This window comes from Sesamum indicum, linkage group LG8, assembly GCF_026168435.1.
Source record: "Sesamum indicum cultivar Baizhima isolate 11 linkage group LG8, ASM2616843v1, whole genome shotgun sequence".
Classification (NCBI taxonomy): domain Eukaryota; kingdom Viridiplantae; phylum Streptophyta; class Magnoliopsida; order Lamiales; family Pedaliaceae; genus Sesamum; species Sesamum indicum.
Window position 1 is genome coordinate 5,033,521 of NC_142664.1, and position 72,089 is coordinate 5,105,609.

General features: G+C 31.7%; 2 protein-coding genes across 2 annotated transcripts; one reads left to right on the forward strand and one right to left on the reverse strand.

Moving 5' to 3' along the window:
- The first annotated feature begins 8,767 nt into the window (after positions 1-8,767).
- LOC105167793 (cysteine-rich receptor-like protein kinase 2) lies at positions 8,768-27,569 on the forward strand. The gene is made up of 8 exons (XM_011087607.3): positions 8,768-9,304; positions 14,777-15,180; positions 16,587-16,709; positions 16,990-17,117; positions 17,627-17,837; positions 18,353-18,584; positions 26,173-26,323; positions 27,107-27,569. Exons 1-8 carry the CDS (start codon positions 8,910-8,912, stop codon positions 27,422-27,424), a joined length of 1,962 nt encoding a protein of 653 aa, XP_011085909.2. The 5' UTR covers positions 8,768-8,909; the 3' UTR covers positions 27,425-27,569.
- A 24,261-nt stretch (positions 27,570-51,830) lies between these two features.
- Positions 51,831-53,712, reverse strand: LOC105167794 (uncharacterized). The gene is made up of 3 exons (XM_088883491.1): positions 53,428-53,712; positions 52,465-52,827; positions 51,831-52,304 (listed from the first exon to the last, which is right to left on the reverse strand). The coding sequence occupies exons 1-3, from the start codon at positions 53,710-53,712 to the stop codon at positions 51,831-51,833; spliced, it is 1,122 nt and encodes a 373-aa protein (XP_088739617.1).
- Between the last annotated feature and the right edge of the window lie 18,377 nt (positions 53,713-72,089).

The following is a 72,089-nucleotide window of genomic DNA, read 5'->3' on the forward strand; positions in this document are numbered from 1 at the left end:
TCCTGCACAACAGGGTTAACTATATGTGCCATACACCTCATGTACACATATCTCCCACCTAAGATGTTTTGCCCCCAATTTTCAAACTTCTTTTTCAAGTAAATGATAGCCCCATCATTGAAAGACACATTATCAATAATGATAGAGAAAACCCTGTCAACACCCAATCAAGCAAGCATTTTTCTACACCTTTACCTATTTCTTCACTTTTATGCTCGATAATTGGACAAAAGTTCAAAATTCCTTTGTGCAAGTTCTAATCATCATCAATAAAGTGAGCAGTGAGACACATATAATTGACTTTTTGAATAGATGTTCAAGTGTCTGTAGTGATGCAAACCCATTTAGCATGATTTTTAATAAACCACTTCAATCTTGGTCTTTCATGCACATATATAGAAAATATCTTTCATTATTGTTTTTTTTTGATGGAATAGCAAACATCGGGCATACAACAGACGAGAAATGCCTATATCCAGAATGTTCGACTAACTTAAATGAAAGTTCATCCACATCCAGCATGTGACACAAAGTTTCTCTAGTTTTGTCTTGCTCAAATCTCCAATAACAAGAGGGGTGTCTCTATCACCCATGCGAGTTGGTTAGAAAGACAATCTATTTTGATTTCTGGTGATTTTTTGGGGTTTTTTCTTGCAAGATTCATAATGATTCTTCAAAGGTCTAGTTCATGTATTTTTGGATCAGCTTTGATCCCTCTACTACAATATTTGCACCTAGTCTTTTGGACATTATCCTTTTCACAATGAAATTTAATGAAATAATCCCACCACGGTGATCTAGAAGTCACTACCCTCTTTTTTCCTTTTTTAGAATCACCTAAAAGATCTTCCTCTTCATCCTCTCTCTCCAACTCCTTATCAATATTATCATCAACATAATGCTCAATATTCTCAAGATGATCACCACTAACCTAATTTTTCAATCCATCCACATTTATTGTTTGGGCAGTCGGTGACGAGTTAGACTGAGACTGAGAGTGACTTCTAATTCCATCCATTGAGAAACCAATGTTTCCAATCTGCAAAGTATAAGAACAAAAAGAGTAAAGCTCCGTCCAATAAGAACAAATTCTATGGAGACAATTTTATTTGCTGTTACTATATGCTAAGTACAATAAGAACAAATTCTATGGAGACAATATTTTTATTCTGTGATCTATAGTCATATATATATATATGTCTATAACTTAGTTGGAGTTGTGGACTAAGTTTGCAGTGGGTAATCTAGATTTGGAAGGAATTTACTACTTATTAATGGAGTTGAAACTGTCTTAATCTTATACTGTCTTTTGATGGGAGTCAACATTTGGAAGGAATTTACTACTTATTAATGGAGTTGAAACTGTCTTAACCTTATACTGTCTTTTGATGGGAGTCAACACTATGTTATCCTATTAATTTGTCTCTAGTCCTTGGTTGACAGCTGCAGGGACTTTTGTTGCAATATAGTTGCTTAAATAGCATTTTACCTAAATCTCTCTCACTGTTCAGTGAAATCTTGGAGAGAGAGAGAGGCTTATACCTCGGATTGTTGTTAAGTGTAGTAATGTTATCTCATATCCACAATTCAACACATTCAACTTAGTTATCAAGAAGTTGCTTTCCTTATTCATACAAACAGTGCAACTATCCTTTAATTTTGAACATGACTAATGACTCTATGGAAATGTCAATCTAACTTAGTTTACTCTGTCCATGTATTGTTTGATAATGCTACAATTTAATTAAAGCTACTGACTTTATCTAGCTTATGTATGGAACATCATGCCTTGAAATAAAGAAAGGCATATACCTCTTATTGACAGAAAATTACTGTGAGAAACATTCGTCATGCTAGTGAGATGTGCTGTTAGGTGTAGCATATGCACAATTAGTCGCATTTCGACCTCTGTCATTGATTAATGAGCAATATGCATTTAGATGAGTGTCATCACATTAATATTTCAATTCAGATACTATTAAAAGTAGTGCTAAGAATTGATTCCCCAAGAACAAGTGAAAAACAGTGGTTAGGATTTCAAACATAGAGTCTCTTAAGATAGAAACTTCAAATTGGCATTTCAACAAACACTTAACATGCATAGAAAAATAGAAACTTACCTTCAAAATCAAAATGCAAAACAAACCCAACAACTAACCAAAAATCTAATTTCACAAAAAATGCATCACCATTACATGATTACAACTCTATTATTAAAAAGTTACCTGAGAAAATAAGGATCGACAGTGGCTTCTGGTCATCGACGGCAGCAGCAACAAAGAATAGGTCCTTGGCACCGGCGGCAATGGTTGGAGGAAGAAGATTTTTGGGGAAGAAGAGAAAGATGACTGGAAGAACTTGGTATTTTGGTGTAAAGTGTAAACCCATTTGAACCCTCCCCCTTTTTGCCTTTCTCCCGATCGGGTTCATCGGGTCGACTTGTCTAACCCGAACCCGAACCCGACTATTCTTAATCGGGTTATGGGTTAATTCGAACCCGTTCAAAAATCCAAAAAAACCAGTCCAAATCATTTGTATCGGGTCGGGTCGGGACCCGATTAACCCGACCTGTTCACCCACCTCTAACCCTGACGGAGCTCATTAAGCTTCATAGGCCTGGCTTGATTTTTCTCTCTAAAACTAAGTGCAAAGTTAGGAGATGTGACAGAGTGAAGAACCTAGTAAATTACAATGGAGTAGGGTGGATCCGGTAGAGATAAGGGGTGGTTTGTTGTTGTTATGTCGTAAAGACATTGATGTCTGGCTCCAATCCTTTTCAATGCACCACATCAATTTCACTATTAAATCGGAGGATTGTCTTGATCGTTGGTGTTTTACGGGATTTTACGGACACCTAGAGGTAGCTAGAAGGAAAGAGGGATGGAATCTTCTCAGGAGATTGTCGTAACAATCGATCAGGCCTTGGTTGTGCATGGGAGATTTTAATGAGGTATTGAAGCAGCATGAAAAAGAAGGGGACCTTCCTAGAGCTCATTGGCAAATTAGAGACTTCAGAGAGTGCCTTTGCGATTGTAATTTGTAGGACCTCGGTCCAAAAGGACCAAACTTCACTTGGTGCAATCAGAGGGAGGTTCCTTATACGGTCTGGGCTAGGTTGGACCGGGTGTGTAGCGACTCACTGGGTAGATTTGTCCCTGTCAGCCATGGTCAGGGCAGAAGATGTAACCTATTCAGACCATCCGATCATCTAGATAGCTTCAGATGGGGAAAGGATGCGATCCACAGCACGACGAAAGAGGCGTTTCCATTTCGAAGGCACGCGGACCTCTTCTCCGCAATGCGCTAGATGTGATCTAACATGCTTGGAGTTCGATTAAGGATAATAAGTCCCACCAGCCTCTTATTGATAAGATTTGAGCTAGTCGTATGCAATTAACTCTGTGGAATAAGGATGGTTGCGGCAATATCAGGAGGTGAGCTAAGGAGATTAATGAGAAAATATGTGGATTGCAAAATCAGACACTCACCTCAACTAGTAAAATGGAAATTGAGAGGCTAAAGGATTCTCTTGAACAGTTGGCTGAAAAAGAAGAAATGTTATGGAAACAAAGGGCTAAGGCCCTTTGGTTAGAGGCAGGTGATCAAAATGCTAGCTTCTTTGAGCAAAGGCTAACAATGTTAGTTTAAGAAGGAGATAACGTGTATTAAGAATGATAGAGGAGAGGAGGTGACTAGTAAGGAGGACGCTCAGAGGGTTATCTCAATTTTTTTCGGTTTCCATTTTTAGGTACACACAACCCACAGTAGAGGCGATGGAAGAGGCGCTCGAAAGCTCGGAGAGACAAGTCACTACTACTATAAATGATGATCTTCTGAAGCCATTTACGTCAGAGGAGATCACCACGCTTTGAAACAAATGTACCCTCTTAAAACTCTGGGCCCGGACGGTATCTAGCCCATCTTCTTTCAGAAGCATTGGACTATAGTTGGTTTTGATGTTTGTGGCTTTGTTCTTGATTTTCTTAATAATGGCTTGTTTTTCCTCTTGCTAATTTTACTCAAATAGTGTTTATTCCCAAGTGTCCGAATCCGATTGATATGTCTCAATTCTGCCCAATAAGTCTTTGCAACTTTATAAGCTTGCTTCTAAAGTTATTGCCAACCGTATTAAACTATTACTTGACTCGTTAGCCTCCCTGTCTCAATTGGCTTTAGTCCCTGAATGCTTAATTACTGATAATGCGCTTGTCGCTTATGAACTTAATCATTTTCTGAAGCATAAAACTTGGGGGAGGAAAGGTCATGTGTCTTTAAAGTTGGATGTCAGTAAGTCCTACAACCGAGTGGAATGGAGTTTTCTTGAGAGGGTTTTGATTAGGTTAGGTTTCCACTCAAAATTTGTATCCCTTATAATGAATTGCAATTGTTTCTTTTTCTTTTCTTTTAAATGGGAAACAATTTTGCTTCTTACGACTGGAACGAGGACTCCATCAAGGAGATCCTTTGTCTCCATATTATTTCTCCTTTGTGCAGAGGCTTTTAGTGGTATGATCCAAAGGGCGGAAAGCGAGAATTTGATCCAAGGTGTCGCGGTTTCTAGGATGGCTCGCTCAGTCTCTTATCTCCTCTTCGCCGATGATACTTTGATTTTTTGCCAAGTGGCATCAGAGCACTTCATAGTGGATTTTATCCCAACAGTGATGAGCCCATAAAATTACTATTACAGACCAATGATACTGAATATAAATTATGAGCCAACAATACAAAAACTACACACAGTAATTTAAAAAGTAAAACAGATATCAACAAGGCTTAGAGAGCAAATTCGTTGTTTTGAATTTACTCACGGTCACAAAGATCGGTGGCCTGAAAACACCCACGGTTGCTCAAGCTTGGCACTAAGCCCATTGCCACACGACACCCCTTTAGCCCACTTTGCCTATAGGACTCTTCATCTTCAAAGAGGCACGTGTTTGTGGGGAGGGGCCCAAAAAATCGCCTAGCAAACCCAATCCTTCATTCGACGGGGCCCAATGAGGTGGCGGCCCTTACTAGCCATGCTGTGACGCCTAAAAAATTATAATATATAATTGGGGGATTAATTGATAAATTTTTATAAAATTTAGTGATTAGTAAATAAATTATAAGTCATAATTGGAATATAATAAAACTTGAACGGATTAAATTGAAGTTCGTTATAATATTTAGGGACAACTTATATTAATTAAGGAAATTTAGGAGGGACTGATGGGTATTTTGAGAAAAGTGTAATTAAATAAATAAAATAATAATAATATTATATACATATATATGTAAATGATATATATATATTAGTAAATAATATATATATACATACATATATATAAAAGAAAGAGAAAAGAAAACCAAAAAAAAGAGAAGGAAAGAAATGAAATTGGGGGTGGGCCATCACCCACCGCCCCACTTAGTTTCTACTATATATATATATATACATACATTCTAAACTATTACACACACAATTATCAATTTATCACACACATTCACACCTTAAACACACACTACGAAAGTCCGTGCGTTCGCAAGCAGGTAATGTGTTAATTTAAAAAATAATTCATATTAATTTATATAATTATATTATATAATTAGTTCGTTTATTAAATATTATTTATATTGAGCAATATACTATTTAACCGGAATATTTTATGAGTTTGGCTATTTAAATTAGTGTTGGATAAATATCAAATCAGATATAAAAATAATATCGTCGGTTAATTAAACTATTAAATTTGTTAGATTTTAAATATTACTATATCTAATTTATACAATTCCATCGAAATTGTTAACCAAATACGCAATTATATTTATTATTGTTCAATTAAGGAGTATAATAGTGATAAATTAATAGAAAATTTATAGAAATATTCCAAAATTATATTTAATAAATGGTATGTTAATAAAGAGGAAAAACGAAAATTTGTATTTTGATAGAAATAAAATATTAAAGAATTATTAGAAATTGTATAAATGATATTCAATATTATATTTAAAAGAAATTACGATATTCTCGATATATTAATTGTGTGTGATATAACTCATTATAGGATACGGGGGTAAAGTGAAAAGACCGAACCACTATCTATTGAGTAGATAAAGGCGTTGTAAGGTCGAGGTAAGTAAATAATTAGTATTATCTATATATGTCTCCTTTATTTGTGGTTTACTGTTATATGAATTTGTGGTTCGTGCTGACATTGATTTATTTAAAGTATGTGAGTGATGAATGATTTGATTTGATTGACGGTATTGTGTATGTGGAATGAGAAAATGCGTTGAAATATTATGTTTGTTGTTTGATGTATTGTGGATGTCTGGAATGAGAATATGTTAATATATTGTTTTACGTTACTAGTTACTTGCAAGAACGGAGATATGTGGAAATGAGGAAGTGGTGGAAATTGAATATAATTGTGGTGTGAATACCCCTTGATGTGTTGAAAAACCTATAAGGCGAAATATGATATGAAAAGAGCTATGTGCGATATGAAAGAGCTATGCGCGAAATAAGATTGATGAGCCGGCTGTCAAGGGGATTCACTTGAATTTATATAACGGTGAGATTGAGTTGACGGGAAAAACACGATATCACCTTCTGGTAAGCAAACTAGGGAAAAATGAAGCAATGATTATCTTATTGTGAGATAGTTGTGTGGTGTACTACAGCTGATTATGTCGGAATTAAATTAATTGTATTTCATGCGTGTTGTCTGTCTATCTTGTTTGGACTGTGTTTGATATGTATATATAGATAGGGTTGGTTATTTACTTACTGAGTGGCGGACTCATACCTCTGCTGATGTTTTATTTCAGGAGTAGACTTTGATGTGTCTGACTGTTGAAGAATAGGTCTACGCGCTATACTCAGGCAGGTCGGGCCAGTATGCAGTTTTCTCCTCTTAGTCAGTTAGACTACAAATTACATTTTGTTTGTACAGAGAGAATATAAGCGTAAGGATTACTTGTGATGAATCACCTTGTGGTGTTTGATACGTATATGTATATATATAATGTTATGGGTTGATAATACCTGCTATGATATGTTGGGATTACGTATGCGAATTGATTAGATGATCATGTGCAAATTTATTTATATGAACACAGGGATTATTTTAAATCAGACGTTTAGAGAAGAAATAGCCCTAGTAGCGTTAGGGAGTGCTACACATGCAATGGTTATTTATCGTGATTTTTGCAAGGATAGTTCATACATTTGTAATGATAAAAAATTATGGCAAAAATATTTTTCATGGTTTATAGCCATAATAAAAATAGTTTTCATGATAAATAAATTAATTTTTTTTATTATTTTTTATTTAATTATAATCAATAATAATTATTTATCATAATTTCAATTTATAGCCGACAAAATCATAACCAATAATAACTTATTTTTAGTGCATCATGCGCTGCAATTCAAATGTACAATGGCACCTCCATTAATGTACTACAAAAAATAAAACCAGATTAGGCTCAAAATGTTCTCTAGTAATAAGTCAAAGTTTTAGATTAAGAAAGAAACAAATTACAATATAAAAAATAAGCAATAAATTCTCTGTAAAAACTAAAACAACAAATTATTCCTTATGTTTTGGAAAGCAAAGTAAATTACTCCCGATAATTTGCTTTAGTTTTTGAAACACAGAAGAGTAATTTGTTAATTTTTTTTCCACATAAAAGTATTTGTTCATATCACATATCACAAAGGATAAATTGTATTTAACCTCTATAAAATTTATCTATTTATATATGCGAATTGGTATGTCGGTAATTGGAAATAAAATCAATGATTTCAAAACCAAATCATTAAAATATCACAAGAATCAATTAGATACTATTGTAATTCTTATGATTCTATAATTATTTGATGAATCAAATTCTTAATCCTCTACCACTATTGATTTTAACTTTACTAATACAAAGACTCAAAAGTCAAACCCAATAAGGGAATCAATTATTGTCGGATTAAACTTTTCCAAAATTCAAAAAGCCATACTAAATAAATTCCACCTTAAACCAATCACAGTACAAAAAATATGGTTTTTTTAATTATAATTAATTATCATAAATAAAAATAAAAAATTTCTAATTAACCACTTATGTGCAACAAATATTAACCCCCGTTGTTTCTGTAAACAATTTCAAAATATTTGCTACAACAAAAAATTATGACGAATATTCTGACCATATGTAAAATCGTAGCGAATTTTGATTAACAATGGTTAAAATTTAATTTCTTTTGTCGATTTTGTTTTATCGTGGTAGATAATATTGATTTAATATGATTTTTAAGCCACAGTGATATAGTGTAGGAAATAATTAATTTTTTTTAGTGACTTAATTTTAACAAAATTAAGCAATTAATAATCTATAATATATAAAAAGAAAAGGCGTTGCATACTTATAAATGACAGTTAATAACACCATTACATCAATTTTTTGCCAACGAAAAATGCCCTTCTACCGATAAAATAACTAACTTATTTAACTTTCTAAACTTTAAATTAATTGATAAATTAATATTTTCTTTCTTTCTTCTTTTTTATTTTTAATGTAATGTATTGATCTATATATTTTATTTTATTTATAATATTAATTCTAACATATTTTAAAGTATATAAAAATTTTATCCATTATGTATATGTAGAAACAACGTGCCACATCATTTAATTATAAAAACTAAATGCTGTGTTGGGTACCGCCAAACACAAGTGACGAAAAGATGAAGACGCATTCTGGATGGATATTTCATCCCACGCGTACACCACAAATTTGCATTGCACAGTCAACACTCAGGTCAGCGGAAGGTTCCTCAAATCCGTCGCCAAAACTACCACCCATAAAACCCGAAAAAGAAACATGGAGCACTATAAATGAATTGCTAATTCGTTCATATTTCCAACTACTCATCAACTATGGAAACCAGGGGGTGGTGGCCCTGGTTGCTCCGCCTTTTATTCGTGGCGGCCGCCGTGTCGACGACGTGGTGGCCGCCGGCGAATTCGCAGCCGCAGACGAATCTTCTGAACAGGGGATGCAGCCAGTACAATGCTACCAACATAGCTGACTTTTTCAGGAACCTGAACGCCACCTTCTCCGACCTGAGATCTCAACTGTCGAACGGCGGGGGGAGGCGGTTCGCCACCGCGCAGCAGGAGAGGTCATCGGACCCGGTTTACGCCATGGTGCAGTGCAGAAATTACCTCTCGGAACCGGATTGTTTGGCCTGCTTCGACGCCGCCGTGTCTCAGATCAGAAACTGCTCCGCCGCGAACGGAGCTCGGGTCATCTACGACGGCTGTTTCCTCAGGTATTATCATTTTTATAAATATTTAATAATTGCTTCTTACTTTATGCATATGAATGTTGTGTTAAGAATCCAGAATTTAGGCGAAAAAAGATTAAAATTATTGTTTTTTTTCGCGTACCCCTCTAAATATATAAAATTATAATTTCTCCAAAAAAGTTTTTAAAATTACACTTATAAACCTTCTCTGAAAATTTATTGTATATATTTGACCATCTTTTATTAGGATTTGGATGAAAAATATTGATATTAATAAAAAAAAAAGAGCATAAATTTTTAGTTTTACTCATTATTTAATGTTTTCATGTAATAATTTTGTATTTATGAAGAAAAAAATATAAGAATGTCAAATTCATGTTATATATATATATATATTATATTTATCCCATTATGAGTACCAAAATATACATAAATGTGATAAATGAGGGATAAAATTAGAATTTTATATATTTTTCTCTGCTTTCGTCAGTATTTTTTGCCCAAACGCTAACGAAAGGGGGTCAACTGGTTGGTGCAAATTGAGAATTTTCAAGGGGGGGCGTAAGTATAAATTCAACTTTTTTGTAAAAAGTATAATTTAACATATTCAGATGTGTAAGTGTAATTAATCCTAAAAATTAAAATATATATTGAATTTGTTTTCAAGAGCAATATGAATTTGGGTTATTTAAAAATAATTTTGAAAATACTTGAGAATCTAAAAGAAAACGTAGTTGCCAAAATATTTTTAAAATATATATCTTTTTACTATTTAATGAAAGAAAATGTAATTAGTATTTTAAATTCTTATTAACTTAAATTTAAAACTTAATATATAGAGGAGGAAAAACTTAGAAATATGTAGAATTAATTGTAGAAAGTATTAAAAACTATGACTTATTGGTGTTAGTCATCATGATGCGTTGTACCCCGTGTATATAATGAATAATTTTTTAAATGTATATTATTAATAAAAATAAAATATATAAACCAACACATTAAAAAAAAAAAAAACAAAGGCAACTAAATGCTATTACCGAGATAATAAAAAAATTAATATTATAATATCATAAATCGTCGTTTATGAGTGATTTTTTTTCATATTAATATAGATAAAAATTTAATTTTTATTGCTTCATATATGTGTCAATGTTTTCTCATATTCCCCACATGTGATATGGGGTCTAATTGCAAATATCTAAGGTGTCTAAGAGAAAATTCTCATAACTAGGGGACTCATTTCTAAATTTCCCAAAACAGAGTAGGTCCGGTCTAAATTATTGCCGTGTCCAAAAAGGAAAACACTAGAGGACGCGTTCACGGGCAATACATAGGTCGGGAGCGGTCTTGTAGATGTCGTATTTGGTGGGCAATATATTGAGATATTTTTTTAGTAAGATTTGAGTCATGATTATATTATTTATTATATTTAAATTTAAATATTAATTTAATATATCGATAATTTTAAATTAATATTAATATTTAGAGTAAATACCCGTATTAGTGAGACTCAAATCTACAACTTTTTGATTGTGAGACCTCCACCTTACTACTCAATCAAGACTTTATTGGTTGGTGCATGCACAGTATACCAAATAGACGAATAACTTGTACATATTTATTGGGTGAATTATAACGTGTTTTATTAAAATTTGTCATAATTACAAAATACTCATTAGTATTTGAAAAAATATAAAAATGCTACGTTGAGATTAATGTGTGATCGTCTAATAAATACCCCATATAATAAGATATCATGAAAAAATATTTATTAGAAGAGTGTTAACTTTAAAAAATAATTTTAATTTTTTCAAAAATAAAAAAATAATAACAAAAAATTTGCTAAAAGTTGATTATGATTTATCCTATTTGATTTTTAAAATTAATAAATATATGTCATTCATATGTACATCTAATCCATTTAAGGTGAATAGTAATTTATCTCCCTATTATATTGAATATTGCCCTCCTATGAAAAAAAATATAGTAATTTATTCCTCTATGTTTTTTAAAATAAAGCAATTTTTACCTTATTGTACAGGGAGGTAATATGCTTCATTTTAAAAAAATATTGAAAGGTAAATCATTGTATTTTAGAAAATATAAGAAAATAAATCGCTATTTATTTTTTTATAAAATGATAATTTATTCATTTACGATATCACAAGGGAATACTTGCATTTTTCACTATTCATTTTGTTAAGCCATGTTATGGGACCCACATGGTCAATGTTCCTCCACAACATTTTGCAGCCGGCCCGCAGTATTAAAGTTGATGACAAAATATCTCACACTCATGGGGTCCACTCCACCCTATTAAAATTCCTTGGATTGAAAAACACATGCCATCAATTACTATTATATTTCCTCTCATCTTAATTTTATTATTTATGAGACATCAAAAATAAAATTTTATTTTTTCAAAAAAAAGATTCTTTTTAACACTGCGTTTGGAGTGCTGGATTTGAAATTACGAATTTCGAATTTTTTATAACAAATTCTCTAAATTTATAAGGATGATTCTAAAAAAAATCCCTACATTTCGTTTAATCTCGGTGAATTTAAAAATTTTCTAATATTGAATCATTTGAAATTTTTTTGTCTAAAGCATTCCCTCAAATTCAAAATCCATGAATCCAAATGCGGCCTAAGATTCTGTATGGATCGACGGATTTGGGAGATAGCATAATTTGAAAAAAAAATTTTAATTGTTCGATTCAAATCCAAATTCTATCATTTAAACGTACCATAATTTCATTTAGTATTTTTAAGGCAATAATTATAACTTTAAAAGGAATCCAAATATTTTAAATTTAAATCAATTAATTTTATTTTTTTTATATGAAATCATTAAAAAAAATTCTGAATTATTTTATCTTTTAATTTGTGCTGGATTGTTTATTATATAATATTTCTAGAACCAATGAACTAAGAAGTCAACTAGCGGCTTAGAGGTCAACTGTTTTGGTTAGTATCATGACCATCATCTCATATCATAAGGAAAGTTCTCCACTGCGGAAAATGTCAATTTCACTCTGATTATCTGGTGAAGGTTCAATCTACCATTTATCAGTTATATATTTAATATGAATTATATCTATTTTTATATTTTATTATTTAATTTTTTTTGTATTAATTTATCATATTAACTCTGTGAAATTTATAATTTATTATATATGACCACTTTTTGATAAATTTTTTTTATTGAAAGAAAATATCATATGCGTTGCACGTGATATTTTGTCCATACACTATTCTTAAATATTAGGGATAATTACACTCTATTCTCCTAAAGTTTGATGTAATTATACATAGACATCATGAAGTAGGAAAAATTATAGCATTCCTGATATTTGCTTTCGCTTAATAAATAAGTCTCTCTGTTAGTCTAATTTGCTGATATTACTAAAAATATTAAAAAAACTCTATATTTATTTTCGATTAATTTATAATTGATATATAGTAGGTTAATTTATTTTTTTATTAATCAAATTACTCCCATACGTCTTTACACATTAATGCATGTGACGAGGTGTATTTTCACCGTTATAAGGTAATTTAATTTGAAAAAAATTATTTGACCTGCAATAAATCAGATGTAAGTCAATCAAGAGTAAATATCATATTTTCATTCAGTTTTTTTGTTAATATCAGCAAATTCAGTGGATTTTGACTAATATGGGGATGTATTTGTTAGACGGAAGCAAATTTCAGGGGTGCTAGATGTAATCCCCAACCTACAATAGGTCTATGTGTAATTACACCAAATTTCAGAGGAGAAAAATGTAATTATTCCTAAATATTACATGTGCAGTACACGTGAAGATTTTCTGACAGAAAAATCGATTGAAAAACTATCACATATAACAACATACAAATTTTATAAAATTGATATAATAAATTGACATAAAAAAATATTAAACAAAAAATAAATATAATTTAAATAGAAAAATATAATTTACCCGGTATCTTTTCCACTTCAGCAGGCCAAAAATCCACCTTGAAGTCATGAACCAATAGAATACTTCAAATTTGAACACTAGTCTTTAGCAATCCATTGTATTTTACCTTTGTCGTGTACTATGTGGAGTTTTTAGGACATTTTCATTTTAGGACATTTTCTGCAACTTGGAAGGATAAGTTAAAATTTTCGGTACTTATATCTACCCACTCTAATCTATAATTCATTTATATAAATTCTTTTATTTCTATATAATTATAAAAATACCCCACACAGACTATCTTATCCTGTACCCCGAAAAGCTCTCCACATCCGTCTGCATGTGTTTCTTAAAAAAAAAAAAAAAAGACTATCCTATCCTGTGGAAAAAGATATAAAAATTGTTTTGCTTATTTTATTCTAATTAATATATGTAGACCGTGTACAAAGATTACGTCACTTATTTTACTTAAAAAAGTATTTTATGACAAAACTTAAAATAAAAAATCCAATTAGTTAAATAATAATTGTTCATATATGATTCTGATAACCACATAACGAAGCTCGTACGTTTGAAAATATATATAAATAAAAGACATAGAATATAAGATTTAGGAGGCATATATATATATATATGCAATTACTAAGTTCTTAAATACTAAAATGATTTTGCCAAAGTAATTTAGAATTAATAATACTTATACATATTATAGATATATTTTACAATTTTAATGCAAGTTAGAAATATTAAATTCGAAAGAAAATACTATGAATCAGATGCATTTTAAATGAGTTTGTGTAAGTATTATCAAACGTTTATAAATGTACGTACTTTCACAGATTTTGATGATAATTAATTAAAAAATTTTCGTTTTTACTAATATAAGAATTTAACTTAGTTTGGTATGTATCTTTTGGACTATATATATATACGTATATATATATATAGATATACATGTGCATTCACAAATTGGAATTCAATTTTTTATGTTAAATTTTATTTTATCTTGTATTTGATTACTATATACATATCACGTCTATAATTTTTTTCTGTAAATAAAAAGAATGAAAATTTTCAAAATTAGAGTATTTTTGTTCGTCGGAGTTCACCTCCAATGACGAGAAGGGTGAACTCCAGCGAAAAAGAACTGAAATTGTGTAAATTAAATAGATGCAAAACCAAATGCTATCCTAAAAAGTTAAAAAAACCAAAAGTGTTGGCAGAAAATGGGCTAATACGAACAAAAACTTCAATTTTTAAAATGTCATGTGAAAGGCGCATATATTTTTTCGACGAGAAGGATGAACTCCTACGAAAATAGAAAGACCCAAAATCACTGAAATTAAAAAAAATATACGACCAAAATGTTATTAAAAAAAGTTAAAGGGTGAAAACATTAAATAACTTAAATTACGAGTCTAAAAGATACATATAAACCTATATATATATATATATATTAAATGAAATAAAAAATACCATTGAATTTAGATCCAACCCCAAGTATTCGAATTTTCATCTATAGTCTCCTATCTACATGATAATTTTTCACTCAAAGGTATGAGAGCAACAACTTCTACGACGACACGACCCTCCCCGGAAACATTCAAATATGCGGCAACCGAACCGCACCTCAGCCGGCCGCGTTCGGCGCAGCGGGACAGACATTGCTAACGGATCTTGAAGTCGCAACTCCTAGGATTAACCGCTATTTTGCAGCAACTAGGAGGGAAGTCACTGTCGGCGGCAACTTAACAATCTACGGGGTGGCACAATGCGCTGAAACGGTAACCCCGAGCGGCTGCCTGGATTGCCTGACTGTGGCACATAAAAACATACAGGGCTGCTTACCGGATGCTGATGGAAGGGCTATCGATGCAGCATGCTTTCTTAGATATTCGGACACACCCTTCTTTGCTGATAATCAGACTGTGGACATCACACCTTTCCTACGAGGAGAAGGTAATAAATTGATGTGACACTGCTAATTAACTCTATTATTATGCTGTGGTGAATAGCAATTATCATCCCAAAAAGATATAGCAATTTACCTCTCTATACTTTTAAAAATAAAGCAATTTACCTTCTTGTTTAAGAAAGTAAATAGTTTCATTTAAAAAACAAAGGATGGTACATTGTTGTATTTTAAAAACATATATGGAGGTAAATTACTATATTACAGGAGGATTGCTTGCATTTTTCCCATTTATGCTGTGTTTGCTGATGAATGCTAATTACTGTCTTCTGCTGGCTTCTTTGAGTATATAATTTACAGAACGACAGACAGAATCAAAATGTGCTTCCTTTCTTTTCAATTTTTTTCCTCTAATTCTGAAGAATGCTAAAAGTGTCTAGAACGTTTATATATGTATTTACAATACACACCATTCAGTATAATTTGGCTTTAGGGTTAATTGCAAGTAGACTCTTTCTGGAAATGTAAAATTACATGTTCCCCTCAATTTTTTTTTGAAATTACACTTATAGCTTATATAAAAATTCACTATTTACACCTGATTCTCTTTTTGATTCGGAACAATGTTGACATTAATTAAAAAATTGCATAAATTTCTAGTTTTATTCGTCATTTAATGTTTTCGTGTAATAATTTTTGTACTCATGAAGAACAAATGTAATGATACTATCCTCACTCCATATATATATATATTACATTGATTTCTTTATAAGTATAAAAATATATATGACAATGTCAAATGAGGGGCAAAATTAAAAATTTCTGTAATACTTTTTTACTTACCAGCATTCTTTATCCAAACACTAATTATGAAAGAGGGTCAAGTGTAAATTGAGAATTTTCGAAAGAGGTGTAAGTATAAATTTAAAACTTTTTTTTTGTAGAAAAGTACAATTTTTAAATAAAGTTTAAGAGTTATCAATTAGTATAAATTTAAAACTTTTTTGTAGAAAAGTACAAATATTTTTAAATAAAGTTTAAGTGTAATTAATAACCCTTAATTTTATTTTATTTATCTTACACTAATACCAAAAATACAAAAATCAAAACATTTTAAGAACTCTGAAAAAGCACCCACACTTGTATCTATCTTTCAATCTTGAAGGGGGTGAAATTTAAATGCATGTAATTTTCTATAAAATTTGAGATTTCTGTCTGAAGGGGCTAAAAACCCTGTCCAGTCTTCTATTGGCTCCGTCAAAAGTTTTCTAATGTTCTTTTGTTTTTTCTATTACATGCGCTGTATTGGATAATCAATGGAAACTATGTATCGTCTAGCTTCTTAATTTGTCGGATGATCATTTCTTCTTCTCGATGGTGGCTAAGCTAAGAACAAAGTCTTATGCTTTACAAAAAGAAAGTGAGTTAGGGTTGATGATATTTGTATTTTCAGGGGATTCCAGCAAGAAAAAAGCAATTATTGGAGGAGTGGTAGGAGGTGGAGGTCTTGTCCTAATTTTGCTTGCTTTCTTCTTATGGTACAAGTTCTCAAGAAAGCCCAAGGCAACTCTAAGAGGTGATTTAGCTTCACTTGCATGCATTATTCGAAAAATTCTAACTCAAATCGAGTTTGGTCAGATTTGAACTAGTTATATGGCCAGTACGATACACTTGTAGTGTGATTGGTGTATGGTTTAGAAAAACTACCCAATTACACCACAAGTGGATCACTCTTGCTTTGTGATTAATTTTGTTCCGTCGAACCTAATTTGGGTAAGAATTTTTCAATTCATGCATGTATGATTTGTTAATTTCCTTTACTTGCTTAGCACAACGAATATTTCTGCCTTCTCCAGGTAATATTTTAGGAGCAACTGAACTCCAAGGCCCAAACATCTACAGCTACAAGGATTTGAAAGCTGCAACAAACAATTTTAGCGAGGAAAATAAACTCGGAGAAGGAGGTTTTGGAGATGTATATAAGGTAGATACATACTTGAAAACTCTAGCTTAGATTGAGTCTGATCAAATTTGAACAAATCATATTGCATATAAAATTATGCTTTTCCTCATTTTTAGTCGCCTTTATAGAATTTTAAAATAGTTCAAAAATTAAGAAAATCCGACACATTTAAACTTATGTAATAAAGAAATAGACGGCAAGGATATGTGTGATGCGTGTGTTCGTGTCCGTCATTAATTGTGTGAGCAATCAAGCTAATGAACATGTACATTGCACGTGTCTTTGTCGTCTATTTGTATGGACGTATGTCGAATTTTTTCATTTTGGGGTCATTTTAGAGATCCCAATTAAAAGCGTTGAACCCCCTATCCTATGCGACTAAAAATATAATTTCACTGTGTTGCAAATATGATAGACTTGGTCAGCAGTTGGTATACTGTTCATAAAGAGTGATTAATCACGTATCAACTAATTTCACACACAAAAATACATAAAACAGTTTTTTGAGTAAAGGTTGTTTCATTTGACAGGCGACCTTAAAGAATGGAAATATCATTGCAGTGAAGAAATTGGACATCAGTTCTGGCAGAGCAAAGGCAGATTTCGAGACTGAAGTTAGGCTTATAAGCAATGTTCATCATCGCAATCTTGTCCGTCTCTTAGGATACTGCAGCAAAGGATCGGAGCTGCTGCTTGTTTATGAGTACATGGCCAATGGCAGCCTGGACAGATTTTTATACGGTAAAATCAACAACTCATCAAAATGCGCTCGTAAATTCAATAGAAGGCTTAAATATATTTTTGGTCCTTTAATTTTGATAGTTTGATATTTTTATCCTTTATTTTTTTAGAATTACAAAAGAATCCTATAGCTTTTTTATAATTTATAATTTTGGTCCTTTCAGTGCTGGATTTTGCAAAAGTCGCCAAACTAAATCATGTGCACCTCAACGGCAATCTTTAAAAAGATAAAGAATAAAAATATTAAAATTGCGAGGGACACATGATTTATTCCGACAATTATTGTAAATTCCGATACCGTAGGATCAAATTTGCGAAATGTCACAAAGTTATAAGACTATTTTATAATTTTAAAAAGATATAGATTAAAAGTACCAAAATGTCATAATTATAAGACTAAAAATATTTGAAGGCCCCCAGTAGCATATATATATATAGTACTTTGAAGCATGACAAATTCCACAATTGAACGTTTTAAACTAATTATTTGTTTGTTCCGCGGGACTGATGTATAGGCGACAAGCGAGGAGCGCTCACCTGGAAACAACGATATAATATAATTTTTGGGACAGCGAGGGGTCTTGCGTATTTGCACGAACAGTACCATGAATGCATCATACATCGAGATATAAAGCCTAGCAACATTCTTCTGGACGATGATTTTCAGACCAAGATTGCTGATTTCGGGTTGGCGAGGCTTCTACCTGAGAATCAGAGTCATGTCAGCACTAAATTTGCAGGGACACTGTAAGATCATCAGCTTCAGCCACTTAATTACCTATCTGATCCCCTTTGTGATATTGTAAATGAGCAAATTACATCCCTAAGAAAAAAAAAATAGCAATTCATCTCTCTCTGTTTTTTAAACTACAAGAATTTATCTTCCTATGTTTTTCAAAATGAAGCAATTTACGTCACTGGACAATGAGGTAAAATGTTTCAATTTAAAAAGCAAGAGGGTAAATTGTTATTTTTTCATAAAGAGGTAATTTTCTCATTTTCAATATCACAAAAGGGTAAATTGCTATTCACCCTTTATTGTTAGTTCTTACCTACATTTCATCTAAGGGTCAGCAAATTGTTCCTAGAACCATGAAAAATTTACACTTTTAGTCTCATAGGACAGGTGTTCAATAGTTTTAGTCTTCAGTTTTATGAGATTTTCCGAAATAGCTTGGAAACTAGAAAAAGTAACTCGTTTGGTCCTCTGCTTCATAGAATTTTCGAAATGATCCAAAAATTGAGAAAAGTCGACGCATTTCGTCTTTTACTTTATGAAATTTTTAGAATAGTTATTACATTAAGAAAGCTAGACATATTTAGTCCTCTTTTTTACGTATATATGGAACTAAATGTGTTGAGTTTTTTCAATTTTAAAATCATTTTAAAAATTTTATAAAGCAGAAAACTACAAGTGTTGAACCCCTATATTCTATGTTAGTAGAAGTGTTTTTCTATCTAAAGTATTAGAAAGTGTTGGATATTGAGTCAGGTTAGTGGACTCGTAGCCTAATATGCATCCATATTTGAGATAGAGTTTGAGTCTCCCATATACATGTTAGGATAAGGAGTCCTCTGTGATAAACCCAATCTAGGATAGAGTAGTCTTCCAATTATGTATTGGCACATAGACTTGTCTTAGGGATACAGTTATGTACACCGATAAATAGGGTACATGATTGTGATAAAAAAAGAAACACAAACACAAACCTGATACAAAATAAGTTGATCACAATATTCTCTCCAATTATCTCTCTCTCTCTCTCTCTCTCTCTCTCTCTCTTTTTCTCTCTACATTCTTCCTTGGAGCATCACCATAAGCTCCTTGGATTTGAGGTGTGTAAATTAATGGATTACTCTAATAGTGATCCACCAAGGTGAGTAAGGTATATTTGTGATGTGCAAAAGATTTGGAGCAACATCCGACTTAGGGTAGATCTTGAAGATGTGGGGTGACCTCGAATCAACAAAAAAGACGATGTGCTCGTAATCCATAAAAAACATGAGCTTGTAGATGAGGTTGATCCGTATGTGTGGATCGACATGCTTCCGCTAGTTAAGGTTAATTTGATCCACAATTATGTGTCTATATGATTAACATTTGTGTGCACATAATCATTTAATTCTATGCGAGATTTATTTGTGAGATAATATATATATATATATATATATATATGAATTATAGATTATTATTATCCAATAGTGGTATCAGAGCCACTATGGCTTAGTCTCGGTAGAATTGCCTGATTGATCACGAAAATTTTTATGCTATTATTACGCAAAATTCGTTTTAAACATGAAAGCATGAAATTTTTCGTTGATTTTTTCACCATGTGTAGATCATGTGATTAAATTGGTGAAAGTCGAATAGTGGTTTTTGAGTAATATCAAACCCTAATTTTAATCTGCTTTCTTTGACCAAACAATCGAACCTGATTCTGTGGTTCTTATCAAATATTTTTTATGTTATGTTGTAAAGCATGAAAAGAGGTTCGAAATGGTGTATGAATCATTGAAAATGGGTTCAAAATGAATGAGATATGATTTTAAAGTTTTCGTCTAAAAACACACATTCGTCGAAATTTGACTGGTGAAGTCACAGGAGAAGGTCACCGGCACTGGTTGTTGAGTTAGCGCTTACCGAGTGCCAACATGCTGCTGACTGTGCGCTGACTGAATACACTTGTGCACAGTCAGCGCCTGTGTGGCGCTAAGTTGACGCCCATCCATGATCCAACTAAGGTTGTGTTAACCGAGCTTTGATTGAGCATTGATTGTGCGTTGATGGGGGGTTGGTTGCAAAAATATGTGTTTTTATTAATTGTTATATTAATTTATGCTATTTTGATTTTTATTGCAATATTGATGATTGCAATTTGTGCCTTTATTTTTTATTACGATATTTTGTAATCGTAATTTATATCAAATGTGATTATTTAATTACAGTTTATTTATGATATGCTAGCATAATTTTTTGTGACACAAATATGCTAATGAATGCTCTCATTACATTAAAGCATGTCCATTTGATTGCAAATTTTTTTGTTGCGAATAATGCTCTTATTACTTTTATGCATGCACTGATAATTGTATAACAATGTGTTTATTGCAATCTTTATTTAGAATATGTGCAATAAATTTTTTTTGTCATATTAATATATAGGCATTAATATTTGGTTGCTCATGTTTTATGTGAGTATTCGATATTGTGGAAATAATTTGTGATAATAATGGTAATTAAAGTGGTATCCCCATTTTTTTCTAGATTGATGTAGTGGGCCTTATATCAATATAATTTTACTTTTTTTTTTTAGAGAGAGAACGTATTTCTTAGACCAATTTTTTGGAGGCCATATATTATTTTTTATTGGGGATATGTTTCACTATTTATCACTATAGGGCCAAATTATCTCAACATGATGCACCAAATGTTAGTGTAGCCCACGCGGGGCTAATTTTATTTTTGCTTTATTCATATTGCACATTGCATGCATGTGACACTTTTTTATTGACATGGAGTTATTTTATTCATGATCAGTAAATAGTTTATTATAACTTTTACTTAGTGGAAGATGTTTACTAGTTGAGCACGAAATTTTCGATTTTGCTGGGGAAATAAAAAAAAAATTATTTACTTGGACCTAGAATAAAATATAAAGATCAGTGCTAATTTTTGTGAAAAATCTAGATATTTTAGATTTATTCATCATTTTATTTATGTCAATTAATGGTGAGGATGGAAAATTGCTTTACATTGTCGTGACTTGAACGCTGACAATTAATAATGGATCGAGTAAAATTTGCGCTTTTGTTAGTTAAGCTGCAAACTAGAAAAATGTGATTGGAGAGTCATCCTTAATTCGCTAATTGAGCTGACTTATGGATATCGATTTTTATCTTCAACTAATGACATCACCAAACTTAGGGTTGATTCTTTAGAGTTGAAATACAAAAATGATGCACTTGTTGCTTATGTTGAACCAACTAAGTGTTGTTGGATTAAACAGAGAGTAATATGAGAAGTGCAAAACTTGATCCTCGAAGCGATAATCGTATCACTTTTGTATAGGTAAGTGACACTAACAAATGTCATAGTGCTATGAGAAAAATTGATAACTTTGCTCGTAGTTGAACTGAGAAGATGTTTGACTAAATTAAAAGCTCTCTTATTTGTTTTGCTAGAGTCTCCAAATATCTTCTTAGATGGATGGTAGATATGATAAGACCAAGCACATATTTGGAGATTGATCAATGACTATTATTGGTGTTGTGTGCGAATAAAAAAAAAAAAATTGTGGCATAGCGCACAAGAGGAGGCATTAAGTGCCAACCCACGCTCATGAGCTCTACTCTTCAAGAGTCATGTAACAAGCAAGGGTGCTAGTATGAAGAGTTTCGCAAAAGGCACTAGTAACCTGATATAATCTAATTGAGTTAAAAGCACTTCTAAAATAATTGTTGTGTTTTTATGTATCTATCCTATATGCATTTTTTGGCTTACATGCATTTATATTTCTTTCTTTCATATTCGTATGTGATGGCATATGAGATTTTGAGAATGACCATATTGTTAGAACAAACCACCTGGTTAACTCGCTAAAATCAACGTCCATGAGGAAGATTATGTTAAGCTAGAGGAGACCACCTGATTTACTCGCTAAAGTCAACCACATTGAGCAGTCGTTAAAATGTTATTTTCATTTGATAATGACCATGTTAGCTAAAGGAGACCACTTATTCATTTGCTAAAATGTTATTGTCATTTGATAATGACCTTGAGATTGACCATGTTAGCTAGAGGTCACTTGGTTTTACTCATTAAAGGTCACTGTGGAATTCTTTCGAGCGAAAAGAGTTCGTTGGAAAATAAAAGGATTATTCAAAACCTTTAAGCTTGTCAACTAATGCATGCAGACTGATCAGTGTGAAGCATTGAATGATCCAATCATATTTCTCAAGCTGTTGGTCAGTACAATCTCATCTCACTAGTTAAAAAGCGCTAATATTAGCAATTTTTTTACAAGGCTAGAGAATTATAACTAGGATGTGAACATTATGGTTCTATATACTGAAAGGAAGCAAGAGTATTATGTTTGATTATATTAGACAAATACGAAGAAATATAGAATTGCAAACTAATCATGATTCTAGAGTTTTACTAGCTATATGAGCTTGCAAAAAGAGAAGATCGAACCATTTTTAGAACTGTCTAAAAATTATTTGGCGCAAAATAACTTTGCATTTTACTTGGGTAGATGCAATTTTTGAGTGCATCCTACAATATGAAGAAGTGCCTCTACAAAGTTCTCCAACTCTTAATAATATGGTAGCAAGCATATGACATGTACCTAATTGACAAGATATGAATTACAACTTATGGAGAAATTAATCGCGCAATATAAATTCTTTAAGAGGAACCTTTTTGATATGTGAGGTCAATGGGAATCTTAACTACGAGAGTAAAGATTTTTGAAGGAAGATGCTTATTTCCTGCAACGATGATATTTTATTCATCTCCAGTTGCAAGAGATCATCGAAGCGACTCAAAAGTCAGTGGGAGTGTCTGACTAGGATAATGATTTTCAAATTTCATAAATAAGGAGAGAACATTAAAAATGTTACCCATCATCTATGTAAGACTAAATGGGAATCCTCCATATTTATTATGTGGATGTTGATGAGTCAAGTTTTTTGCGAATTGACTTCACTTAATACTTCAAATGGATAATTGCTTAAGGAGAATTGATAACCCTAATGGCTAAGAACGAAGTTAAGACGATAGGTTGATCTTCTATCTATGTGCAAGATCATTGAAAACATGTGGTTTCTAAATGTTAAGTTCAAAGTAGATAGTTTATAAAGGTCAATTGACGATGAACTATTTATGCCCACTTGAAGGGGTATAATTTTGAGACATTTTTCATGAATGTTAGAAATTATTTGAATTCACCATAGCAACTATCGCCACTTTCATCTAGGCGATTCTAGATAATGATGGTTGACATAACCAAATGAGAAGTGGACATCAGGATCAATGTGGATCTTCTAGTAAATTCAATCAGTGGGGCAAGCGCAAGTTTCATGCTTGAAAGCTCCATTTATAATTTGAAATATTCGCCACGCAGTGATAAACATCGATCCCATCAAGCAATCATTTGATAGACTTAACGATAATCAAGATGATCACCGAATATGTCAAGATAGTGAGAGAATGTAGCTCTCACTGCTATGTGGGTAAAAAAGTTTGATAGCTAAAAGTGATATGGAGATATCGCCAAATAGAGCAGTTGTCTCTCACATGGACATAAGGAGAATGTATAGTACATACTTACTATTCAGATACTAAGGTTGTATACATGTTATACTATCCTTATTGATACTCCATAATCACATTGTTCTTAGTTATATCAGATGCCTTTAAATTGAAAGAAGAAAAGAAATGCTAATGAGTACTAATTGATTAAGCCCTGTAGAATTTTTTATGCACAATATGTGTGCTCAACTAGTTCAGTGCTCAACAATTAGAATGGTGAGTAGATATTAAGATGATCCTTCCTGCATATTAAGATGCAATTAAGTGATCAATAAGATATCTATGGATGTAATCTAGGACCAATTGAAGATTATCTAGTCATGATGCATGTTGTGATGCACATATGTGAGATGTTGTATGCTTTAGGCGCCAAATATTGTTCGAGGACCTAGTATACTATACTAGATATGTTTGATGAGACATGGACATAATTCAGCTGTTCTCCAACATGTTTTATAAGCAGTGTGATCATTTATTCCTTGCACTTAGCTTTGGTATGTGTGAAGGCATGTTAGTGAGAAAATATGTCCGCACTTCATAAAAAGCCTAATTTTCAGCTGAACATGCAAACTACTAGAAGGCATTAAGAGAGTGACTATATGGTAGTGCGCAAGTTAGGTGGTTGAATAGCGCTTGGATTTAAGTTCATATGATGTTAAGAGCGGTGACATGCCCAAATTGAGTGGGAGTTCCATCATAACATGAATTCATACTGCATGGGCTTCGAGACGACCTCTTATTGGAAGTGGCTAAATGGTCCCTGCTTCGTCACTGTGTGAGCCTATATTGTTTCTTGTATCCTTTAGGACTTTGGATCATGTCATGATGTGTAAGCTTGATGACGCTACTTTACCATTATATCCAATGGCCATGAGTGATTCGGTCTGTCGTAGCATATATAGGAAAGTTGTCAAGACCAAGTTGATTTGTATGAGAGGTTGAGGAAAAACGAAGTTGGTAATACATTTGTGTATTGTTCATAGCTCAGGCGATTATGTTGGAATATGTCTGACCAGTCATCAACATATATACATATTTGGTGAATTAAGTATGCTCTATTTATTGAGGGATCTAGAGATGCTTGATTTAGTGCGAGGACATAGTTTGGGGTACACAACGAGTTGTTGAGTTGTAGGGTTATGTTAGTTCGATAATGAGTTAATATAACTCTGCTCATTGTTCCTTATCGCTTGGTCGCACGCCTCATTTCTTGTATGAAGGGATGAATGCGAGATTGAGAAGTTGAGATGATGAGTATCATGGAGATAGAGTTAAATATGCATGAGTGGTACATGTTGGATATTGGGTCAGATTAGTGGACCCATGGCTCAATATGCATCAATATTTAAGATAGAGTTTGAGTCTTTGAAATACATGTTGGGATAAGAACTCCTTTAGGATAAACCATATCAAGGATATAGTTTGTAGTCTTCTAATTATGTATTGGGATATGGACTCCTCTTAGGGATAGGATTATGTACACCTATAAATAGGGTATATGGTTGTGTCAAAAAAGAAACACAAACGTTATACAAAATGAGTTTATCACAATACTCTCTCCAATTCTCTCTCTTTTTCTCTATACATTTTTCCTTGGAGTATCACCATAAGCTCATTGAATTTGAAGTGTGTAAATGAGTGGGTTATTCTAGTAGTGATCTACCAAGGCGAGTAAGGTATGTTCTTGGTGTGCACAAAATTTGGAACAAGAACCGACGTAGGGTAGATCTTGAAAATGTTCGTGGGATGATCTTGAATTAATGAGAAGACAACGTGTTTGTGATCCATAAAAAGCATGGGCTTGTAGACGAGGTTGATCCGTATGTTTGGATTAACATGCTTTCTCTAATTAAGATTAATTCGACCCACAACATGTATCTATATAATTAACATCTGTATACACATAATTATTTATGAAATTTTTTTTTGAGATAATATATGAATTATGGATTATTATTTTCCAACAAAAGCAAAGGAAAATAAATTGTAGTTGAATTTGAATTTGAAAGTTGTGTGGATTAGGGGCTATACAGCACCAGAATATGCAATCGCTGGACATTTGTCGGAGAAAGTTGACACCTACAGTTTTGGAGTTGTAATTCTTGAAATCATCAGCGGTCGAAGAAGCAACGATATGAACGCTGATTCTGACACTGGATTTCTACTTGAAGAGGTAATTACTGTACAATTATTCCTACGCTTATCAAACAAAAATTAATGAATGAATCCTCCCATATTTGGAAAATATTCCCAAAAAATTAAAATCCTAAAGTTATATATATTTCTCGAGCTCATTTTGCTTTATTCTTTTTAGTTTTTTATTACAATAAAAATAGTATTGAGGTGATTATTGGGTTTAATGCAATTTACCTTTATGTGCTATTGTAAATGAACAAATTATCTCCCTATAAAAAAATAATAACAATTCATCCCCTGTGTTTTTTAAAATCGCCTCATTTAAAAAAAAAAAACACAGAAAGCTAAATCGCTATTTTATTTTTATAGAGAAGTAATTTGCTCAGTTATAATATTTCAAGAGGGTTGCTTGCATTTTTACTGATTGTTGGATAATTTTCTGGAATATCATCTCTCTATAAAAAAATAATAACAATCTATCCCTGTGTTTTTTAAAATCGCCTCATTTTAAAAAAAAACAAAGAAAGCTAATTGCTATTTTATTTTTATAGAAAACTAATTTGCTCCATTATGATATTTCAAGAGGATTGCTTGCATTTTTACTGATTGTTGGATAATTTTCTGGAACAAAATGCTGGTCCATAGTTTGAGAGATGTAAATATATAGTTTTACTTATTTAATCTATATTTTACTTATAATTTTGACAGATAATAAAATGCAAACTATTTTACAAAACTCTAATAAAATATATTAAAATTATTCTATTAATTTACTCTATATTTATATTTGCATTTTTTCTACCGTATTTCCACCATACAGGCTTGGAAATTGTATGAGACTGGGATGCACTTGAAACTAGTTGACGAGACGCTGGATTCAAGCGACTACACGGCCGAAGAATTGAAGAAACTACTAGAAATCGCTTTGACTTGCACGCAATCTCCAGCTTCATCAAGGCCAACCATGTCTGAAGTTCTGGTGATGCTCTTAGGCGACCGATCAGCAGAGCAGAAGGGCCCAAGCAAGCCTTCTTTTAGTTACGGAAATAGGGGTTTTGCCGACACTACTACTTCAAATTCTACGGGATCGTCTACCTCCAACGCCACTGCCTCCATCACCCAGTTCACAGGCCGCTAGCTAGCACTTGTTTATACACAATCGTCATAAACATTGTTCATGTTTCAGTAGTTGAAACCAATAAGAATGCTTCTGTGTTGCTGTAACTTAATACCTGGATGATATATATATATGTTGAAGCATCAGGTTTGAGTATTGAAAGCAATGTGAGACTTTATGCTACATGGAAATAATGAGTTTTGTAGGGTTTATAAGTACTTTGATGTTTGTAAATTGTTTTCACATAAGAAATGTAGGAAAACCCGTTTGGTTTGTATAATTGGACAACATAAGATTATTTATTATGTAGGGTAAATTACAAGGACCTCTCATGATATTTGCATAATTATGAATACCTTCTCGTTATTTGAAAAATCACAAGTACCTCTTGATTTTAATGGTTGTCTAACAATTAGCCCAATCCGTTAGGTTTTCATCAATTATTTATGGTGAAATGACCAAAATGCCTTGTAGATTCAAAATTTTAATTTTATTTATTTTTTAATTTTTTATAGACTAAGTGATTTTTTTTTATAATTTAAAAAAAATCCCTCCATCCCTTCGATCTTTTATAAGTTTTTAATTTTTTTTAAAAAATATAAAAATACATTCAGGGCAAAGTTGACTATTTTATACGTCTATCCAAGGGTTATATAATTTTATCAGATATCAGGAGAATATTTGTAACTTTTCAAATAACAAAGGGGTATTCGTAATAATGACAAATCTCAAGGGATATCGTTGTAATTTACCCTATTATGTATAATCACACGGTTTGGCTCATAATATTAGAGCCCGATATTAATACAGGCCCTATTCTTAACAATTCTAGTTTATGAAAAAGTATATTCCGTCTAAAATTTGGGACACACTATTCCATGAATTAGTCTAAGATAAGATTAAAAAATTTCTCCTTATATGCCTTCCACTCTCTCTCTCTCCCGTTTTCTCTCCCTCTCCCCTGAGTTCTGCCTCACTCTCACTTTTCTCTCCTTTTCTCCCTCCCTTTCTCCTGAATTTTTCCAATTTTCATATGAAACAAAAATTTCTAAATTTCCCACAAAAATCGGCGATTAAAAGCATAATTTATTTATCCCGCGAGATTATATTCAGGAGTAAATATCTACTTATAGAACCCTCACTACTTAATTACATTTCTCTTTTTTTTTTAATTTAATTACTGATTTGGCGTTAATATGTGGAGTGTTTTTTTTGCTAGAGGCCCTTTATCGAGGTACTTTTATATATTTTATAAATAATTTTCAATTAAAGAGATTTCTTCCTATAATATTACAAATGAGCAAATTATTCTTTCTATGATAAAAAATAAAAATTACCTCATATTTTTTAAAATATTAATTTTAAAAAACATCACGGGTGAACTCCTTCATTTTAAAAAATATAGGGAGATAAATAACTTATTTTTTTTTAGAGTGATAATTTACTCATTCATAATATCACATAGAATTGTTTGCGTTTTTCTCCAACCCCTTTTGAAGAGAAAGCACACAGTTCGTACTAAAAAGTGGGAAAGGAAAATTCAAACTATTGGGGAACCAACCGAGGCTTGGATGGATAATTCCATTCTTCTATCTTTTGATTCTTATACCTAAGCAAATCTGTTGCTTACCATGTTGAAGCATGATGTTTATTTGTTACTATTGGTTATCATGTTGAGAAAGATAAATGCAACACCTTGATCAAAGATTGCCATTGAAAAATCTGTGAAAAATTCCATTTTTGCCGTGAAGGTTCTCAAGTTGGTAATTCAAGAAAATGTACAGTACTCTCCTTTAAAATACTGAGGACGACGATGAACAGAAAAATAGCCATATTCTAACTAATTTACTATCTAATACACGTCAGCAACAAATGGCGCGAAAGTCACGCCAAGTCAACAAACTTATACAAGTGTGTTTTACAAAATAAAGAAACCGTAGTTCTTTAAACGTGCGTCTTCCTCCTTGAGAGCCAATTAGTTTTGTTATGCTACCTGGCGAGGTTTGTTGCTGTACTTCAACCTGGATCCCGCTCATGTGCTTTATTCTCAATACTCCCACAAGTTGGACTTGGGGAATCTAGAAACAAACCCAACTTGCACACTAAAACTGAAAAAAACGGTATTAAAGAGAGATTTGAGGAATTTGATCCTTATTGCGAACAAAAATGGGATTCAGGAAGCCATCCTTATAGCAATTATGCACAATATGACAATCGATATCTAAATGCTTAGTGCACTCATGAAAAACATGATTCGCCATGATGTGTAAGACAGCCTGATTATCACATTGGAAAGGGATAGGGCCAACAACAGCAACACCAAATTCATGAAGGAGATAAGAAATCCACTTCAATTCACAAACAGTAGCTGCCATACTCCAGTATTCAGCTCTGGCAGAAGAGCGAGACATTGTACATTGCTTCTTAGTTTTCCAAAAAATAAGAGCAAGGCCAAGCAAAACACAAAAACTAGTAAGAGAGCACCTAGTATCAAGGCAGGCATCCCAATCGCCATCACAAAAGGCCTGGACCTGCCTTTTAGCATTTTTTTATGCCTGTGATCATTCCTCATCTTATCTGGCATCGGTTGTTGCCCACCGTTGATTTAATAGTGGCAGCATAGTCATCAATTACATGAAAGGAGCCCCTTTTTAAGGAGTGGATGGATCGGGCAGCCGTGCTGATGAAGGAAAGAAGAGACCTTTTGCAAAATACCTTTCAGATAGCGAACTAGATAGAGTGCAGCATGCCAATGGAAATAACATGGATGTTGTAGAAATTGGCTCAACTGTTGCACACTATGAGAGATGTTAGGACGAGTGAAGCTAAGATATAACAAACAACCCACCAAAAAATGATAAGGCTCAGGATCATCAAGCTTAGCATCATTACTAAAGTGCAATTTAAGGCCTGGAGGTAAAGGAGTAGCAGCAGACTTACCTTGAAGCAGACCATAGTTAGTAACAATATCTAGAATGTATTTAGTTTGAGTGACAAAAGTCCTATCATTTGATCGCACAATCCGTAAACCAGGAAAATAGCGAGCACAGCATAAATGGGCAAAATCCAAAGACCCCCCCCCCCCCCGTGATAATACGACTGATCAAAAAAATTTATAAAAATTAAAGTATCAATTGCCCTCCATGTGATATAAAATAAAGTTCAAAAAATCTCCCTCGGTGCAGAATTTGCGCCACACGCGAGTTGACTGCGAACTTGGGTAGGAAAAGTACATTTTTTGGATGTTTTTGCCCTCTCTCCCCTAATTTAAAGGCTGTTTCATTCCCTTATTTCTATCACATTTTTTCACCCTTTCTTGCATGCTTCTTTCTCATTTTATTTTTCTTTTTGGCAGATTTGAAGCCATGTCCACACAATCAAGTTGACTGAAAAAAAAAATCGAGGATGCAAGGAAGTGCTCAATTTGAGGTTTTCAGCTTCACCATTTTGTGGATGCAATTCAAAGGCAAAAATTAGAGTAGTGGAATCTTTAAGAAAATCTTCTAGAGGTAAGTTGTATTATTGTTGTAGATTTCAAGTTCTTAATTTTTTTCGTTGGGTACAACCCAAAAGAGCTACATGGGCACCAAGCGGGTTTCCGATAAACTTTGATTGTGGAGTATATAACGGATTGGGGACAGTGCATTTGCAACAGATGAAGATGAACCAGATGGTTGTGATATAGATGATGTGGTATCGAAAGCGTCAAAATTCCAAAAAATCAAACGTAACTGTCGAACATAATGAAAAAGTAGTTCGCAATGTTAATTTTTGGATTGGAGTTAGTGCAGTTTTATGTTAGGTGGTCCAAAAAATACTGAATAATTTAAATAAGTAGCTCCATTTAAAGTAGCCAAAAAACACATCCAACCCCATTAAAATGGTTAAGACAAAATTACAACTCTATTATTGATGGCCTCCATGGCCTTTTCTTGGACCTCTCCTTGATTCTTTCCAAAACTTCGAAAGTTGATGACTTTTTGTTTCTGTTTATATTTATAGGTCCTCTTGAGCTTGTTCCAATAGTTTCTCCCATCAAAACAACATTTCTATGTCCTTGATAACCAATTTGTTGTTGATAATATAAGAAGTGTTTAAAAACAATTGCAATAAAATATAAAAATCAGGAAATCTATAAGAACATAACTTACAGTAGATGGATGAGTGCTTGTGGGGTTGTTGTTGCAGATGACCCAACAGTTGTTTGTTAATTTTACATTTCAAAAGGATTATATTTTAATTGCTCACTTACTACACAGTCACAAGCATTGATAGCCAATTTCTTGTTGTTATTAAAACAAAAAAAAAAAAACTTACAGTGCTTACAGTAGATGGAGGAGTGTTTGTCGGGTGTGTGGCTGCAGATGATCCATCAGTTGTTTGTTCAGTCTGCATTTGAAAAAAGAACATGTAATATATCAAGAATACTACAGTAAATAATTGCAGCAAAAAGAACTATATTTTAATTGCTATCAAAACTTACAGTGCTAATAGTACATGGAGGAATGCTTGTTTGTAGCGGTTTTTCACTTGTTCTTGTTTTTTGCTTCTGAAATTCAAAATAATTTGTTGATATTTGAGTAGTAACTAATATTTACATTGAAAAAAATATATTAAGTAACTTACTGGCAAGTTTCCTTGTGCTCTCTCTCCAAGCAGTTGTTGCAAGTATGTGTTAGACCTTTTCTTGTAGAAGTGAATTGCACTTCATCCGAACCCCTCCTCACAAGTCTATTTGGTCTACCCCTTTTCATTTTAACTTTTCGTGCTTTTAGGAGTTCATAAGTAGTTTGAATGTTGTCTTTTGCCCCAGGAACAACATGTATCATCTCTCCATAAACCTTTAAGTATGTTGATTTTTTGTAACAAACATCAACATACTCATAATTGGAACCCGTTTGGTAGATATTGTTGCACATGCATGGCAGCAGGAGTAGGCATTCAACTAAAACATGCCACAAGTACATGTTCTTTTTGCAAGATCCACCACATATCTAGGAAATGATCTACTTCATACTCATCCATCCCACACCATAATGTAAAACAATTTCTAGCCATTAATTGTTGCTTCTTGATTTTTTTAGAATATTTGGGCAAATGTCTCCCTCAAACTTATCCATCCCTTCTCTTTTTTGCTCCAATTTTGACATCAATTTACATCTAATCCATTCAAACATTGTGATTCTTGGCTTATCTCTGGCATCAAGTATGTAATTATTAAAACTTTCACAAAGATTGTTCACCAATAATCACATTTACTATGCAAAGGGAAAAAATACCATACTCCAATGTTCTGGATTGATTTTTTTTCAGCCATTTATAGGTTGTATCAACTTTAGGTTTCTTTTTGGGATCAATTTCTTTAATTTTTTTCGTGAACCTTTCAAAATCCCTTTTGTTCATTGTTGATGTAGCTTTCCAAAAGAATTGTTTCAGTTCTTGGGATATAAATTTCATTTTGAAGTTTTCATACATGTGCCTAATGCAAAATCTATATTCAAAATTGGGCACAAGATCTTTTAAGGCCTCAATAAGTCTTTTTTGCCTATCAGTAATGAAAGACCACATCGAAGTCCCCAACCCACCTATGTCATCTAGCAATTCCCCCAAAAACCAAGTCCAATTTTTCCTGTTTTCTATTTGAACTACAACCATGGCAATAGGAAACATGTTATCATTCTCATCCCTCCCTACAGCAACAAGCAACTGTCCACCATAACAAGTTTTCAAAAAACAACCATCTAGACTAATGATCGGTCTGCAACCATTTAAAAAACCATTTTTAAGTTCTAAAAAGCTGACATACATTTTATTAAAGATTGGTGGATCTGAAACCTCAACTTTTTTAATAATCATCTTGCTGCGAGGGTTAAAATGCCTCACTCTCTCACAATTATCCCTCAGTTTTTCATATTGAATAGAATCTTTCCCTCTAATTTTTTCAAGTGCCTCCCTTCTTGCCCTTTGAACTTTTTGTTGACTCACTTGAACCATGCATTTTCTCAAAATTGATCTATTCAGCTGTTTAGTTGGAATATTCGGATGGTCTCTAATTGCAGATTCCATCCTTTTGGCAAGATATGAAGCTTTTGCATTCCTGTTATCATATGTTCTGGCACATGTGTGAGCCCCTTGTATGCTTTTGATTTGAAATTCATCTTTCATTACTGGGAGACATGAATTCTCCAATTACAACCCTCAAATTTGCATTTTGCAATAACCTTTGATTTATCATTTTTATGTATTCAACATCAAAGCCTTTTCTGACTCACCGGTCTCTCAAAACCTCCCTAAAACATTTTGTATTATGAAATTTCATCCCAACAACCAATTCACATGTCTTTATATTTTTGGTTCTTTAAAAAAATCATGTTTTGGTTGTGAATCTTCATTATCAGAATTAGGCAAGCTTTCAAGTTCATCACTTTCAACATCATCACTAAACCAATGTTCATTTTCTCCAGTTTTCAATCTTTTTTAGTTGGATTCTTATTCACGAATATGTTATCATCACTTGAGACTTCAAGGTCTTCTAAAACAAGACTTGGGGTTTTAGTATCACTTGAGGATTGATCAAGATGATGATAGTCCTCATCAGTAAAATCATCAAATTCTGGTGAGGACTGATTTTCAGCATGTTTTATTATTCTTCACCACCCTTACCATTACTACCATGCCCTTGTTCCCCTTGCCCCTCACTATTCAACTTTTCCTCAACACCCTCACACACAGATCCTATCTCATCCCTACCATGTCCCTGCCCCTCACAATTCAGCCTTTCCCCAACACAGAACTCAGCCCTTAATCATCCCCCGCAGAAACACTAACATCTAAATCATCTTCAAAATTAACCCCATCTAGCAAGTATCTAATTTCTTCCTCATGTTCACTAGAAACAACATATCATCTTTTTCTAGTGCCTGAATAGGCTTACAATTACTTTCTTCTACATATATTTCTATAGGCAAATATATCCCTCTATATTGATTCTCCAAATTACATATACAAATATCAAGGAATTCATTGTTAATACGTATTAGACCATGTTCTAATGGTGAACCTAGAAATTTATAGTAAAAGGTCATTGTGCCTTTCTTCCCACGACATTTGTCATAACTCCTAATTCGTACATTCCTAGAAAATCAATATCTATCCCTTCAAAGACCTTTTCTATACCCCCTATATATTTAGATTTGTTACCATCCACAAATCTACCACCATACCAGAAGTAAATATCATGCAAATCATTACTCTGCACATGGAGGAAAAAAATAAATACAACTTTTAAAAGGAGGAAATTCTCAAACAAAGAGAACATTATAAAAGTAGATACACACATTTATCACATGGAGTTTTGGAAACATTTATATCATCACTAGGGAGCAATTAATAACTGTCAATTTTCAAACAGGCCCACATTTCTTAAATATAACAAAATATAATAACACAATATAATAATTCTCAAATAGGGACCACATACTATCATAAAAAGTCTAAACATAATTATTAAATTTTACAAACTATCACAAAAGGTATAAGCAATATTATGCAAGTCACTACCAAAAGTGAATATCAGACAAATCTCAAATAGGGACCACATATACATAATAATTCACATAAAACTAACATACCCTCATTGTCTTGCACAGTTCACTAAGTCCTAATCTTTCCTTTTTCTTTTGTCTTTATATAAAATCTAAAATAAAATAACATAACTAATAATCAGTTCTTTAATCAAGATATTAAAAAAAATACAAAATACATTAAAGTAATCTGAAAAACTGACCTCATATATTGGTTGAGCCTCTTTTATTTCTCTCCACTAGAAACCACAAAAGAAAAAGGCCTACATAGCGAAAAGTCCTAAATTAGTTCTTCTAGCGAGAATTTATTTTTAAAAATCATCAAAAATACCTTAAAGTAATTTGGAATCATGTATTGTTGAAATCTCGTTGATTTCTCTTCAGCCGAAACCAAAATAAAGATCACCTACATAGTAAAAGTCAAACTTTTATATTTAAAAATTTAGTAAAAAATTATAAAAATCCTAAATCATAACATGACTACAAATATCGTAAACTTTAAAATCCTAATGCAACATAAACACGACAAAAATTAAAAACAAAAAAAAATACCGAAAAGTAGAGAACCCACAATTAACCTCTTTTTCTTGATTATACAGAGAATTTTCTTCGTGATTTAATGGTCAGATTTAGAGATTTTTGCAAAGAAATTGAAAGAATGGAAGGATTAGGGTTTTATCTCAATCAGTCGACGAAGTAGGGATGTCTGGTCTAAACTGGTCAACAACCCCTTCATATATATGAAGGGGTATTTTAGTCTTTACCCTAGAAAATTAGACTATCATTGACCGAGGACAGTATGATTTTCTTTTTATAACAAAGGGGGTGAAATTGGCATAACACAGAGGGGCAAAATAAATCTAACCCCAACCTAGATCCTTTATGGTGAAAAGGCCATCAAGGTAAGCTTTCACCTACGAGATTAGCCTTCAGTAGGTGCCATGATAAGAACGTCATCAACATAAACCAAAAGGCCAATAAAACCATAATCCTCCCTTTTGAAGAACAAACAATAATCATGCTCAGACTTCTGGAAACCATAGATACCCAAACTCCATGTAAACTCCTGATTCCATTTACGTGAGGCTTGTTTCAAGCCATACAATAAGCATTTGAGAAGGCAGACATGTCCAAGCGCAACATAATATCCTTTAGGAGCATCCATATAGATTTCTTTGTCAAGATGTCCATGGAGAAAGGCGTATGGGCTATTGAAATGCAGTGGCAATAGCCAAGAACAAGCAGACGGTCACAACTTTTACAACAGGAGAGAAATGCTTAGTGTAGTCCACCCCTTCTACTTGCATGTATCCTTTGGCTACTAACCTAGACTTGTAGGGTTCCACAGAACCATCGTCATTCCATACTATATCACTAGTATGATTGGTGTAAGTTGGAATCCCAATTTTTCTTAATTTCCATATCCATTGAAACTTGAATTGTTGGTTTTAACTCATACTCCATTTTTTTATTTTAGTGAATAGAAAATAAACTTGAGTAAAAGTTACTTGTATGGAGGAGATCAATATTAAGCACTTAATATCATATAAATTTGATGTAAAGCTTGGGGTTAAAAATCGACTATGATTAATATTTTTCAACTAATGCGTATTGGACTAGTCCAATAGTTCCACAATAATCAAAGGATCTTCACAAAAATCCTAAAATTACCTGATGGCTAACTTTTAAAATAGATGTTAACACTCTAATGCTTAATTTAATAACTGATTACTGAAAAATAAATGAAAATTTCTTGAGATAACGTAAGATAATGGTGAAATAATTTAAATATGTGAATATAAAAATGGAAGCTAAAGTAAACTTGTGAAGTGCAAAAAAAACAAAATGAGCAAAAAATGAATATCCTTGTTGTTTGCCGAGAATGAAAGGATAATGAGTTTGAATAACTTGAGTTGCCCTTTGCAATTACAACATGACATATATTTATAAAGGAATTCAGAGTGGAATGTGTTAATTAGTCATACCAAGCTATACATCATTAGAAAACAACGGATATTAGTTCACTAACAAAAGTATCTAAACCTAATTAGTACTTATCTTGACAAAATTATGAATGCTTGAATAGTCATTGGCAACAACCTGAAAATTTGGGAAATGGTTAAAAATAGCCTGCAACGTGGAGAATCTATGTGACATGTCATCCCCTTGTGCCTTGAGTAATGTTATTGAGTTATACCTATTTTAAGGCCTTTCCACAACAGTTTAAATTTAGAAGACGTGGGTTTGATATCTTTGGTTTGGGCTAGTGGGTTGGTCTACTGGGTTGATTGTTGGGGAACCACTCTTTTATTTTGGGTATTTTGAGAAATGATTAAGGAAGGCATCATCAGTAATACGGACATCGTAAATAATATGCACTACAATATTGTAATTATTATGAATTACAGAGCATCATAGTCATAACCTCCAATAATAAAAACGATGGCCTACCTTCTTTTCGTATTTTTCTGAAAAGAAATTGGAAAGAAAGGGAAAGAAACTAGTGCTTAACCACCATCATCTCATTCGTCTAATGATATCTCACACCTTTGAATGGGGTTCAAAAGCCTCCCGCATTTAGCTCCATTATTACAAAGGTAATAATTACATGCAAAGTATAAAAGAGGCAAAAAATTGTTTAGTCATAAGTTTAATCTATGTTAGGACAAGTGTAATAGATGACAACGGAATCAGGAAGAAAATAACCTTAGATACTTTTAATTGGTTTCTAGTGACAATATCTAGGGGTTGCAAAAGATTCCTACAATTTTTTGGCATTTCGCAGTTTTGGTCTAGAATTTGCAAAGAAAATGCCAAAATAAATCATGTGCAATGTCTTTTTTTTTCCTTTCCATGTTGGCAAAGGTGAACCAATTAAAACAAAAGCCCCAATTTAAAAATAAACTATGTGAGGCATACATGATTTGTACCGGCTACTTTTTTTAAAATTCAATCAGAAGGACTAAAATTGCGATGTGCCAAAAAGTTACGCGATGCGCCAAAAAGTTATAGAACTCTTTCTATTCTGAAAAGATAAAAGATAAAAATATCAAAATGTCAAAATTATAGAACTAAAAATATATTTAAGCCTTTATGAAAATATGATTTTATGTAGTAAGACCAGAGAATAAAGGTTGCTTTTCATGTGTGATTATTGATGAGAAAACGCGGTAAGGATGGAAATAAATTAATTATTGTTTATTCAGCGACTAGTGAAAGATGTTAGGTTGTATTTGAATTGATGGATTTGGATTAGAATGAAGAATTTGGAAAAATGCTTTCAAATAACTCCATTGTAAAAGAATTTGAAATTCATCCATATTTATCAATACTTAGTTCAAAATTAGAATATAAGGATTTGATATCCTTTAAATTTAAAATTATCCAAACAAATTCAAAGAACTTTCTATCAAGATTTTAAAATTCATAATTTCAAATCACTTGGAAAAAAATGACTACTGACTACTATTTTAATAGCTATGAACTAAATACTATGGTAAATAAGTTTTATTGACCACGGTTAAATAAAATTGTTGCAAAAATATAGATTTTCCATTAAGAAAATTTTGTTTGCCATGGCTTTTGGCCACCCTCGCAGATAACACGGCCAACAACCATTTTATAGTCGTAGTCAATCACTATTTGCTACGATTTTTTTAGTTTTAACCATGACAATTAGCCATAATGAAATATTGTCTTTTTGTAGTGAATCTTTCAATGCATTATTCATATCAAGTTGCAAACTATCCTTAAAGTTCCTTCACACACAATCTAATTATCAATCGAGTTACTACCTGTAAGTTCATTTCATGTATTTATTATTTTTACTAAGCTCTAAAAAAATATTAAATATATAAAGATATAGGCACCATTCATAAACAAAGAATCCTCAATTAATCAAAGGGATCATAAAAATAATAAATACAATGAATGTTTGTGAAGACAGACGTGTCCAAGCATAACATTATATCCTTCAGGAGCATCCATATAGACTTCTTCGTCAAGATGCCCATGGAGAAAGGCATTATTGATATCAATTTGGTGTATGGGCCATTGAAATGCAATGGCAATGGCCAAGAACGAGCGAATGGTCACAACTTTTGCAACAGGGGAGAAGCGCTCAGTGTAGTTCACCACTTCTACTTGTGGGTACCCTTTGGCCACTAACCTGGTCTTGTAGCGTTCACATAATCATCGTCCTTTAGCTTTGTTTTTTAGACCTATTTACAGCCAATAAGATGCTTCAAGATGGTAACGGAATAATCTCCTAGATTTGATTATGCTCAAGAGCCTGCAACTCTTGGTCCATAGCATTCACCCACTGAGGAATAGAGGAATCCTACTTGTAATTTCGTGGTTCTCTGCAAGAAAGATAGTGAAGCCGCAAATCCCAAATATACAGGACTAAAGGTTGTGATACTAGGGGTAGAAGTATGATCTATTAGGTGACAGACAAAGTCAGTGAGCCAAGAAGGTTTGCTATGAGTTCTTTGGGAATTGCGGATAGGAGGAACAGGGTCAAGGATGACATCAGTGTGTCATGGAGGAGAATTAGATGCATCAGTTGACAAGTCAGAGGATAGAGGAGAAGAAGTAATTTCATCTATATCAGCAATTAAAGGGATGTTAGGTAAGGGTGAAGGATCGCGTGGTACAGCCCGAGAACACGCAAGCGGAAGCAGTAAACTAAAATGCAGAATAATTAAAATTAAAGCGTAAAATAACGAATCCAAGGGGTGTATCCTTGGAGTTCCCGGACGTTCGATGTATAGAGAAATAAAATAAACATATACGGGGCTAAGGCAAATATTCATAGACCGAAAATAATAAAGAAAGTATAAATGTTATACCTTCATTTTTTTATTGTTTAGTTGAAACGTTGTTCACTTGGGGTTCCAACGCAGGAACCCTCTAATTTGTCCACACCACACCAGAATCGGAAATCTCAATATTCTCTTTGCTGGAAGAGAACAAGAGAAAAAATCGTTCCAAGAACAAGAGAAAAAATCGCTCCAAGAACAAGAGAGAGAGGGAGCGGCTGAGAGGTGCGAGAGAGGAGGAGGAAATTTTTGTTTTATTGTATATTGTGTAATAATAATCTTTCTTTTATAAAATTATACATAATATAAGATATTTACCTTGTATAGATGTATATGAATGTGTCTAGGTAAATTCATTTATCTATATAGTATGTCTTCTTAATTCCAAATCAAGAAAATGGCTAAAATTATACTTTTCAAAATTGCAATTTGCTCACCATTTATTTCCTTCCATAGAATTTTTCATTGCGCTCAAGGGTGGGGGGGGGGGGGTTGACCGATTTTTGTGCTTAAAAATACAACCCAATGAATTTTTATTTAGATTCAATTTTAATAAAAATCCATCCAATGGAGCCCAATATGTATTTAATCCAATCAAATACATAAGCTCTCATTGTCTTTATTAATTAATAAGGTCCAACTTATTAAATAATTGACAAGCCCACTGTAAGTTAATTTCATTAATTTATCCTTGGGCCTTCTAGCTAATGGAACTTTCATTTGCAAGTAATCTAATTACTTGTGGAATTAATTTCAAACTAATTTCTTGTTCCTTTTCGATGATTTGTGTGACTCTTTAGGTTCATCTTTCAGCTAAACTTGGACCAGAGTTTAACATTATTATTAATTAAATAAAATTTAATTAATAATTCTTGATTAACCCTTAATCAAGAAAGGCCATCACCATGGGTGGCCATCTAACAACGCTCCACGGCTCTAGAGACTAGATGAATGTCCGTGTGAACATTTAGGCTCTTTAGTTCATACAGGTACGATCCTTCCGTCTACCGTCTCGCGACCTTAGTCTAGGGTATAAAATTAGGTGTCGGTTCTCATCCTGGACTAGGTGTCTATGCTTGATACTTGAGATCGCATTATGCCAAATTTATCGAAATAGGAACCTCCTTAATTGTAAGCCAAAACTAATGTTTTGGCCTCGCTTACAGAAACAACGGTTAATGACAATTACAAATCCGTGATTAATTTATATTCGCCAAAGATCTTTTTTTTGTTTACAATAGTAATTAATTATAGAAAAAAAATTATATTTCTGCTAGTGAAATGACTAATAATTTAAAATAAATATAACATTATATAGCAATAGTCATCTTAAATTGCTATCTATCTATACATGTACCAAATTAGGCCCATGTTGGCCCAGACTAGACTTTAGAGCCTTGTAACTAATTGGGCCTATTGGGCTTGACTGGAAGGACAGTTTGGAAGTTCAAATTGTCTGCCCCTAATAAATTATTTCAACACAAGTAATATATAATACAAATTCCAGAGTAGTAATGTCCAAATATCTGCCCACAACTCAAGTACCAAAGAATTCCAGAAGGCAGCCAGTTATAGTGATCAGTGATGAGCAGATTATGACCATCAAATTTCAACAGCTTCTTGAATTCCCTTTTTTGGACTTTTCTGATTTTGCCAAACAACCTCCAAGCTACAATTGTGTGGCATAAATGAGAGGTGACAGAGACCACATTTTTCAATGCCATAAATCTAATCCAATTTGAATTTCGGGTCCACTTACAAACTGTGAGAGAATAAGAATAAACTTTGGCACTTTCATCACCACCTACAATTAAATTCTTTTTTTTTAATTCAAGCACGGGAAGCAACTACATTAATAATAATAATACCAACAACAATAACTCGTATTTATTTCAAATTTATCGCTCGTTAAATTATTCGAATCGAGTCGAATACATCATTTTTTTTAAACTTATTTTAGTTAGTATCGAATTTTAAAATCTATCTTTGAACTTGATTTAATTATAGATTTATCCGAACTTTAATTAGATCAAACATATAAGTCCGGCTCAAGAAATTTAATTTTTTTAAGTATATTTTATTATTTTTCCACTAATTGAATTAAGCTCAAACCGACTCAAAAATTTTTGTCCAAATTTAATTTGTTAAGTTCAAACGAATTTTTTACTAATCGATCTCAATCGAGTATCGAATAATTTAGTTTTATTTTCAACCCAAATCACTTATATTGCTCTTTACAAATGTCCCTTGATAACATTTTATTTTCTTAGAAAAAAAAATTACCATGACGACGTCTTGCTTAAGTAATGACATCATAATACTAATTTTATATCATTACTATTAATTTTTCAATTTTCATAAAGGAGTAGTTTCTTTCCTCAATAAATATATAGAAGCATTTAATTTGTGTTGAATTTAGTTACCAATTTTGATTTTTGTATTATATAAATTGATGTTGCAGCCTAAATTGCCCTTCACATATATAAATGTGATCATGTATATAAAAACAAATAAATTATTTGAAATATGCACACAAATTAAATGAATTTACAAGACACATGACTTTTATGGGTGAATAGCAATTTACGCCCCTGTCATATTAAAAATTAGTATATTATTCCCTATAAAAAAAATATAGCAATTACCCTCCGATACTTTTTAAAATGAAGCAACTTCATTTTAAAAATCATAAAGGGGTAAATTGTTGTATTTTAAAAAATACAGTGAGGTAAATTGCTATTTATTTTTTCATAAAAGGGTAATTTGCTCATTTGCGATATCACAAGGGGGTTGCTTGCATTTTTTCCTGACTTTTATAGATGAAATGTAACAAGAAGTAAAGTATTAATTTATAATAAAAGAGTAATTAATTTAATACCTAATTTCTAACTATATATACATTGTCTAAAATGCATTTTTATGTATTAGAATAATTAAAAATCAATAATATGATAATATGTGAAAATTTACAAGTAGCTAAGCTAGATTTTTCTATTGAAAAATATTACCTAATTTCACTGTCTTTGTCCTGCATTTATTGCTTACACCTTTGCATGTACGTTTGAATATAATTATCTACTGACCGAATTCTTTTACATTTATTTTAAGTAATAATGCAAAACTACTAACTATCAGTCATTAATTACTTTCAAGAACAATATTATTAGAATACCTAACATTTTCTACTCTCATCTAATATTATGGAGAATCGAAAATAGGGAAAAATAAAGGGTAAATTACAGTAAGCTCCCACGAGGTTTGACATATTTACAAATATCTTCTCATTATTTAAAAAATTACGAATAGTCTTGATAATTTATGAAATTATGTAATTTTTGGATGGAGGTGTGAAATTGTCAAATTTTTTCTTGATATATATTTTTTTAAAAAAGTTAGTTAAAAAATCAAACATTGTGATGAGAAAATTTTAAAATTCAAAATAACATCCACTTAGCCCGTAAAAAATTTATAAGATTTTGAAAAATAAGTAAATCATAATTCACAGTTCACAAGGTCATTTTAATCGATTCATTACAAAAATTAAATAAAAATATAACGAATTACGATAATTATTAGATGATTATTAAAATCATAAGGGTATTGATAATTTTTTAAATAATAAAATAGTATTATAACTCGATTAAAATTTTAGTGGTTTTAATTTATCAAAAAAAATTATTTATTTTGAATTGAGGAATTACATGTTAAGTAGACAATGCACAACAATGACACTGGTGCAGCACAATAGCGCGCTTTAAATGCGGAGTAGACAATACGGTCAGCGACTTTCGTGAAGGACAATGTCAGTCTCTACGCCAGGCCCCTTACCATGCAAAGATGTGAAAGCTCTTTCCCACACACACACACACACACACATGTATGTGTGTGTTATATATACATACATTACATACACATCCATATATATATATATACATGGAGCAGTCCCCATCTTCACCTAGGGCAGTGGGATTGCCAATAAATACAACTGCAAAGAAACCACAATTCTATTCTCTCATAATCATAGTGCCATCATGGCCTTCTGATACCCCCACCACCCCCACCCCCCACCACCCACCCCCACCCCACCAGGGGTCTTAACTTTTGTCCTTAGAAAAAGTAATAAAGAAAGAAAGGGCTTTAGTAGAAAAGCCCTTTATCTCTCTCTCTCTCTTTCTCTCTCTTCATCACTTTATGATTTTCTCTCTCCTCACTACTCTCTCTCTCTCTCTCCTCAAACACTTCAATCATAAAGCAATCGATTACAAAATGATTTACCATCTCCCTCTCACATCCATCTTTTCTGCTCTGCCAAAAAAGTCCTGTACCCTTCTGTCCCTTTAGCATTTATTACTCACCTCTCGAGGAATGGGCCATCTGGGGAGACACCCCTAACCCTACTTACCCCACCCCCCCCCTCTCTCTCATGTCAACTTCTAATGGGTACAACTTTGTTCCAAGTGTCGATGATTTTATCACCCCCACCAAATCCTAATTCACTTTTTCCCTTTTTCACCAATTGTGTTAAGTCTTTTTTTACTGTTTTACTGTTCATCTACATAGACTTCTTGCACCATCGTTGTTGGTGGGAAATTCTTGCAACCCACCCCACGTGAAATGGTTGTCGAGTGATGAGTACTTGCGTTAATTGTTGCTGCCTATATATCAATTATTTCATGAATTCATTTACGTATATATATAACATCTATTCGCATCACAAAATTGTGTACATTGATTACTCTCACATGTCGTTCGGTACATATTATTGTATGAAAAAGATTAAATTACATTATCATCACCACATACATTTTCATGACAAGCTTTGTGGATTATATATATATATATATGTATGTATATATGTATATATGAAAACAACAAAGATTTTCTAAACCATTCCCGCTATGAGTTTTAAATACTATGTGCTCTCATTATCCATAGATTTTGAGTTTAATTTTTTTAAATATTACTAACGTCAGCCCCGGCTACGGGAAAAAAAAAATACGAGTCATGGTCATAATATGAAAATTATCAAGAATTGTATGTATTAAGTGACAATAAACTTTATTTTATGATGAAAATAATTATTGTACTTTTATTAGTGACAATAATTATGTAAAAATTGTCTTTGTTGATAGTTAGTGGCGTACAATTTTCGCATAATGTTGTCACTATAAATTAATAATTAGTAATACATGTACAGTGATGATCTCAATAATAATAAAAATATTGTCATTATATATAATTGAGTTATTACTATAATATGTGCTATTAATTATCAAAAGTAATAAACAAAATGTATTTTTTGATTTTTTACAAAATCATATATATTGTAGCATAAAAGAAATTATTTTAGTCTTGAAATTACTAGGTTGATTAAATTAAGATTAGACTTGTCTAATTCAAGTCTTGAAAAGCTGTAAAAAAAAATATAGTTTATTTAGATTCTTTGCACACTATCACATAATAATTGAAGGTTCAAAGAAATTGATCGATCGATGTCTCTAGCTTAACATATATAATCAATCGATATTTGGTCCAAAATTTTGATTTGATTTGAAAGATCCATCAATAAATGTAGCTATCATGAAGTTGGATTTATTGGACTCCAATATTACATGTGTAAAAAAAACTTTATGATAAACGTATTAATTGATAAAAATAAATTATATTCTCTTAAAAAATTATGCATTCAATCTCCCGAATTATAAAAGTAAATTATGTGCTAATGTGTAATCTTTAAGTATTCCTATAAGTGGCTTAGGGTCCTTCAAGTGTACTCAAATTTATTGTGGTGATGAGAGTCGAAACTATATATCATAATCTTTTATAATTAAATTAAATTTATAAAAAATGGTTGATAGTTTTTTACTTATGGTCATTTTCAGGTATCACAAATATAAAAATAGTAAATACATACATCTATTAAGGATAATTTGGCATCTACAATAACCTTTGTTTCATCTAGAAATATATCGGAACGTATCATAATCACTTTTAATTAGTACTTTTCAACTATATATATCTCCAATATAATACTAACCATTCATATGCAAAAAAGTAATTTAGATTATATATATCTTTAGAAATAATAAAAAATATATATATATGAAAAAAGACCAACTCGCGTATAAAAATTAAATTGTAAAAAACGAGCACACGTTATTTAAAAAAATTAATTATAATATTCTTAATTTCTTTGACTAAAACATATATATATATATATAAGAGGGATAGAGTGACCAGTGAGGCCTAAATTAATTGGCGAAGTTGAGACCCCATATCCAAAGAAATAATGGGTTCTCGGGTCTCACTATTGTATGGGTGTTGGTTTACTTTAATAGTAGTTATTGATTAGTATACATATTTGATATTGGTAATTAGTATATATTGATTGTCGATCATTGAAATTCATGTAGTTATTGGTTAATTATAATTTGTACGTATTTGATACTCCTTAAGGTTAGATTTAATTACCCAAACACCCCATACTCTTTAAAATATTGCAACTACATACCTTAATATCGTAGTTGTGATTACAAGTACACTCCGACAAAACTTTGCACAACCACCCCCAGGTACCTTGCACTAACACCCCCTTAATGGGTGTACCTATAATATAATAAAGTGCAGAGGGAGTTTGTATAATCATACCAGATTTAAAGGGTATCGATGTAATTCACCCTATTTGATATTGACAATTGACGTATATTGATTATTGATATGACAAAATTCATGATATAATCATAATCAATTAACTAAAAAAAATAAATTACAACACACTCTCCTGAAGTTTATAATAATTATAAATACTCTTTTATTATTTAAAAAAATTACAAATATCCTCTAAAATTAACGGTCGACTAACAAACACCTCTCTATAATGGTCTATTATAAGGGGTACTTTTCAGACGATCATTAATTCAAGAAGAGTATTTATAATTTTTTAAATAATTAAAAAATATTTATAATTATGATAAATATCGTAAAAATTTATCGTAATTTACAAAAGAGAAGGGAGGCGGGGGGGGGGGGGGGGGGGATGGGAGCGTGGTGGATAGAATTAATGAGGGGGGGGCGTGGTAGTTGTTGGATGAAGGGTTGAGAGTACGTATTTGTTTTATGATGTGGTGTGGGCAAATGTACAAATATCACATTCTATTTGGGTGGGGAAGTGTGAATATATAAGAGAGTCTTTTCGTGCTCAATATATTCGCTCGTCAAAAGGGATGATTCAATTTACACAGCCTTTGTTCCTTTCTTTTAATTCCTTTCATTAGGCCCTACACTGTCACTCTGTTTACTCTCTGTTACTACCCCCCCACCCCCACCCCACCCCACCCCACCCCTCTGCTGTCTCCATCTGTCAACACATATATACAGACATTCACTATTTATCTTCTTTCATTCTGTGTCTTTTTTACCTCTTTCTCTTTCCTTTTCCTTTTGCTTGTTGATTAATTTATCGTTGTTTTTGAATCAATGGATTTAAAAATTAGTTTTTTTTTAATTCTTTATAATAATTTTCTTGGATTTTATTGAATAGTTTTATATCGTAGAGATTTCAAAGTTTTCGACTCTCAGTTTGAATTATGATTGGTGAAATATTGATTAAATTTTAAATATTTTTTAATTATAATAGTCATTTAATATAATATATATTAGCATAAAATTCTAGTTAATTTATTTTGCAATTATTTGAAGAATGTATTCAACAGAAATTAATTAGACAATATTTTCTGAATTAGGGTTTAACAAACTATAAACCGAACATCACTATAAAAAAAAAATAAACAATAATACTAGTGATAAAATGTTAAGCGACAACTTCAGAGTTGTCATTAACGATACGTATCCCTTTAAAAAAAAAAAGATTCATGACAAAAGAAATAGTAATAATTTTAATATTGTTATTGATTATTTACATTTATACTAGAGAAATGTAACGTTTAATCATGGTTAATTGTCATTGTTAAAAAGAAATAGTCATTGATCACAACCACGAATGTTTATTAGTTGTGATTTTTGCAAGTGTGACTAAGATTAAATATTTGTCATGTCTAAAAGCCACAGCAGATACTTTTCCAATGCGAATAATTAAAATTTTGCATCGATTTTAATTATTTAACCGTACTTAATTAATAATAATAATTACCATAATTTTTAATTAATAGCAAATAAAAATATAGGCGATAGTAAATTTTCATCTCGTATTAGTGACAAGAATTTTTATTTTATCATTTAATTTAGTAGTAATAATTATTTTATAAAAAAAGGTTATTTGTAATAATTATTGGCAAAAGGTTGGGCATAAAGTCATTACTGAAAACAATTAGTGAGATTAAGGTGTTACGTGCAAAATACATCTACTTTTTCGTTGATAACTATTGTTTTGTCATTACGTGCGAATAGTATATATCTACTTGTACATAAATTTGTCACCAACAATAACTATTTAATTGAAAAATAAAAAAAAAATTATCACTTAATATATATAATTAATAGCAATTTCCTATTTAAAAATTTTATATGATTTTGGAGAAAATGAAATTTTAGTGCTGAAATTTAGATGCTGGAATTTTTTGTCATGTATTAATTGATTTTTGTAATTTAGAATTTTAAAATTTTTGCAATTTTAGTCCCTTTCCAAGAAAATTTGATTGAAAAATTGGATGTGACTCGCACATTTATCAATTAAATTATAATTTTAGTAATGTAAATCAGTTCGACAAAAAATGCCACCCCGTAAATTACAGATTTGTGGGACTAAAATTATATTTTTTTTATTATTATTTTTGGTAGCATGCATATAAATGTGAACCGAGGATATTAATTTAGCATCAGCGACTTATGACCTGTATGTCAAAAATAATAATCAAGGTGGATGCTTTTGAAAATCAAGAATCACGATTTTGATCAAATTAATAAAAAAATTATGGAATTGTAAAAATGAAAAGTTTGCAAATAAATCGTTTGGAATACAAATACGAAACATAGTTAGATGTGTTGTTGACATAATTGAAAATACAAAACTTATATGATAAAAAAGTGTACCTAACTACTCTTGTTTGACTGAATCACAGAATATAATTTGTTTGCTTTGAATAAATTAGACGTCCTGTTTCAAGTGCACCAAATACAGCGTCACTTCTTTTAAGATAAGACGTTACATAATTCTGACGTTGCACTGTGTCAGACTTTTCCTCAAACAATATTCAGTCACCGAACAAAAAGTTTGAGCGGAAATCGTGAGGGATAGGAGTGAGAAATTGTGGAAAAATAAGAAGCTCAATTGATCGAGAGAAAAATAGAAGACTGCCATACTTTCTTTCATTTCGTCAGAAATCTGTAACAGAGTGTTTGAGGAAGAAGACATCTGTTTGTTTAAATAAAAAATCCGCCAAGCCTCTAACCAATAGACAACAGCCATCTCATATGACGTGGACTAATGAGGAACCAAATAAATGACTGGACAAAACTAACTAACTAATCTGAAAAACGTAAAAGATGAAAACACGTTTTCTCCTTGGCAAAAGACGTTCATCCTTGATCCAGCAAGTCTGAGGTAACTCCAACTCCAGTTTCTGCAGAAGAAGCTTGTGAACCATCATCATCCACCATTGAAGCAGCAACAATTGAAGATATCCAACATCCCCCCCCCCCCCCCCCATGTGGATTGGGGGCAAGGCACACAAGACCGAACTTGGACAGAAACGTACTGAAGAGCTTCAAGGGCAGAGCTTTAGTGAAAAGATCCGCAAGTTAAACAAAACTGCGAATAAGCACAGGGGCAATAAAACCATCCTTGTATGCATCTCGAACGTTGCAGTCAATTTCGATGTGCTTAATACGTTCATGAAAAACAGGATTCGCAAGTATGTGAAGTGCGGCCTTGTTATCACAGAAGAGTGAAATAGGCAGAGGTAAAGAAACATCAAAGTCTGCCAATAGAAACGATAACTAGCGTAACTCACAAACCGTGGCTGCTAAACTGCGATATTCAACCTCCGTAGAAGATCGCGAAACCGTTGATTGCTTCTTCATTTTCCATGAGAAGAGGGCCTTCCCAAGGAAGATGCAAAAACCGGTCAAAGAACGCCTAGTATCAAAGCACGATGCGCAGTCGGCATCACAATAATCATGAAGATCCAAGGTGTTTGCAGCAGGAAAAAATAACCCAAGCGTAGGACAACCTTTAAGGTATCTCACCACGTGAAGAGCAGCATTCCAGTGAGTGTCACAAGGGTGATTGAGATACTGACTCAACTGTTGTACGGAGTAAGAGATGTCGGGTTGTTTGAAGCATAAATAGAGCAGTCTCCCTATTAGGCGTCTGTATGAATCAGGTGCTTGAAGCAGATCACCCGTGTTTGAATTCAATTTGAGTCCTGCAGGAAATGGCGTGGCAATAGATTTTGCTTCCTTCATACCTGTATCTGCAATAATGTCAAGTATGTACTTGGTTTGAGCTAAATATATGCCGTCAGGTTTACGTGCGATCTCCAAGCCTAAGAAGTAATGAGCATCCCCCATGTCTCTAATGGTAAATAAGTGATGGAGATAAGCTTTTACTTTCTGCAATGGTTCAACACAGGCTCCAGCAAGGAGAATATCATCGACATACACTAAAAGCGACACCAAACCATGGTCAGTCCAGAGGAAAAACAAATAATGATCATGAGCACACTGATTGAACCCAAATTGCTGCATTTTCATTATCAATTCAAAGTTCCATTGGCGTGAGGCGTGCTTCAAACCGTACAAGGACTTCTGTAATTTGCACACAAGGCCTGAATTCACATGATAACCGGCCGGGGAATCATATAGATGTCCTCATCTATGTACCCGTGAAGAAACGCATTATTAACATCTAATTGCTGAAGCAACCATCCTTTTGCTGCAGCAAAAGCAAGAAAAAGACGTACCGTTACAGCTTTCGCCACTGGGAAAAAACTCTCAATGAAGTCGACACCTTCTACTTGGTTATAACCTTTGGTGACAAGACGAGCTTTATGACGCTCTATGCTACCATCTGTCCATAATTTGGTCTTGAACACCCACTTATTACCAATAGCTCGTTTCCCAGGTGGAAGTGGTGTCAATGTCCAAGTATGATTCTCTTCCAGAGCCTGAATCTCTGCATCCATGGCCTCCCTCCATTCCGAAAATTGAGCTGTTTCTGCAAAAGAGTGAGGCTCCTGCACAATTGACAAAGAAGCTACAAAAGCAATGTATGCAGGAGACTTAGAATGCAGCATGGAAGAATTGTCTCGACACACAAAATCATTGAGCCATTGTGGTTTCTGAGTTATTCTAGTGGACCTACGTATAGGTGTGATTGTATGAGGAGTATTTGCAGAAGTCAAATGATCATGAGATGTTTTAGGTTGTACAATTTGTGATGATACAGTAGGCGGGGGAATAGATGACAAAAGAGGAGCAATGCCAGTACCAGCAGTTACAGTAGGAAGAGGGCAATCAAAAGTTTCTGTAGAATCATTTTGAGCATATGGAAACACTTCCACATGAAAGATCACATCTCTTGAAATAAAAACAGTGTGATCTTCTAAGTCATACATTCTATATTCCTTTTGTGTCATGGAATATCCCAAAAAAACACATTTATGAGCTCTCTTATGGAACTTGATTTTGCTAGGATTTAAATTCGTAGCAAAGCAAAGGCAACCGAAAGTTTTGAGATGTGAGTAAGTAGGAGGACGTCCAAATAACATCTGAAAAGGAGTTAACTAACCCAAAGTTTCAGTAGGTGTTCGATTTATAAGGTATATGGCAGCAAGAATACAAGCTCCCTAAAATTTAAGTGGAATGAAAGCTTGAAAAAGAACAGCTCGTGCAACATTTAGTAAATGCCTATGTTTCCTTTCTACCCTCCCATTTTGTTGAGGCGTATAAGGACACGAGGTCTGATGGATGATACCATACTTTTGACAAAAAGTTTGACAATTCAAGTTGATAAATTCGGAGCCATTATCAGAATGTAACATTTTTATTTTAGTTTCAAATTGCCTTTCAATCATGGCTGAGAAAGCAGTGTGTGGCAGGAACTTGGTCCTTATGTTTAATGAGGAATTCCCACAAGGACTTGCTAAAATCATCCAAGATAGTAAGAACGTAGCTGTAGCCAGATATACTGGGTGTTCTATACGGCCCCCAAAGGTCTAATTGAACCAATTCGAAGGGAACAAGAGACTGGGAAAGACTTGGTTTAAAACTAATTCTGGACTGCTTAGCTTTAGGACATATATCACATTGCATATCCACAAAATCATTCGAGATTTTACATTCAGGAATGTGTTTGATAGCGGACATAAAAGTATGTCCCATTCTTTTATGCCACACAAATTCATTACAGTCAATCATAGCACCACAAGAATGAGGTGTAGATACAGCAGCACTAAGCAGAGAAATGGAAGCAGTAGATTTCAGAATGTAAAGTTTATTCATCAAGACCCCTCTTGCCACCACTTCTCCAGTCTCTTGGTCCTGCAAGATGCAGCTGGACTGATTGAATACACATGAATGAATATTGTCACGGCACAATTGACTCACTGAAAGAATATTTACATTGAAATCAGGAATGAAAAAAAACAGAGGAAAGGCAAAGCTAATCAGAGATCTTTACGACTCTAATATAGGATATTACCTTTTTGGTTCCATCAGGTAAATGAACAAAATGTGCGCAAGATGGAGTGGAATATGACTCAAAACATGACAGAGATGCACACACATGATTTATAGCTCCTGACTGAATTATCCAGTTACCAAAATTTAAAGCAGAAGGCTTAAGAGTGTTACCTACGAACTGATCTTCAAAGTGTACAAAGTTCACGAAATGAGATATTGGATCAAAAATGTTCTTCTTCTGTTTGACCATTTTCAATAACCCAGTCACTAAATCCGCCATATCTGTTTTTGATTCACTGTTGGAAGCTGTATTCTCCACTTTGTTCACTGCTTTGGCTTCCAGATTACCAGAAAAATTATATTGTCCTCCATGCTGCCTTTTCTTATCATTCAACAACTTAAACCATTCTCAAGTTCCATGAATTTGAAAACATGTGTCGCGTAGATGACCTGTTTTGTGGTAGTGTGTACACACCAAGGATCGTTTATCAACATATGGTTTTCTTTTCTGCATTTGTTTTTGCATACCTTCCTTGCTATTATCTCTCATTCTAACCAGGTAGGCTCAATTGTTAGCATTATCTGCAAATTGATCTTGCACATTCCGTTTTTGTTCAACCGCAAAAATCATTGAAAATGCCTTTTCCAAATCTGGCAGCGGATCCATCATCAATAATTGACTCTTTTCTTTGTTAAAACTCTCATGGAGTCCCATGAGAAATTGCATCAATTGCATTGATGAATACATCTCTCCAATTGCTTTGTTAATGCCACAAACACAACCTCCACACGTGCACTTAGGGGAAGGGGCTAAACAAAACAATTCATTCCACAACTTTTTTATTTTAGTCAAGTAGGAGGTTAATGTCATATCACCTTGTGAAATATATGAAATCTCACGTTGTATTTGGTAAATCATTGGACCACTACTTCGTCCATATCCCATTTCAATTTCTAGCCACAACTCTCTCGAAGAACTTACATACATGAAGGCCTCCACGATTTCTTTCGAGATTGAGTTCCAGAGCCAAGATGTCACCATGAGATCTGCTCTTCTCCATTGTTCAAACAAAGCAGATCCAACTGGTGGTCGAGGAAACGATCCGTCAATGAAGGCAAGCTTCATTTTGCATCCTAGAGCAACGTACACTGCTCTACTCCATGTCAGGTAATTTGATCCAATCAAAGTTGTAGAAGTCGGTATAAAACTGGAATTGTTTGAAGGATGAATGTAAAGTACATCCTTCTGATACTGATCCTCCGCCATTTGTGGCGTATCTGTCATCCTAAAATACGGCTATGATTCAACTGTTTTGTGTGTCAATATACACGTTCCAGTATCTAGAGACCTTCAAGGTGAAGGCCCTGATACCATGTGGAAAAATAAGAAGCTCAATTGATCGAGAGAAAAATAGAAGACTGCCATACTTCCTTTCATTTCATCAGAAATCTGTTACAGAGTGTTTGAGGAAGAAGACATCTGTTTGTTTAAATAACAAATCCGCCAAGCCTCTAACCAATATACAACAGCCATCTCATATGACGTGGACCAATGAGGAACCAAATAAATGACTGGACAAAACTAACTAACTAATCTGAAAAACGTAAAAGATGAAAACACGTTTTCTCCTTGGCAAAAGACGTTCATCCTTGATCCAGCAAGTCTGAGGTAACTCCAGCTCCAATTTCTGCAGAAGAAGCTTGTGAACCATCATCATCCACCATTGAAGCAGCAACAATTGAAGATAATCCAACAGAAATGTGTACATTTCAAAAGTGTGTTTGTTGTGTTATCTACCTCTTTACAACAGGCAACTCTATTTATAGAGATGCCAGGACTGACGAATTAATCCAGCATTGATCTAGAGTTAAACATTTCAAACAAGTCTGAAGAAAATGTTTTGTGTTATCTACCTCTTTGCAGCAAATAGCTTTATTTATAGAGATGCCAAGACTGGCCAATTTATCCAACAATAAACATTTCAAACAAAATAGAAGAAAATGTTTGAAATGTTTTATCAGTTTTAAAAACGTTAAGCTAAACTTAAAATACGTTTAAACTGTTGCTTTATTGCTAGATTGATCCAAATGTTCTACATTCAATTCAAATATTCTGCTGCAAAAAGATAGGTCGGAGCAACACACATGTATGATTTCCACAAGTTCCCTCCAGTCTCCAGTAATACTTAAAGTATCAATTGAGATTTGGACTTAATATAAGTAGTCTCTTTTTGAAAATCCGATGTGGGACAAGTTGGAATTTTTGAACTGTTACAACCCCAATCTCAATATATATTTCCCAAAGCTCACATCAATCCCTCATTTTTTTTCAATGTGGGATATACACTATTCATCATTTTCAATCTAATCTATAAATTAATTAATGTGATTGACATTCAAATTATTAGATTAAAATGTTATTTCAATTAATATAATGTCAATTACAATAGTTTATCGAGTACTAGCTAGTGCATTAAATTAACTTTGGTACAAATAATATGAGAGACCAGAAAGAAAAAGAAAATGTCTCACATTCTCATTTAATTAGTATAGGCCTCCCAATATTAAATAAACTTTCTTTTTTGATGAAATATTGTTAGGAAACTTTACTTCTCATTCGGTGTTATGCCATATACATATATAGTTGTATTAAATTGACTAAGTATTATGGTCTTAATTAATCTTTTTTATTACATTATTAATTTAAAAGCTGTGGTACTTTTGAACAAGCTAACAACAACCATTTTGTTCTTTGGTTGTAAATTATATTGGCTTTCATTTTTCCATAGTTAAAAATGCAATCCCTTGTTATGATTTCTCCTCAAAGTTAAACACCTACTACCACTACAAAAATAAAAATATTAGCAATAAGAATGTTCAATGATAATTTTATATTGTTATTAAATATATGTAATAAGTGACAGTAATTTTTATTTTTGTCACAATAATGAGTTTTTTTTTTATAGTGATAATTATTTTGGAAAAGTTGTAATAGCAAAATAATTGTGCATAATTATGTTGTGATTGGAAATAAATATTGATATTTAGGCCCCCTGATCTATAATTTGTTTACATGTACAAATCAACCCATATTTTACGAAATTACAAAAAACGATCCTGGCAGTAAAAAAAAAAAAGTAGGGGTAGTTTGTGTAAATTATTGACATTTCTGAGAGGTGTATGTGTAATTTTTTGAAAAATAATTGTGGTTTGCATAATTAATGTTCAAGGCTTTAATGAGTGCATACGTAATTTTTCAAAAAGTAGGATGGTTTGTATACATAAACGATAGATTAAGGGTGTAGGTTTAATTATCCCTTATATTATATTATCGCCGAATTATATCACTGAATATATATAGTAGTGATAATTTTATTCATAATTTTTTATCACCGATGATTATATTAATATAAATCAAAATTATTATCATTTAATGCATATCTTTAATGATAATTTGAAAATTGTGACTTGATACCTTATTATCCTAACTAGGGGTACTTTTAATTGATTAAAACAAGACGATAAATGAAGCCAAACCAACCCTTTTATCCTTGTTATAGTGAATGAGATCATACATAACTCGAACAATCATTTGACATAGAGAGAAAATTGACCATTTCTTATGATTTATGTAACTAGAGATATATAGTGTATCATTTTCCAAAAGTAAATTACCCATCTCTCCATGTATTCTTTCCCCTCAATTTATTCTTAATCACTTATTGTTGTAGCTTTTGATCAAATTGGTGTTCCGTCCAGCGATGTATTATCTTCTTTTGGTATTATATATACGAGTCTCGGGGGTTTATTGCAAAAAAGTAGCTCTAGGGTGAAGAAGTATTGGAGTTTATAAGTCACTCAAATTTTTCATCTGCAAACAATATGAGATGTTGGCTACATTATCAGCCCCACAAACGAAGAGTGTGGAAAAGACACATGGGCTCGTCTCATAGACAGCACCAAATGATGTAGCTTACAACTTGACCCCTGTTTCCAGCAAGGTATTGTCTAATTTGACTTTGTATAAGCATCATGGTATTGTCTTGAAAAGACGTCTTGTTAGGAAGAGGAAGTCTCGAAACCTATAAACTATTAAAAATCCTCATTTGCAATCAGCATGTGACGTTTATTTACATCACTTATATATATATATATATATACTTCACACGTGGGAGGATGTTAACCCGTACCCACCATCCATTCTTGTGTAAACATATATATGAATACATTTATAATGATTTCTATGCCACATATATCCAGCACATATCTTACCTAAATGTTAGCTTATTAATTGATATGAACAATTTAACTAATTTCTATCAAAAGCTTCTATGTTTGAATTTGCTATCGATTCAAGGAATGTATTAATCGGTACATAACTTGTAAGTATCTTTGTAAATTATTCATCAGTAAAAAAAACAGAATGTTGAAAGATAGAAAATTAAGTGACAATACTATAGTTTTCATTAATATTATATGTACTAAATGACAATAAATTTTATTCTGTCACTATAATCATTGTTATTATTTCAATAACCCTACAAAAATAATATCATTACTAATAATACAAACTCCTGGAAAAATAGTGGAATCAATTCGTTGTTAATTTACCTTATCAACAGAATTGAACAAGAAAAATATTTACCTAATAATTAGCTCATGATTAATAATTTTAGGATCGAAATTTTTTGCGGATAATTTTGCTAGAAATTATACTAACGAAAAATCTGTTGGTAAAATTTAGGAGGCAACTTTGCTATTTTTTTTTTTGCGAAGCCAGCTACAAAGTTTTGCAATATTAAAATTCCTTTCTAATTATTGGAAGAAAATATTTTATTTCTAATGTTAATTTTAAAATCACGAGAACGTAAATCCTTATACCTTACTATAGTTGTTGCTAATTACCAATAAAGTTACTATCTTTTTTAATTTTTCTAGCTATTGGTATAATTTATTGTAGTGTATAATGACAATATTTAAGTAGATCGATATTGTCAGTATAAATAATTGATGACAAAAAATACTATATTTAATATTTATTACTAAGTTGTCACTATAAATATATTACTAATTATTTAAATCATAATTTAATGCACAATTCTCGTCACTATAATTATAGTGACATGATTAAAATATTTTTAATTACAATTTTAAAACTACCAATTAATATTTTATCATTAATTTTATTTCAATAATTTATGAATCTACCTCGACTTATAATGATTATCGAAGTTGAAATCTCCTAAATTCTTTATACCAAAAAAGGAAAAAAAATCATACGCCACATATATAAAATATAAAAAATAATAAAAAGGCAATGTAGTTTTGTAGATGTGTTGTTTAGTGTATCCAAAATGTGTGGGGATGGGGTGAAGAGCTACAAGAGAAAAGACAGACATGAAAAGAAATTCCTGAATGCAAAGAAAATGGGGAAAGTGAAAGGACAGAAGATGATGAAAATCACTTTACAGAAAGTGATTAGCTTTGCTTTTGCAGATATTGCTTTCATACCTTTGATTAAAATGAAAGCAATACGCAATTGCTTTTATTTTTGTACCAACCCCCCCTCCTGCACGTGCCGTGCACGGACTACGTCATTTCAGTTTCATTAATTAGATGTAGGGATTATAATTACATCGTTCTCTTTGAGGTTTTGTGTAATTATTCGTATTTTTTATATAGTTTAGAAAATTATTTCTAATTAATGTTCCTGATATTTGTTCTCGTTTAATAAATAAATTTCTTCATTAATAAAATATTGAATCTGCTAATATAGCAAATCAATAAAAAAAAATTAATGAAATATTTATCACATATTAATTTATTGTAGGTCAAATAATTTTTTTTTCTGATCAAACTAATATTGTATATCTCACATGTTAATGCATGTGAGTAGATATATTTTAATCTGTATAAGGGTAGTTTGGTAAAAAAAAGATTTGTTCAGTTTGCAATAAGTCAGTAATAAGTCAATCGAGTGTAAATATGAAATTCTGTTCTTTTTTTTTTTTTACTATTATCTGTAAATTCGGTTAATTCTGACTAAATGAGGATCTGTTTGATAAACATAAATAAACCTTATGAATATTAAATATAATTTTTTAAACACAAGAGGGTTACATGTAATTACACCCAACATTAAGGGAGAACAGTGTAATTATCCTTTTTATATGTATATATATTAACTCAGATTATCAAAATAGTGAGTACTGATTAATTATTGGTCATATGCGGTACACTCGATATTTGTGCATAATTTAAAAATATAAATAATTAAATATTATTTATTAAAAACATTTGTAGGTAAATTGATAATATAAAAATAATTATGATAAAAATAAATAATTTAAAAAAATATTTGGAGAAGAAGAAAAAGAAAATAAATATAAATACAAGTAAATAACTATATTAGAACATAGTTTTTACCAGAGGTAGATAGTGGGAAAAATGTGGAAGTTAGTGGGTGAAAAAAACAAGCGCTACAAAAATGCAATATCTAATCACGGTTAATTTTCATGGTGAAAAATAAAATAGCCGTAGCAAATAGTCATTGACCACGGTCATACAACGATCGTGATATCTGGAAGGGTGACTAAAATATTTGAGCCATGGCAAATACTTTTACCATGGTATTAACCATGCAATTTTTTTTTTTTTTTGTGGTAAATCTATATTTTTGCATCGATTTTTATCTAACCGTGATTAATAAAAATTATTTACCATGATTTTTAGTCCATAGTTATTGTAATCAATAGTCATATGTTTTTCTAGTGAATGAATAAAAGCAGACAAAATAATAAGAGACACTAAAAGGATGATTTCCCTTAATGTATCACTAGTACATGTGGCACACTCATATATATGTACATAATTAATTTAATTTTTTTTAAAAATAATTATTATTTTAAAAATATAATAATTAGATAAATAAAATATAAAAAAATTGAGAAAAATATTGAAAAAAATAGAAAAGAAAAATGGATGTGGAAATTGAGAGCAGTGGAAATGAGAAGTTGAGAAGAGGAAAAAAATAAAAAATTAATCGATCATAAAATTGAAGACACCAAGATTTTTCTAATTATATTAATGTATAGATAACACTTGTCGCATAATTAATACAGATGATCGACTAATTATGGAACAAGACACTAACTCTACGATTTCTCGGGCCTAGAATTTTCCTAAAACATGATTTATTAATTTTTCTAACGTTTTAATTTTTTAGATGATTTAATTATTTAGTAGTTCCTCCGTCCAATTTTAATATGCTCATTTTGATTTGGTACGAAAATTTATATAACAATTTTATTTGGAATTTTTGGATTGGGTATTTGATTTTTTGGGTAATTATATATTTTGGTATCTGCATCGACCTGATAAAATCAGGTATTAGAGAATGCTCTTTTGCCTATATTTTTCAGAACAGGCACAAAGCAGCAATCATAGCCTCAATTTTGTTTTTAATATATGATACAAATTTCAATATCAACTTTTAATATTTCTTATTTTTATTTCAAACTTTGAAAATTTATATATTTAATTATTTTTAATTAAAGTCGTCTATTCAATTACACAACCAAAAAAGCATTTAAGCTTTTAAAATATTTGGGGTCGACATAAGTCCACAATTTGATGGTAAAATTTCAAATAACCATAATTTTTTTTTTTCTTGAAGAGTAATAAATTTAATATATCAATCTATCATGCTGTCATCTTATTGAGAATAATCACCTCAACTTGCACCTTGAGAAGCCACTAATCTGGTGAAACTCTATCATAGTGTTTGAATTTATTTTTTTGAGTGTTTTATTTTGTTTTGTGATATAAAAAAAAATAAAAATAAATAAATATGTGTTGAAAATATTGTTTTCACCATCGTTTGGACCTTTTATTAAACTTTTTATTTCTAAATAAATTTTGTTTAATTTTCATATATTTTATGAAGTCGTCTTTCGAATAGAGGTCTAAACGAGCTCGAGCTCGATTTTGATTTTTCTGACTCAAGCTCGACTCCTATATGAAGAGCTCGACCTCGAGCTCAAACTGTTTTTTTTAATTATTATTATTATAATTAGATTAAATTATGGGAATCACCATTTTACATAAATTTATAAGTAATAAAATAGATTGCATAATGTATACTATATTATAAATATACTAAAGTATAATATAAAATTTTAATTTATTGTATAATAACTTATAAATATAAACTACTGATTAGTTTAGTAGTAATATAATTAGTAAGATGTACCCAAAAAAAATCATACTGAATAATTTAAAACTATAGAAAAGTATCCATTATCTAAAATAGTGCAATTGAAATACATAAAGATATTTTATAGTTGAGATTAATATATGTTCACAATCTGTGATAAATTTATATATTTATAAATGTTAGTATTACATTGGTGTAACTATCATCTTATAATGTTGAATAATATGGGTTAATCGGACCATTAAAATTCAGATCAAACCGTTAGATATAGTCAAACTTACAGAAAAATATATTTGGCAAAGTTTTAAACTTATTGCATATATAGATGTGAAGATATCGTACTCGAAACATACGAATAATCATTCAAGTCAGTGTATCGTTGAATCAGGCCATGTGATTTTAAATCAAATCATCTGATATGATCTAATGGACACAATTTTATATATTTTTAGATTTGGTATGAATCGGGTACTCGAATTTTATGATATTGTAATTGTTGCATAAACTTTTTGATTTCGTTATATATATAATAAAATAATAATTAAAATAATTAAAATTATTCAACCATCACTATTATTAACAATATCATTATTTTTAGATTAATTTATAGAAATCACTAAATTTCGACATAAATTTATAAGTAATAAAATAGATTGCATAATGCATAGTATGTATCTTGATATAAATATAAAATTCAGAAATAGACAAAAAAAATCATAAGTGAATTACTTGCTAATCTAAACAAGTATAACAGAATACAAATATATATTAAAACATAACATAAAGTTTATATGTGTCATATAAAATAATAATTTGGATTATAAAAAATATTATAATTTACTAAGTTGTTGATTAAATTTATTTTTGTATAAAGATTAAATGTATAAATAAAAGTACCATAATTTATTATTATTCAAAATAAAATGTATAATATTGATTAATAATTACAATATATGGTTAATTTTGAGTATAAAATTAATAAAGTATTGAATATAAAATTAAATATATAAAAATTTTATAAATAAAAATTAAAAAAAATAGAAAAAGCTCGCAAGCCAGAGAGAGTTGAGCTTGAGCTGGCTCGACTCGTCTGCTAGCCCTACTTTTGAATACGATATTTTACTATATTATTGCTAGAGTGTTAGGACATTATTTTTTGCCAAGTTCCGTAATTTTTAAATTACTCTGAAATTTAACCTAGTTTAGAACCTATTAGAATTTTGTTGTTTAAATACCTACAAATTCAATTTTTTCAGGAATTCTTGCAGAAATAAAATTATTTTTACTAATATCGAGTGTTTTTATGGTCGAAAACGGGATCTTGATAGTGTTATTTTCTAAAATTTTATCGCTTCCATTCCGTCACATTAAGTAAGTAAATATAGATCATCTTAATGAATTAAAAATTTAGATTATGTGGCTTTTCCATAAGTTCTCTTAATTGAATTTGCTTCATTACAAAATATATAATATGAGTAATGATATATATATATATAAGCTTAATTTCATAGCTTATAAAGTAATATAAACTTTTTAATTGTTAGCTACAACTCCAAAAAAGAAAAAAATTAACGAAAAAACCCCTTGAACCCTTAAGAAAATGAAAAGAAATTTATATGAGCTATAACTCCAAACTAATTCATATATTAATTGTTAAATAACAAGTGCAAGAAGTTAATAACAATTTAAATAAAGGGTAACAAGTTTGGCATAATTATAAAAGTATATGATCATTGTTTGAAAATTTATAAATAGCCTCTTATTGTAACAATCGTTTAAGAACGTGTCTCATTTCATTAATTTCTATCAGGTTTCGGCCCATCCAATTTTTTTAATAAATTGATCAAAATAACTTTCTGAATTATAAATATAATTTTATATATTTTCTCAAAAATTTTAAAAATACTTTTGTAGACTAATATTCCCCTTGAATTACTTAATATATTGACCCTCAAATTTTTTTAAATAATTTTTTTTAAAAAAAAATAACAAGAATAAAATAGTAATCTATATAAACATGCACGACCACCTCATTTAAATAGTGATGAGATACCTATATAGGTATTTTGTCAACCCCCCCTCCCCCCCCAACACCCCACACACCCCACACCCATATGAACTTTTTTTTTTTTTTTTTTCTGAATTAAAGAATTAAAGATGAAACCCCCATGGATGGCCATACGTACAACCCCTTCCAAAAAGTCACCTATTGGATTTTGGGAATCAAGAAAGCAGATTTTCCTCTTTACATCTCAATGTAAGTTGTACATTTTCCCATAATGTCGACGTAGCTGCATGGTTTCCCCTCTTCACTTCCATTTTATATAGAAACAGGGCCAGTAGGGTCAAACCATACATATATATATATATATAGATACACTCTGTGTGTGTGTATATTGGAGAATTGAGGAGAACAGCTGGGAGGAGACAGTAAATGTTGGGATGGACCCATTTCAGAATGTTGCAGATTATTAATTATTATTATAAATTCATTAAAATTCAAAACTATATATTATTATAATAATAATTATTATTATTATTATATATATGATCAGCAGACTGTAGAAAAATAATAATAGAGGGGAGAGTCAAAAGATGGGCAGAATCATAGGAGACTTTCAGTGCCCAATATATTCTTTTAGTTTGTTTCATACATATTGGATTTTGATTTGATGAGGAACTCATCATCACAACACTAATAATTTAGTGACACTGCATCTGTGTTTTCTTAATTATTAATTACTTTTCAATAATAATTCTCCCCATTAATCATTCATATATATATATATATATATATATAACATTCACAGCACACTCGATGTGCGTGCTCAGAATTTGAATATATCATAATAATTATTTTTTTAATGAAATTTATTTTAATTTCATAGATGATCTAATATGGTTACTGAATTTATTATAAGTGAAACAAAGAACGGGTTGTTTTGAAAAATAAATTTTATTATTATGCACCGACACTATAAGAGAATTGATTATTCCCTGTATTATATATTACTAGGATTTAAAAACTATAGTCCATAAATACTATTTACTATAAAAAAATAAAATTAATATAAAAATTTAAATTTTAATCACAATTAATTAAAATTTAATATGATTTTAGCTATGAGAAAAATATTAGTCATGGTCTTTTCCATAATAAATATTTTGACTGCACATGTTAATCGCCGTAGTTAATTAATATTCACCACGATTCTTTTTTTTTTTAGCTATGATAATTAATTATGATAAAAAAAATTGTATTTCTTTTGGTGTGAAGGCATCCTCTTTAAAATGTTTCAAGACTTTACAATTACAAAATTTTGGGTCCAAATTTAACAAAATATTTGAATATATATGGAACCATTTAACCTAAGAATATAATAGAAAAAACATGCATATATCAAAATGATAATTGCAAAATAATAATAATAAAAAATTGTAGGTCATGTGAGAAATCTTGATCTCACGTGACCTTTCCGGGAATCTAGCTTTTTTTCAATCAACATAATTAATTAATTAATCCTATAATTAATAATAATAATTAATATCGGAGTGGGGGAATTTGGGTTTCCTCCTTTGCTTTCTTTGAAATCATGCCCTCTTTGCCTGTTATTAGTATATTTATATTAGTATGTAAAATGTAAACATTGTTCTCAACTTTTTTGACTCTGCCATCATTACTTCAATAATTGTCTTTAAAAAACAAAGTTGAAAAGCACAAAGAATTAGGTGCACGTGGAAATACCCAATGTCAGATCGATGGTATTTTTGACAGCCCCTTTTTCCGCTTTGCCAGACCCTCTTTTTACACACTACTTTTTTTTTTTTTTTTAAAGGATTATAATGGATTTTTTAAAACTTATCATAATTATAAAAATAATTATATATATATTTTTAAAATTTTTGGTTTAGTTATCCTCATACGTCTTTATGCATTAGTTTATGTGAGAATGTATATTTTTAACTTTATAAGGGTAATTCAATTCGAAAAAAATTATTTGACCTACGATATTTCAGTTTTAAGTCAATCGAGTGTGAATATCAATTTTCATTTAATTTTATTTTTTTGTTAGATCAGCAAATTTTATAAATTTTTACTAGTGGGAGGACTTATTTGTTAGATGGAAGCAAACATCAGGGGTGCTCGATGTAATTTCTCAAATCACAGAAGGTTTACGTGAAATTACGCCAAAGCTTAGGGGAGAGGAGTATAATTATTCCTGATTATAAATACTCTTTCATTGTTTGAAAAATTACAAATATTCTCTAAAATTACGAATATCTTAACAATTACCCCCTTGTAACAACTCATTGCAAGAGGGTATTGTCAAGATATTTATAATTTCAAGAGTATTTGTATTTTCAAATAATTATGAGAATGTATTTATAATTAAGGTAAATTTTAGATGAGATCCTTGTAATTTACCCTTTTATTTGTTTTTCATTTATTTTTTATTTTTAATTTAATTATATTATTTTAACAAGTTTTATTATCTTTTTCCGATGTTTGATGGGACGTGATTTTTTTTTTTTTTTTTTTTGGTGTAATGGATGTGATGAAAATTACGCCAAAACCATTTTTCTATATGGTGCATGATGATACCCTAAAAGCATAGAAAATTAATACTACGTATATATAAGTTTGTTTATTTTTAATTATTTGGATGGGTAAATTGTTTCGGAATAAACTACTAACCTCGTTCAGACAATTTCGGAATATACAAGTTATCATCCTCAATTCGAGTTCCTAACTATATAGGACAAATCTAACAACTAGTAACCAAGTATTTTTCCATTTATTGACCATCATTTAATTGGTCTACCAACACTAACTAATTCTTAATTATTTGGTTTTAATTAGATTATTGGTTAGAGGGAGTCTAGCTAGGTCGAAGCTTAGGGTTTAATTAAACATTTTAGATCTGATTTGACCTACCAAACACTTGAAGAAATAAATAAATAAAGCTTACTAATTAGAGCATACCATTTTATTATTAATTAAAAAAGACATAAGTTTTCAGGGCAAAATATTTTTTTGATCCCATAAAGTGAGGGCAGAATTTTTTTTGTACTATAATTGTGATAGGTGTCGCTTTTAGTCTGATGAAACTCTTAATCATGCATTCTTAGTCCTAAAAGGTCATGTGCGTTATGTTTTGGAACTAAAAAGGTGTTGTGGTTTTGAGACCAAAAGGTCTTGAAATTACACTTTTTGGGACTAAAAGCGACACCTATCATAGTTGTGGCACCAAAAAGAACTCTTCGGTTATTCTATAAGATTAAAGAAAGCGTTTTGTCCTAAGTTTTTAATTTGCGGTTTAGTGAAAGCCATGGGAGGCAAGTAGTCATTACATGCATTTCAATGATGTCTGATCGCCATCACAACTTCTACAGGAATTGGCATCCAATGCCATGTCGTCCAGGCAATTCCACAGTAGGAACCGTGTCCCGTTTCAACAACCGTTCGTTCGTCGTCTTTCATATGCCAATGAAATCTTGTCCGAACAGGAATGGAATACGACGACTGCATGCACCTTATTGCAGTGAGGAATACAACTGATCATGACTAAACAACAAACCACTTCGTCTTTTGTTTGCTATTACTGGAAAATGTGGCAAGTAAAGTTACATGGGACGACACGCATTTCTGAAATTAAAGACAAACATTACTCCTAAAAATTTTGGTAATTCTATACATATATGTCCTAACGGGGCATCACGACATTTGCTGGATACCCGGAATATGTCGTTCTCCATCGGTCCGCCCTATTCCAAGTGAATATTCTTTAAAACGGTAGCGATATAACTTGATTAAGCAACATCTTTATTGTAGAAAAATCTTTACTATTGCATATATATATTATATGTACTTCAAATGCAATCTACCTCTACAAAAAGATGTTATAGGTTTAGGTCCAACAAATTCCTTGGGGGATAACGTGGGATTTATGTGTAATCTACGTCAAGAGTAAAGTTAAGTGAAAAGACGTAATATTATTACATTCTTGTTTAGGTCCAAAGTTTATTGGCTTTTAAGGTATGTTCCTATATATCGTCTCTAATGTCTAAATCTTTTTTTGAAAAAAGAGTTATTTCAATAACTTGGATAGGGGAGGATGTGGAGGTTCTTGTCTGGTCACCACCTATTTTTAAAAAATCAAGGATAAATATATTTTTTTATCTCGTAATTTAAGTTATTTGGTATTTTTTTTCTTTAATTTTCTAGGGTAATATTTTGGTCTATAAGCTTTTTAATTTTCGAGATTTCAATCAGTTTTTCATGAGAGTTCACGTCTATCTGCTAGAAGGGTGAAATTCAGCAGGAAAAAAAAATGACTAAATCCGCAAAAATTATAAAGATGCGGGACTAAAATGCTACCATAAAGAACTAGAGGATCAAAATACTGGGCAAAAATGAGATAATAGGAACATTAGGCCCAATTTTCAAATATCGGGTGAGACGCACATGCATTTTCCTGCAAGATGGGGAACTCCAGCAAGAAAAAGAATTGAAATCTCAAAAATAGAAAAGATGTAGGACCAAAATGCTATTGTAGAAAATTAAAGGACAAAAACACCAAATAATCTAAATTATAGGACAAAAAATGCATTTAAGCCCTTAAAGAGAAAATTATGTGTTTGTGCCTCAAGAAATGAATATGACTGCACATGAGATAGCTTGACATAGATACGTCTCTCTTTTGTCTAATGATAGTATGACTTTTGGGCAAAATGGTCCTAATCTAACACTTAATTACGTGTTAGCTACAAAACTATGCATTCGATGAACTTGCAATCCTGTCCAAACTTACTTCTAGTATATTAGAACGTGTTCAAAGTTTCTGGGAAGACTATCTCAATCACAAATTTGCTGAAAAATAGCACTAATTTTCCCAATATAACTCCAATACTTTAGCTCCATTTGTTGACATGCATATTGTGTAATAATAATTGCCCTCGTGGCGGAATCATAAGAGAAGTGGTGGTTGAAGTGTCGTAGAATATAGAGATTTGAGTTAGCACTATTGCTAAGGCGTGTAGCTTTTGGCTTAGTCAAGAACTCAATTTGAAAATAGGACAACCTGCGGAACAATACTATGCTATATAAAGAGGTGGAGGAACCCTCCGTCGATGAATGTGCATGTGGTGAGAGTGTTTCATTATTTCTTCCCGATCCAACCCCTGCACACCCCTCCATAGTGTGGGTCTCGTGGGCCAGTCCTGCCTCGAACACTCACACATGTACTCCACCTTCGAGTATCAATAAGGTTCTTGTTTTGATAGTATAGTTTAAAATTTTCGATTCTATTTCAGTTTAGTGCTAAAATATCGATTGTGACCCTGTATGGGTGTAATTGCTAGTTGTCATGCAGTCCAACAACCTAATTTCACTGTTCTCTCTCCCTTGTGTGGTTATGATCAAAGAAATATATCTTTCGAGATTCTGTCACACGATGATGTACAAGAATTAAAATAATTAATTTAAATGAGGCATTATAGTTGTGACTTGCTTCTTTTTCAATAGAAATTGTTTTTTTTGTTGATTATTGATTTGTCCATATTTATAGATAATAATGTGATGATAAGATGAATAGCGGCTGAGTTCAACTTATCATCAGTTGGTAAGATAATAGAATGAAAAAGAGACTTTAGAATATATTACAAGTCTCTGCGACTCCATTGTAAAGGGAAAATTGCAATTTTCATCCTGTAATTCGGGGGGGGGGTACTTTTGTGATGTGCGAATTGATTTTCACAATTTAGTCTTGAACTTTAAAATTTTGGAAAATTTAGTCATTTCCTGCCAATTTGGCCGAAAATTGCATGACTTGCACATGACATAATTAAATAATAATTCCAGTCCTGTAACTTAGGGGTGATTGACATGTTTAGTCTTATATGAATTGATTTACATGAATGACTAAAATTGCGATTTAATCGGGTCATATACAATCACACGCAATTTTCCGGGAAAAAAGGACTAGAATTACGAAAATTTTAAAATTATGAGACTAAATTGCCAAAATCAATTCGTTCCGGACCAAAATTACTATTTTCCCCCACTATAAATATGAGACTCATTGACTCAAGAATGAAATCAACCGATACGTTCACTTAGCTCAATAGGAAACACAAAAATTTTACATATCAAATACGAAGTCGTACTCTTGAGGAGAGTCACCAAAAATCTCCGGGAACTTAAGTTCTGGATACAAAACGAAGACATTGGTCGCATTCTTCTTTTGCAGACGGACAAAGGTCCGTTGCACCTGATGCGAAGTTAGATCAATATGTTCGTAATTCAAATCTTACAAAATTCAGGAGGTTGGTATCCCACTGCCCACGTCAATTTGCTCGATATATGTGTCCTTTTCTAGCTAAGAAAGAATTTCCTCAAAAGGAGTTTGAATTCACTCAAACTCCACCATGAAGTACCTTTTCTGCATAATCCCTCATCCAGGCCATGTCTTATCACTTGTTCAAAGGCAATGCTTTTCTGTTAGGTGGATGGGAAAAATGAAAAGGTCAAGAAAGAATGAAAAGAACATCCATCGTATACTCAAATCAAAGGAGACGTCCTGTAATGAAATTTTTCCTTAAATGAAGGGGAACATCCTTTTACGTTCATCAAGAGATTTGGTTTAAATCCATCATCCCAAACATTACTGATAATAATGTTGTCCGCAATACAAAATCAATCCATGCATCTTTCATATCCATCGCCTTTCCCTTGTAAGAACAAATTTTTTTTCTCATTAAATTATTGCACCAGTAAGATAATGTGTGGAAACAATATCCTAATAGTAAACTGAAGTTTGTTGAAAAATGAGAAAATCTAAAGAAAAAAAATCAGACAATATTTGAAACAATGGAATTCCGTAACGAATGGCGGCCCCTCATGACAAAAGATGATCGCGTACGTACATAAGTAGACCGCCCGTAACTCATTTAAATCAAAAGTTATGACTGTTTGAAATCTCATCATTAAACCATTCACTTTATGCAATAAACTTTTGGCTTTCACTGATATGAAAATGCCCCAAAATGTATTCATCTTTTATTTTACATTACATGTTAATGTCAAATTTTAATATTTAAATTTGGCAATATAAAAGCACGCATAAAGATTTACGTAATTCAAAATTGGACTATACAGACTCACGAAATTTGGTTGAGAATAGCCTAACATCCTGACAATAATCTGAGATTTTTCAGTCGAAATGATAACTATAGAAAATATGAAAATGTTACAAAAATTGATTAAAAATAGAAAAATATAAAGAATTACCAGGACGACGGTCAAAATAATAAAATTTTCAACGAAATGTGGCCCCTTGCGAAGATTGTGGGGTTCTCCTTTCGCAGACAATCAAAACGGCAGGTAGATCGCCCCTTACTCTTCCCGAATCAAAAGTTATAGCCGTTTCAAATTTCATCGTCAAACGACGTAGCAAGACACTGTACTTTCAACTTCTGCTTAACCAAATGCTCCTAAAATGCATCCATCTTTTGTTCAACATCATCGTTGGGCTTAATTGTATCTTTTGTTCTGTATATTTGAGAATTTTTTACAGTTTTGATCTCATAAAAAAATTATTTTATGATTTAGTCCACTAATTTATTAATTTTCATCAATTAATTTCCCTTTTTCAGAAATTCCAAAAATCTTCCCATGCATGTCTCATGAGAGCATAAAGTTGGGGGGGGGGGGTTTGATAATTCCAAGCAAAAACGTCCACAATTTAAGAAAATGTATAAGAGTAAGATTAAATTGTCAAATCAACTTTTTACATGACCAAAATTTCCACACACTCGTAGGTATACAATGCCAAAAAATCAAGCAATAGAAAGTTTGATTTTGAACTTCAATCCAAGATCTCACTTAAAATTCTCGCCTCAATCAAATTTAATTACAGTTGAACTGATCGCATAACAAGTACATTAATATATAATTAAAAAATAATTAATTAAATAACAAATATAATATTATATATATATATTTATCATTTAATTGGTCCGATCCGACCAAATTTGATATGAACAAATATTTGGAAACCTCAATTATGAGAATACTTGAGTTGTTAATGAGGTTGTTAATCCACCTAGATGAAATGTGAACTACACTTACCTAATGTTGTCAAAAATTTCAACCATATCTCCCACCTCTCCTAGTGGAAAACAGCCAATTCATTGCATGCTTCATTCTTTAATTAAATCTCCTCTTCTTTGAACTATATAGAAGTCTCAAAATTGAATTCAGTTGTTTGACAATTGATGGTATCAATTAATTCTAAAATTCAATTCGAGCCCACGTGAAAAAAACAAAAAAAAAAAAAACACATGTCGACATTATATTTGTCTATAGACAAATAATGTCATAGTCTAGTAATTAAAATTGAGATTTTATTAACAAATTTAACGTCAGGTGTTGGAGTCCAACAGAACGTATCTATATCTATAATCATATAATTTATCATAATTTTCGTGTAATCATATAAATTTTTTGTTTCTACACGTAATATATATATATATATGTATCTATGTGCAATAAAATTCATTGAATTAATGTCGACTTTTGGTTGCATATATATCTCTCATGTTACAAACCGTTAAATTGAGTGGAGCAAGTGTAGATTATTACAGTGAGGTTGGGGCATACAAATTTGATCTTAGTCATTAAATGCCTTTACTTCGCTTTGAATAGCTCCCTCCTACTCTTGTCGGGAGTGGAACAGAACAAGACCATACATACGAAAATTGTGCTAATTATTGCAGTATATATTTAATTGATGATCGTCATTATCTCCAAATTAACAGAGGAAATTAATTGAAAACAATAAAGAACTGTTGCATGGGGTCCCATAATATCAAATGCTGAAGAACAGACAGAAAATATGAATCGAAGTTATTGTTTGTACACATAATAGTGGTGCGTACGTAGTACACACACTATGTTACATTCTTGTCAAACTTAGTGCTATTTAATTGGTGCTATTTAGTCATTAATATGTTTGTCTCGTGATAATGTTGCAGAAGGGCACCAGAGCTACAGTATGGTACATATATATACTTCAATGATTATTTCTTTTTTTTTAAAAAAATATAATTCTAGTCCGATAATTTATGAGGGTGGTATTTGTAATTATAGGTGTTGGCATTTTGGTCATATAAGAATTAAAATTTATGATGTGGTCCATTACTTTTGTAAATTTATAATTTGAGGACATATTTTGCCAAAAAAAATCAAAATTTGGCCAAAAAAACACACGTACAAGTCACTTGCATGTGTCCTCAAATTTAAGCTAGAATATGACCAGAACATGCCAATTTACGGCAAAAATTAGAATTTCTGCAAAATGTGTCGTCAAATTATGAAATTAATAAAATAATATATCAAATTGTAAGTTATATTTTTGTAAGGACCAGAA

Bases quoted from the DNA above. Each gene is read 5' to 3' on its own strand.
- LOC105167793 (XM_011087607.3), top strand. From the start codon at position 8,910: ATGGAAACCAGGGGGTGGTGGCCCTGGTTGCTCCGCCTTTTATTCGTG. The intron at 9,305-14,776 runs GTATTATCATTT...TTTCACTCAAAG, and splicing joins TACGACGGCTGTTTCCTCAG to GTATGAGAGCAACAACTTCT. The intron at 17,118-17,626 runs GTAGATACATAC...TTCATTTGACAG, and splicing joins GTTTTGGAGATGTATATAAG to GCGACCTTAAAGAATGGAAA.
- LOC105167794 (XM_088883491.1), bottom strand. From the start codon at position 53,712: ATGGCGGAGGATCAGTATCAGAAGGATGTACTTTACATTCATCCTTCA. The intron at 52,828-53,427 runs GTAAGTTCTTCG...TTGAATGATAAG, and splicing joins TCGTGGAGGCCTTCATGTAT to AAAAGGCAGCATGGAGGACA. The intron at 52,305-52,464 runs GTAATATCCTAT...TGCATCTTGCAG, and splicing joins TACCTGATGGAACCAAAAAG to GACCAAGAGACTGGAGAAGT.